This window comes from Bombyx mandarina, chromosome 22 (assembly GCF_030267445.1).
Source record: "Bombyx mandarina strain Sakado chromosome 22, ASM3026744v2".
NCBI lineage: Eukaryota > Metazoa > Arthropoda > Insecta > Lepidoptera > Bombycidae > Bombyx > Bombyx mandarina.
The window spans coordinates 11,047,761-11,119,849 of record NC_143228.1 but is presented as its reverse complement, the minus strand read 5'-3'; the positions used below and the strand labels follow the sequence as shown (position 1 = coordinate 11,119,849).

Genomic DNA, 72,089 nt, shown 5'->3' with positions numbered 1-72,089 from the left:
CAGGTGGGCTGTGAGCTCGCCCACCCATCTAAGCAACAAAAAAAAAAAAAAAATTGAAATTAGAACTTTGTACACTATTATAATTCTATTTTCCAAGACTATTATACTTCTACAATCACAGATTTCGCCAACACTACACTTTACACAAATATAAATAAAGATAAACAATATTTAATCTATTCTCAATTTGGACACACAGTATGCATGCGTGTGTGTCAAATACATGGTAGTGTGTGTAATACTTTTTATCGATTTGATGTATTTTAATGCATAATTTAAAAGAATATTAGCATTGTGCACTCCTCCTCTATATTCTTCTCTATAAGTGTGGGAAATTTCATATTCCTCCGTCCGCGAAATTTTCGTATTAAGGGGTACAAAGTTTTTGCTTCACGTATTAATATATAGATTAAGAGAACAAGAATGCAATATTTGCAAAGCGCAATTGATTTCACGATACAAATGGTCGCTATTTACGTTCTTTATTTGCGGTCATGCATTAGGCCCATGGGAAATTAAGTTCGATGGAACGAGACTGTTGTACCTTCCTGAGAATTTTATAGTAAGTACCCGATTGTTTATTTCCTAACACGGGTGAACTATTTATACGTACATACAGGTGAGGTTGTATTCAGAACCAATAAATGCACAAACTAATTTTGCAGTTGCAATTCTTTCCTTACAAGTAGGTCATATTGTGGGCCATTTACACAAGTACCGCTATTTATACAGCGAAGATGATCTGCGTTTCGGTTTGGGTTTATTTAGGTGTTTGTATTTTCGTTGAAAGGCTTTGGTAACCATTGAATTCAAATTTGACATTGAGTTTGATTGTCCATTTTCAGAACAAATCAAAACGCTTTAAAGATACGACAAATTTCAACTAAGTAAAATTAAAACAGTTACCCTAAGAACCTCCTTCTTCAAACGAGGCTTGTGGAGAGTTTTAAGCGGTAGGCAGCGGCTTGGCTCTGCCCCTGGTATTGCTGAAGTCCATGGGCGACGGTAACCACCCACTATCAGGTGGGCCGTATGCTCGTCTGCCTACAAGGGCAATAAAGAAAACCTCAGAAAACATAAAAATAAAATCGTTATTTATCAAATAAATTATAACTTGGCAGAATCTAAAAGTCAAAGTCGAATGTCTGAAAAAGTCGAATGAATTTAATTCAAACATATTGCCGGTATTTTTTAAATATGTACTAGAATTACTTGGTCGGCGTCATTATAATAATATATTATATGTACTTTGATAATTGTAAAATCAGCTTTAAAATAAACGTAATAAATACCATTTGAATTCAAACATCGACCCGTTCTTTTATATTTGTAAAATAAAACAAGTATAATTTTGGGCTCGCTGGTCACGCACAGCTTTAAGCGTTCCCTTTTATTGTTCGAGAAAATTCCTGTTCCTTTATGTTAACCGGCGTTTTATCGTGTTGCATGTTCAACTCTGGTCGTTCGGCTGCGAAAATAGCGATTACAAGACGTTGCTCCCTTGTACAATTTTCCTGTTAATTTATTTTAGCTCGGGACAATGTTTTGCGGTTTTACAAAATCTAATTTTAAATAACGAAAAGAGAAAACGTTCTGGATCGGGCCTTGAAATCGGTTTAAATACTTAAGCACTTCTTTTAATGGTTATGCTTATTTCAACATGCCCTTTGTAGTGGAAATTTCAATAATAATTTGTTCACCAAATAGTATTAATTTGGACAAATTTTTCGACGACCCATTTTTATTTTTAGAATTGGTTTTTAGGAAGTTTAATAGGCTTTACTGAAATATATCGTCTCATAACGAAAAAGGATTATAAAAAATATTTTTGACGTCACCCGATGATTTTAAAATATTCAATTCAGGTAAAAATCGCAATTACAAAATCGCAACATTAAAAATAAGTTGCAATATTGGAATAAAAGTAAAGTAAGTTCACCTCTAAAAAACTGATTTTTTGTCAATCCATAACAAACACTCTTTGACTAAAAAAAATCCAATTTTCTGGCTCCACAGTTAAAATAAGTCCTGCAGCGAAGGACTGTACATATTTATTTGTCAGCAAAATCGCGCCGGCCCATTAGGGCGGAGGAAATCGTAAGCAATAAGTACTTTTTGGAAGTTACCGCCGACCTGACGAGTGCCCGAGCTTTATGTTACTTTCATTCCCAGCGGAATGCGCTCACTACGTTATTTTGTTGGGGTATTTATTTATATTACGGTTATATTGCATGATGAATTGTTATATATTTGGATGGTCGTAAAATGAAAACGACTTTAAAAGTTTTGCTTCGCGTTTTTGTATTTAGGATATATTTCTATGAATTGCGGAAACTGAATAAAAACTAATAATCTGAACAAATTTTGAGATAGCGTTCCGTGAACAATCAAAGAAAACATTATTGTACAGAGATTTCTCAGCAGTCAACTATCTATAAAATTAATCAAATCTGCTATCAATACTATGTAATTGCTGGCATAATAGGGATTCCTTGATTTGATTATTATGTCTGTTCACAGAGCTCAAAGCCCTCAAAACGTGAGTACTTCGTTTTTTTCTATAAATTAAAATATGTACTCACTTAAATGGGTGCCACTACCAGTCCAGCGCTATGGTAATTTTTTACTGTCCGTCTCGTAGAAGTCGTACGGGAGCCAATAAACTCTTCAAAGAAACTTTGTACTGCCTCATTGGTATTCAATTTTTTCCCTGCCAAGAAGCTGTCCAAACTTTAGATTGGCCGACAAAAAGTCTGTCGGCGCAAGGTCTAGTGAGTACGGTAGATGACGCAAAGATCTAAACCCTAGTACTTGTACATTAGAGAGCGCCTGTTGTGCCATATTAAGTGAGGGTGAGCGATTAACCTACGCGGCCAGAGTTTTTTATTTATTTATTGCTTAGATGGTTGGACGAGCTCACAGCCCACCTGATGCTAAGTGGTTACTGGAGCCCATAGACATCTACAACGTAAATGCGCTACCCACCTTGAAATATAAGTTCTAAGGTCTCAGTATAGTTACAACGGCAGCCCCACCCTTCAAACCCAAACGTATTACTGCTTCACAGCTGAAATAGGCGGAGTGGTGGTACCTACCCGTGCGGACTCACAAGAGGTACTACCACCAGTGATTACACAAATTATAATTTCGCCATTCAGATTCGCGAGCTTTTCCATTATTGTGTCAAGTCCCTCACGGTACACGTCCGCAGTAACGCTCGTACCATTTGCAAAGTAGTCGTGATACCGGCACTAGGGCACCAAACAGTGACGATGATTTTTCTAGGGATAAGTTTAGTCGTCGTTAAGTAGTTTGGGATATTGCCTAGATACTGAACCAGGATCTAACCAAAATGATGATCGCTTATTATTATCAAAAATAATAATTTTTTTTATTGCCCTTATAGGCAGACGAGCATACAGCCAAGCTGATGGTGAGTGGTTAACGTCGCCCATGGACTTCAGCAATGCCGGGGCAGGGCCAAGCCGCTGCCTACTACTGTTGAAAGTGACAATGCGGTCCTAAATCCTTTCTTATCTATGGTGTTAAGTAATGAAACGGCAACTTCATAGGGAACATCATTACAGATATTAAATAATTGTCTGAAAAAAACTAATATATCAGACTTATAGCAATTTTATCGCATGACATGTAGTATATCAATGGGAAAAGTTCATACTTACTTATAACAATTAATATGAAAGAATGAACACAACGAACACACTCTGTAAAATTGTCACCGAAACCTACGTACATATATACGAAGCTCGGTAGCTTCCTGAAGCGTTGCCAACTTTCTAAATATATTTATCTTCAAGTTTCCTGACTTGGAAAAATATTGTTATTTTCATTTACGTACGTAAAGTAGTTTTCAGAGTGACTTTCTAGGAGGAAATAAAAGCTTGCGAGTCAGCTGCCCTAGCATTACCACTACTATGTGTTAATAATTATACGAAAAATAACTACGATTTCAATTTATTGTTTGCGTAGTGAGTTTTTGTACAGGTTGTACTATATTTTTCAATAGGCTATTTTATAGCTAGGAGCAGTAAAATTCATTTGGAAAAACAAGGTAAATTTTGCACATTATCTTCTCCATCACTAGACTCTTAGCAGTCAGGGCCATCATGTTTCCAGTGACGAGTTTTACGGCCCAGCGCCGCTCTTCAAATCCAAGTGAGCGTCCGGTGCTTACGTGCATAGGGCAATCTGTTGCAGCCTTGATCTGGTCAGCTCACCTTACATCTACCGCGAGGCCTAACAGGCTCTCTACCCTTACCTGTACAACCAGGCATCGATCGAAAGATCTCTATCGAGTTGAGACTACAACCTGCAGGAGTTATATAGATATGAATGGTTACATAGCCTTTCCTAAATTACGATTATGTATTTTCTGAAAAACACTAAGTTGGGTCCTCATGTTTACCTATTAATGACAAAATCATTTTTCAATGTAATTGAATTCTGCCCACATTTTTGAAGGATTAGCTTTCGAACGACTTCCACGTTAAATTAATAATACCATATAATTAAATTGAAACCCGAAATAATCTATAAAATGGTAATATAATTATTGTGAGCCCACGCCAACAATTTGGAGTTCGTCCCTAATATCATATGACATTCGCGTCGTCATTTCTTTTCAGTAACCATTAGGTAAACATCGCGTAGGCCGTGAGTTCGTCGAGCTGTCTAGAGAAAAATTCATAAAAACGTGTTATGCTGTTTACTTTTACCGAACTACCGTACCAAATCAAAAAAGGATACGAATACAGCAATTTTTTGTATCAATTTATATGCATGTGTGACTAAGTTTATTAGCTGTTCCCTACTTGTTGATGAAATTAGCGGTTTTTTAGCAATTACGGTCGTTCGATGTACGGATACTAATGATCTGTCAAGTTATTGACACAGATTGTACTCATCAATAAATAAAATTTTGTATTAAGGCCGGAATTAAACTGTCGTATTTGTGAGAAAGATAGACCTTAGCTGCGCAGAAGTATCTAGTCAATAAATCCAACACAAATCTGTCGTTAACTATTCAAACATTAATTACTATTTTTATAGGTCCCATTTTGGATCTGCTAAGCTTTAAGCCATTACAAAATGAGTTAAATTAATATTGAAGAATTCGAACACAACATTATGTAACAATAATATAGTTTCTTTATTGTGACGGAAGGTGAACCTCCGGGGAAATTAACGATAGATTGCAACGTCAAAAACTTGATCACATATTGTACTCGATCTTTTCAAGTATCGCTTGAGGGTCGACGCACGTATTATATTACATTGACTAGTCAGCTGATAATAATTTGAACGAACAATCTCGGAAGGTTACTGACGCCCACGATTGCGAAATCTATGAAAACAATTTTGGCAACGACTCGTGTAATGTTTTAACATAGCATAATATTTTCGAAAGATTAATTTGATTTCCTTTCATTAGGCATCAGGTGGTGCCCGGTGCGTTTCGCTTCAACTAGAAAACCATATTAGTTAGTGTTTTAATGCTGCGACATTAATATAGCTACAAAATTTCATGTCAATTCCCTGCATAGATCGTCACTCCACCGAGCCTAAGGGCGTCCTACACTACGTTTACCAATTAGCGGTTTTCATTCAAGAACACGTTTACTCCAACGGCTATCGTTTGTCCGGCTAATATGGCCAGCCCATTGCCACTTCAGCTTACTAATCTGCTGTGCTATGTTGACAACTTTGGTTCTCTGTCGGATCACATCGTTCCGGATTCGATCCTTTAGAGAAACTCTAACGATAGCCCTCTCCATAGCTCGCTGAGCGACTATAAGCTTGTGGACCAGCCCAACCGTGGTGTCCACGTTTCGGCTTCATGTATTATGACAGGCAGGATGCACTGATTGAAGACTTTCGTCTTTAAGCTCTGCGGAATAGAACACGAAAATACTCGTTATCATTTTCCAAATGCCGCCCAGCCCAGTCGTATTCCTCTGTTGGCCTCGTTCTCGAAGTTATTTTTCTTTGTCTATCCTATTTGGATATTTAATATAGAATAATCTTTCTCTGTTGCTTACACATCAGGGTGTATTTCTATGATGTCTGGATTCTTATATAAGCTCGGGATTGATTACGATGAAGAATCATCATCATTATGAGTATATGGCCACTGCTAGATATAAGTCTCCCCCAAGGCTCCACCTCCCCAAGTGACCTTCGCAGCCTACATCTAGTAGATTTCCTCGAACTTTAACAGGTCGTCCTCAACCGACCGACCTCGTCCTCAGTCGACCTCGTGGGAGGCCTACCCACTATGCGTTTGCTAGTCGCCTCTAAAAACCTCGCGACGCCAGCAGTCATTCGTTCTTCGAACAATGCGCTCTGCCCACTACCACTCCTTCAAGCTCGCAAACCTTCAGGTTATGACAATGAAAAATAAAATTAATAAAATTTATCTAACAAAAGAATCGCCCTCGAGGGTGATAGGGTAAGGGTGATTTCTTCGATTTTCTAACAAAAAAATAAGATCACATTGTATTTTCGTGACATGATACACGAAACTTTGCAAGATAAAAAAAAAACTGTTGTAAAACAAATTGTAAATTTCAACGTGTCTGACCCAAAGTGCGCTCTCAAAATTGGGACAGATTCACAATTAACTTGAAAAACTTCATCTAACTGCTCTTTTCTTGAGTAGTGCTCTTAAGGCAACTAGGAAAAGCAATTAACCTCACACTTAGTAATTACAACAAGTTTGCTGTTAACTGTCTTACTGTTTAATGTTGTGTACATCGTGAACTCATCTAGTCTACTGTACAGAGAACATTTTTAAATGAAATTTACCTCAGTCACATCAAAATGAAGTCTCTGTGATTTTTAATTACTTGCTAATTGTAACTGAACATAGCAGTTTTATTAGCGCTCTCTAGCTTTACGTTATTTCAGTGATATATCGTCTAACTGATTGTACTAAGGCATTTTGTGAGCCCACACGGGTAGGTACCACCGCTTTGCCTATTTCCGCTGTAAAGCAGTGATAATTTGACTTGGGGCAGCCGTTGTACTATGAAACTGAAATTTAAACTCCTGTCTCAAGGCGAGTGGCGGCATTTACGTGGTTGATGTCTATGGACTCCGGTGACCATTCAACCTAAGCCAAGTAGGCTGTGACCACATCCACCGATCAAGGCAATAAACAAACAATGTTTAGTGAGCTCGATTCCATTTCTATAATACTTGTACTTTACACATACCTCAAAAAACGACTTCTGAGTTAAAGGAATGATATCGTGTAATTTTTCTATCTTTTTATTAAAACACGTCGACGTTTTATTTCATTAAGGTATGTACATCGACTACTTAATTACAGTATTGAAAAATAGAAGTGAATACTTACAAAAGAAACAAACAAATTAATTTTAGTTTTCATAAATTTTATCAAAGAACACAAGTACCTCGTAATGAGGTTTAACGCGGTTTTATATTTATTCTAACTGAACTCAGTTCCGCGCTCCTCGCAATGAAAACGATCGTTAAACGCATAATAAAATACACAAGAATATAGTCCATAGTTTAATAGAGTGAGTTGTGAAATTGGAAGCGTTATAAAGTTTTTGTACAGGTTTTTTTTTAAATCGTAAAAGAACTTTGGATTTTATTAACGTATAAGGTATAAATGTTTTATGAACGGGGGTAGTTTTATTTTATTTAATTAGATTTAGTCATGCTGTGAACTCGATTTATTTTTAACCGACTTCGCCAGTGCCAAAAGAGTGCTGCTATTATGAGAAATTTACCAATAAACAAAAGTTTGCTTTTCCTGAATATAAGCAGACGAACTCGCTTCCCATCTAGTATCAAGTGACTGCAGAAGCTAGTAGACCTCACTACGTCAATAACACCTCTTATTTTAAGGCAAGGGGTCGAAATCTTAACAGTCTTCTAGAAGCAGCCACTCTTTACTACTAAAGCTTCTCTTCCCAAGAAACTGTTTTTTTTTATGCCCTTGTAGGCAGACGAGAATACGGCCCACCTGATGGTGAGTGGTTACCGTCGCCCATGGACTTCAGCAATGCCAGGGGCAGAGCCAAGCCGCTGCCTACCGTCAAAGGTGCTAGAAAGGTCACCTTCTTTTTATTATCGCCCAACATGCTATAAGAGTAGAATTCATGCTCAATAGTAATTGAACATTCTCATTGTCTTTCTCTTCAATAATTGAGCCCTGTAACTTGACAAACGTTTCCTTAAAGTCAGATGAGTCAAGACTTCTTATGATCAATTAGACCGTAAATATAAATATTTAGTGCAAGCGCAGTGCTAGGTATGTGTAGGTATGTGGTATAATCACCTAAGGAATTTTGTACGCTCTTCTACCTCAGTCTCTGGGTGGAGTATTCGTGAAGATAACACAACCTACTACATCTGTAATTTAAACAGTGCAACTAGGTTGCTTCAGGGGAGGTTGCTTCAACGAAGTGAGCGTGGATTTATTCTACGGAACCATGTGCAAGAGCTGCACATAATTGGTGTGTAGGATGCTGACATCCGCAATACTATCTTGATCCTACTAAACGGTTTAATTGTTAATTTATCGATCAATAGGAAAATTTTATTTTCAACTTACATCTTATTTTTCTGAACGATATGATTATTAAAGCTTAATTTATGACCTAAGTGGGTGGAATGAACAAAAATATTAATAGTTATCTATATATTAATACGTGAAGAAAAATCTTTGTAGCCCCTTTTACGAAAATTGGGCGGACGGAAGAGTATGAAATTTCCCACACTTATAAAGAATATAGAGAAAGAGCGTAGAATCTTAATATGTTTTATTAAGCATAAAAATACATTAAAACAATAAAAAAAAACATTAAACACACTACCATGTATTTGACACAACACACATCTATATATTATAGTTTTACTCTTTGTTTATTGTAAAATTTAGTTATTGTTTAAAGTCTGTGGTCAAATTGAGAATAAATTAATATTCTTAGCCTTTAATATTATTTGTCTATTTATAGTGCAGTCTTGACGAAATCTGTAATTAAAGAAGTATAATAGTATTTGACAATAGAACCATAATAATGTTCGAACTTATAAATTCAGTTAATTATATTCGAATTTCGACTACTGGGGGACCACTAGTTATTATTAATCTTCCACAAAAGCCACACACAATACCACTTGACCACAAACTCTTGGCCGATTGTTGAGAATCTATTCTCTGAGCCAAGAAAGTATCAGAGCAAACCGTCAGTTTCGTTTGTGTATTTTTTATCGATTTCTCATGTTGCGTTAAAAGGGCTCATTTGGTTTTATTGTATGAAATGGATGGAAGTATAATTTGCATTGAACCGGTGGTCACGCACGCCGGGCGTTCCCTTTTTTATTGTTCGGTTCTTACGCTTTCGTAAGTTAATGTTGTGGGTGGCTTAAGTCAACCCATCTCCTTATACTGAAACGACGTTTTGTTGGTTATTTTGTTGCTGGTTTATTTTATATCTTACAAAAGTAGCCTTTCTAAGTACTCCTATTAATCTGGGTTATGAAAGCAAAGGAAGCATAAAATGATTGCTAAGCTCGCTTTACACGAATTTGTATTTAGTTTCTTGGACCGAAGTTCCTTATGGGACGATGCGGAGGGGTACCCTGACCGGGAAAAAACGTCCGTAACGTAAGATTTTTATTAGTAATTCACACAGTGTACGACTTAACTTTGTAGTACAAAAGATACCATATATTTACTATATATATATTTTTTATAAATCATTGTGAATAAAATAAAGCTGCTAACTTTGTAAAGTAGTTTTTATTTATTTTTACCAATAAAAAATCATAATAAAAAATTATTAATTATTATAATATTTTCTTTATACCTCGAATAGAACTTAAAATTAATATTTTTATAATAAGGAACTTCGTTCCTATCTGGTGTCCCACGACACCACACATATTTTTTGTCTTTTTCTTGTAGTAATCTGAGTATGTGAAGTGTGGCCTAAAAGATACGGTGCTTGATATACCCATAGGATGCGACTATGCCGTTGTTCAAATCCCTGAGATATAATATAATTTTTTCGAAAGAAATTTACTCTTATGATAATAATATGTTCATGAATGACTTCGACAAATTAATTAATTTCAATTTTTCAGTACAAATCGGCAATTTTATACTTTAACCCCAAATGTTAGTTAATAAAATTATTACCTATATCTCCTTATTAATTAGACACCTGCATATATTTGCAAAATATTACCTAAACCGAATGTCAATGTCGCTCGTGAGGGGAACACTCACCCTGTAGACCAGTGTCGATAATTTTTAAAACCAAAAAAATAATAGTAGGATAAAACCCATTACAAAAGGAGGGGAATATTATAAAAATGAAAGGAAAAATAATTTACGGGCGATCTGAGGTCGGGAAGGGGTTGGGGGGGTAGGTTTAGGGTAAAAAACGGTTTTTCTCGATTTCCGGCAAAACTAAAAGTCCTATGGAAAAAAGTCAAGTTTTCCCTGGGAGTAACTAAATTTGTTTGTGCAAAATTAAGGAGATTATTATTTTTTAATAACTAACTTTTGGCTGATTTTCATGTATATTTCATATATTTCAAATACCTTTTGATGTGCTAAAATTTTTCGTAGGTCACTCAGGTATAAAAGTTATCTAAAAATAGTTATAAATAGGCATCAACGCATATAAATTAAAGAAGATTCGACAACTTTCTCCAAATATTGTAGATGTCTTATTAAATATGAATTTTATTAACTTATTTGTTTGTTAATTATAGTAGTATATTTTGATTTGCAATTTTTTTTTATCAATGTAACTGGTAATCTTATGTTTTTCGAGTAATTAAATGGTAAATTTTAAAATAAAAAATTGTATATAATAATTAAAAAAATATATTTGAATTCGAGTTTTTTTCGATTTTTTGCATTTTCTGAGAAGATTTACTATAGTAACATATATTTTCTTTTTCACCATCGGAAAGTAGAGATTTCAACGAGCAGAAAACATACCAACTTTTTGAAAAAAGCTGATATTTTGACGTCTGAATTTTCGATTGCAAATTAGGGTCCTTTTTCGATATTAATTCAAAATAAGGTGAAAAAATAAATATTTCTCATCAAATAAATTACAGCGTATTTGGGACATAAAAAGGTAAGTTTTCAGCAAATTTCGTGAAAAAAGATTTTTTTTTGAAAAAGATAAAAATAAAAAACCAAAAACTTGTTTTTTTTTATTTTTTACATAAAATTTGAGGTTATGTGAAAAAAGTGTAAATACAAAAGTTTTAGATCTTTTTATTACCTACAACTTTGCCATTTGACTTTTTTCCATAGGACTTTTAGTTTTGCCGGGAATCGAGAAAAACCGTTTTTTACCCTTAACAACCCCCCCATCCCCTTCCCGACCTCAGATCGCCCGTAAATTATTTTTTCTTCCATTTTTATAATATTGTCCTCCGTTTCTAATGGGTTTCATCCTACTATTATTTTCTTTCACTTTTCATTATTTTTAAAGGCTTCTACCCTGGTCTACTGTCAGTTATCAAACTTACAAAACGTCAATGTCACTAATAGATTACATCATAAATATCTTAAATACTCGTATACACAATATTGCCATTAATGGTACAAATATTCGATGAGGTACAATGTCAATTGATATTAATGAACATAATAATTTCAAGATTTTTCAAATACATTCTAAAGTGAGTAATCGCTTCAAATCTTCGCTGATTTCGTACTAGGAAATCCGGCATTTCGCACTTAGATTTCACTCTTTAAGATTTCAATTTGTTACAAGTATGTTGAAGGCGTAATAAAATTTCCGGTCTGCCAAAAAAAAAAACACATTTTTCCTCATATTTTCGCTAATGAGCCTTCCGACTCCGATACTTATCCGAAGTTTTTCCTTCTGAATCGTGATGTCCATATAACTAAGCCGATTCGAGGTAATAAGTACCTAAACTCGAAAGTGTCTAACGGTTGTTGGGTTGAGGACGCCGAAACGCGGACTGAGACTTCATTACGTAAGGATTACGACTTCATTTATTTCTTAGGAATCCATTAAAAATGTGTTTATGTTCTTGAAATTAATTTTACATTGATTTAATTACCAATTTACAATTTTGCAATAGTTGTATGACAATTTGAGCAGGATATATTTAAATGGTAAAAACTCGAATGACAATAATGAAAAGTCAGTTTACCACAATTGATAGCATGTGGAAACAGTAATAGGAAACCATAAGAATTTGTTGTTAAATTAAGTTCGCCATTGTACCTTGTCTTTCACATTCATTGAAATAGACTGAATAGGTTTCAATCAGTGATGCTTCCGATTACGTGACCATCAGAGATGTGTTTTAGCTTCTTACATATTTCTAGAATTAGACTAAGTAGTAGTAAGTGTAGTTTTAAATTTTCTGTATCTAAATTAAACACAATTTACAAAACGACTCAAAATCAAATTGTTCAGAAAAGAAAAATTCAGAAAAATTAAAATTCTTTTCTGTCGCAATTTAAATTTTATACCTTCGGAAATGTACTTTATTTTTCATGTGAGCTTTAGTAATTTATTTACGGGTGTGCTTTACAAAAAAAAATCATATTCCAACGTCAACGGTGGAGCTACGTTAAGCTGATTACTTGTTCACTGACCTTTTAAATACAGGCTTAACACCGAAATCTGAACCTGTACCAAAAAAAAAATTAATAAAGCAGATAATTAATAGGCTTACCGGTCGAACGCTAAATTAGTTCATTACGTTCAACTATCAAGGGATTTGCCTTTTTTTGACTAAATTTCATTTGCGAATTGACTGAATTATTTTAGCGAGCACAGATTAAAAAACAATGGCAATTATTGGTGAAATTCGTATCATCAAAATTGATTTCAAATAGCTATGTTTTAAGATCGATGGAGACAGTTGGTTGACGAAATCGGACGGAGTCACGATCCTCATCAGTGAGGAACCGATCGAAGAGAGAGAGAGAGATGTTTTAATGGGAAGCACTTTAAGGAGACACGCTGTATTTATACATTTTAATGAAAATGATATTGTAATATTTTGGTGAAAGTATATTCGATATATCTATTTACTAAAAAATGATTACATGATTGTCCTCTACGTGATCTTAAGCCATTTATTCGATTGTGATGAAACTCGGTACAATTATTATTTAAGTTCCGGGAAAAGTTTTTGTTACAATGCAATTATCTATGTATGTAGAAAAAATGGCGGGCGTTTAATTTCAAGCAATCGAAGTTTTTTTATATAATTAACCTTGGTCAAAGCGGCTAACTCAATGGTATCAAATTATTGTATTTCCATCAACAAGTATAATTATTTATAAGTTGACTTTTTACAAAACACGTAGGTACGATAGATAGCAAACTTATACCCAAGATTTTATACAACTGCAGCTAGTGACAGTAGAGCCATCTCTTGACTAATAGTGGCACTAACAAATAGCGCAAACAGACCACAGAATAAACACAGATGCTATCTACAGAGCAGATGAAAATTCACGTTCCAGAACGTTCCAGAGCTTATTAGAGATTGTTAGGAGATCGTTAGAGCCTCGACTGCGTTCCAGAGCATATAGTGGGGTGTATATAAGGGGAACAAACATGGCATTTGGGTAATCCAGTCATCGTTCTCGTCGAACCCGTCGCTTGCGACGAAGGGCTCGACAGGTAAATTAACCCACAGACACAGCCCACTGAGTTTTTCGCCGGATCTTCTCAGTGGGTCGCGTTTCCCATCCGACGGTAGATTCTGCGAAGCACGGCTCTTGCTAAGGTTCGTGTTAGCAACGTCGTCAGGTCGTTAGAGCTCCGTGAGCTCACCTACTAGTTAAGGTTACGCTGATTTAGCGTGGATATAGCCTCTCAGGGCTATCAGCATAGGTAAAAAAAACATCTGGGAATGCCAAATGGAATTATCTAGCTCTCAACCCTCCTTTACCTCAACTCATCGCCATCGAGCTGGAGGTCGAGATAAGGATCTTGTTCAAATCCTGCGCTTGGAATTGTTCCGGATCCCGTCGATTTCAGCACGAAATGACGAAGCTAATCGGGTAGGATTCAGATAGCTCGCCTACCGAGAGGTTCGTTAGTTGTGCGGCAGGTTCCCATCTGAGTAAGCCAATAGACTGGATTTACTGGTGGTAGGACCTCTTGTGAGTCCGCACGGATAGGTACCGCCACCCCGCCTATTTCTGCCGTGAAGCAGTAATGTGTTTCGGTTCGAAGGGTGGGGCAGCCGTTGTAACTGTACTTGAGACCTTAGAACTTATATCTCAAGGTGGGTGGCGCATTTACGTTGTAGATGTCTATGGGCTCCAGTAACCATTTAACACCGGGTGGGCTGTGAGCTAGTCCACCCATCAAAGCAATCAAAAAAAAAGAGAAGATAAGAGATGAATTCTTCACGAAATCTGTCAACTCGCTCCCCTTGAGACTTGGACGCATGTTTCTGAGTGATAGGGCGTGTTACTCAGTTCAATTTCGACAGAATTCATCGGTCGTTCGTCCGAGATTTTCTTCTACCCCCTAAAAAAGCCCAAACATACGGATGATGTCATATTTGAAAATCGTTGTGTATTAGTGTTTAATCTGTGGTTATTGTAGCGTTTCTTTTGACCTTAAATGATGTCCAGCCGGTTTGTATTCAGCTAAAGTATGAAGCCTTTACAAAAAATTTCATCTCTTTATTGTATTCTCTTTAACGGCCGTCTGGTGTAGTGGTAAGTGACATGGTCACTACACAAGGGGGTCGCGGGTTCGAATCCCGCCAAGGGAAGATATTTGTATGATAAATATAAATGTCTTTTCCAGGGTTATGGATGTATATTAAATATATGTATGTGTATAATAAAAATCTTACATTTATTTCCGTTATCTGGTACCTGTAACACAAGTTCTTTACGAACTTATCACGGGACCAGTTAACGTGGCGTGATTGTTAGTAAATATTTATTTATTCATACATACATCCGAATAAATCATTCATTAATTTACTAAAAGATTTTAAAAAAATCACTCAAAATAAAACACGAATATTTTAAATGTGTATACAAAAGTCAAACAAAAATCCGGGGCTGTTGCCTGCGAATGACACGAATGATTTTAATAAGTCTCACGGCACATATTCGGTATTCGTGAGCCGAAACCCGTCAGCGTTCCGAAGGGAGCATTATTTCAAAGAGTTTGCGAACAGGCTCGTAAACCACTAACGACTGCCCGACAACGATAATGAATTCTACACTCCGAACGGCACCGCGTATTTGAATCTAACGAGGGGCTCAAAATATTACAAGACTAACACGAGGCAGCGATTTTGGTCAATTCAATTGGCTAAAGAAGCAACACGTCGGGTAGCTGGGTCACGAGAGGTAAGTAAAAACGAATTAATTTACTAATTAAAACTAACTAATTTACTAATAGTAGGTAAGTTTTAGTAGTAACATGAGATAATATGAACTATGTTTGCTCAATTATGTTAATATAAAAATATTGACAAATCTATCAAATCAATCAAAAAAAATTTATTCAACATAAATGAAAGTACATACTTGTTGAGCGTCACTAAAACTACCGCCAATTCACAAAAACTAGCCTCGGTCCTGAGAAGAACTGGCAAGACTCAGCGGGCATGTCTTTTTTTTTAAATATTAGATAACAAAATAAATATATATTAGTTTTTTTTTAGAGTTGTTACTATTTTCTTATAATAATAAGGGTTGTCATTGGAATAGTTATGATTGAAGATAAACTGTGTTGTTTTTAGTATAGTTGTATTAGTAGCTTTCACCTGTGTAATTGTCACAAATCTCACAAAATCATGTAGCTAATATTGTGTTTGCAAAAAATATAATTTAGTACCTTACTATATGGAATATCAAATTTATTTGCGCTTATGACGTAAAAAAAAAAACTGCTTTAACTTGCACAAGCGAAAAAATTCAACTTACTCGTTGAAATAATACATAAAGGCCAAACAAACGGACGATTCCTTCGAAAGCGCTTTGTCGCAATGTACATATTCGAAGTCGTGGGCCCATTTCCGTATTAGTATGTTATTAACTGTACAAAACGAATAACCATTTTGTTGCTTTCATCTGCAAACAAGTCGTTTTTAAACACGCTTGTTCGTATATACTTTTTACAGGGTTTTTGTTTTTTACTACAATACTTTATTGCTTATGCCATGGTTTTTAAAAGTCTGATTTTAATTCTATTTGGCTCAACTGAGTTTACAAGCAAGGAAGTAACTACATAACACATTTTAATGCTTTTAACCGACTACAAAAAAGGATGAGGTTCTCAATTCGACTGTATGGTTTTTTATGTTTGTTACCTCATAACTTTTGACTGGGTAAATCGATTTTGATGATTCTTTTTTTATTAGAAAAGCTGACGCTTCCCGTATGGTCCCATTAGTCCAGTTCTGATAATGGTATCCATGAAAAAACCATATAAGTCTTAAATTTACATTAAGTACGTGCGCGACAAATAGATGAATAGCTCAATAATTCAATATCACGTCAACCGATTTCGATGATTATTGTTTTTACTGTACATGAATTTGTTTTGGAATATCTTTATTTTTCTACTAGCGACCCGCCCTCGCTTCGCTTCGGAAACATTAAAACACACATGAAACAAAAAAAAAAAAAAAAAAAAGAATTTAGCCTATGTTCATCAGGGACAATGTTGGCTTCTAATGGAAAAATAATTTTTCAAATCGGTCCAGTAGTTTCGGAGCCTATTCGAAACAAACAAACAAATCTTTCCTCTTTATAATATTTATTTTTCTATTTGAAGTCGGTTTTGTTAAAGCATGTCTATTTACAATTATTTTTCAGATGGACTAAACAAATAAAAATTTATTGACTTCTAAATCTACTCAGCGGTTTTACTTGCATTAAATATTAAATTACTAATTAGGAAAAATAAGCACGTCCATTTTTTCGTATCACCCTCTAGTCCATGAACTATTAGTCAATTTGTAGATCCGCTGATAAATTACGAACCAACATACCCGACGGTATTCGAGTCATGTCACTTACTATAATAAAAGTATCTTAAGTGTTAAAAATATCCTTAAGGTAAGAAACTAAATACTATATTTGGATGAGTATAACGAGTATCATCTTTTCGCTTTTTCATGCGGAAGCGTATATAGAAAGGTCTTCAACTAGCATGTTTTATTTAAGTTATACATATTTAGTCTGTTTACTAATTGATAATATTCAAACAAAAATCTTAGTAATCAGAAATTTAAGGACACGTCTCGTAACCATTCGAAGAGTATATTAAACATTATGACATGATGTAGTTAATTGTAGGAACCCAAACACTTAGTTTTATATTAAAATTTCTCTCTAAATAGGTTTTTACATAAGCCAAGTAATGGCACGACGGTTGAAATGATTAGCATAAAACATTTCGTTGCTTTATGAGTTGGCTCACGGCATCTGTAATGACTGAGGTGGCGTTATGTGACGCCTTTGGCACTGTAATTTGAGACCCACGAATAAAAAAGCCATTAGAGCCTTTAAAATCAGGTGAAGTACTTACCGCTCCTTCGGTGTTTCACTTGCATTGTAATAATATATTAATTACGGGGTGAAGTTTTAAGGGTTTAGTTGAAAATAAAGTAACCAATTTCTTTTTTTATTTATTTACAAATATATATGCAAAGGTTTTTATTGTTGTAAGTCTTTATTTATAATATTATAATATAGCTTATTATGCGCGTTAACAGTGCTATGCTATTGCTATTGTGCCGAAGTCAGTAGCTCGCGTGATCCGACATATAAAGTACATGTTGTACATTGTGCAAGGTTATAATTGTTTTTTTATTTATGTTAATTTTATGTCTATTGCTATGTTTTATATTAAATCACACAACTATTGACATAGTCTTTTGCTGTAAAAAGCTGTAAGATAGGGTGTGAATTATCTAATTACTCTACTATAACCTATAACTCTACTTAATTATCTACGGCCTTGTTTTGACTACATTACCAACTACTACTGAAGCCTAATTCGTTTTTAGAACCTGAAACTTCTGCTTTCGTCTATCATGCGCTTCTTATGTCCTACACATTTGGGCTCTAAAAAAAAACACCTCAGTGTTTCAATCGCGCTATGACATGTCTTCTCTTAAGAAATACTCCTTAGTCCTATCTTAATCTATACTAATATATAAATCTACAGTAGTTTTTACGGATGTTCCGCTATAACTACTGAACCATATCCGATTGACTTGAAACTTGGTACCCATGTAGAAAATACATGTACTTAATGGATAGGCTAATATTAATATGAGTGGTGGACTCCCTAATAATAATGACAATAAATAATAATGTTAATTTTAAATGCCCAGCGAAGCGAGCGAGCACGGCTATACATTTATAAATTTCTCTCAATATTATATCTGGAATAAATTTAATTTGATTTTTAGCATTTTTTTACCATAAACAAAAAACTCTCTAATAACATAACTTCTACTAAAAAAAAACTACCCTGCTGGTTACTTAAGTAAGTTTCAAGTTCTTGTTTTAGAACTAAAATAAAAACTGGACTAAAGGTAACTGGAAGTAAAGTTTGAATTATTCATGTTTTTATTTTATTTCATTTTTAGGGTGTTTATTTTTTTGCCATAAATGATTGAAGATAAATTACTCAAAAGTACGGTTAATATTGAAAACCATTGTTCTAAATAGTAATTTACTTATAGGGGATTCATGTTTTAGTCGGTAACAATTACCCGCTAAGAGCCACAGAGCAAAAACATAATAATAAAAATAAGCCGAAAAATCTCTACTTACTATTAACTACTTCTAATCACTGAAATAGTTTTAATTCATTGCACTGACGCTTGATCGACTGAGTTTGATATAATATCTCCAGGTTACAATTCCTTACATTATTTACTCACCGAAACTATCCGGCTATGTAGTGAACTCTCTATCTCAGTGGACCTTTGTGTTATAACATAGTCTTTAGCAGTGGCTTGGCTGTTCCCACTTTGGCGACATCTTATTAATAGTACCTTTTTATTTATAGGCATGTCATATTTATATATTTATATTTATATATTTATATATATTTGTGTTCCTTCGAAGATATATTGGTCAGTCAGAAATAATTTCGTAGGTCGCTTAGGCGAATCGCAGTTCTTTTTTTAATTTAAAGGATAATTTAGGAGAGTAATTTTATCGTTAAAAACATAATTATTACATTCTATTGTACTACAAGAAGATAGTCATAGATCGGTCCAGTCAAATATCCGGTCAGCCGGGCGTTTATGGCAATATTTTCCGGGTGGTTACGACTGAGACTTTTACTATTGTGTTTGAACGCATAAAAGGTTCTGCTAGCAGCGTTTCCGTTGCTTGTCGAAAACACAACTGTTGAATAGGTTGTAATTTTTTTTTTTGTGGAAACGAATTTCACGCCATCTTTTTTTTTATTTTATTTTTTGCTTAGATGAGTGGACGAGCTCACAGCCCGTCTGGTGTTAAGTAGTTACTGGAGCCCACGTACATCTACAACGTAAATGCACAGCCCACCTTGAGATATAAGTTCTAAGATCTCAGAATAGTTACAACGGCTGCCCCACCCTTCAAACCGAAACGCATTACTGCTTCCCGGCAGAAATAGGCAGGGCGGTGGTACCTACCGGCGCGGACTCACTCGAGGTCCTACCACCAGTAATTACAAAACGTCAGAGAGTTGGCTTATAATTTAACATCCAATCGCTTGCTTGTCTGAGTAGTTGCATGAATATTTCGATTTGACATTTTCACTAACACAAAGCATTACAGGGTTAATCCAGGCAGTACCGCGCATAGTCCATAAAGTTCAAGGCACTGTTTACGACGCACCCGACCCCGCTACTTCCGAATAACATATTCATAAAACACATACGCCATTAGAAGAGAACGACAATTCTTTGACACTGAAAAATACGGCGTTTTCCACTCACAATAATAATGTTCGTGCTAAAGTCGCGTTCACATTGATATCTTCTTTAAATATCACTTTTTTACTTTATATTATTATCGCTTAATATAATTTTTTTAAACTTAAAAATATATGACAAATTCGTTGTTAAAAAAATTAGTACTAATTAGTAGTAGTAGTAGTGGTAGTTAAAATTAGTAGTTAGTATTAGTAGTAGAAATGGATAGTCCTTAATTAACTTAAGCCTTGCTTGAAATCTGATCAAATATGATTTGCATTCACAAAAACAATAGTTTTACTAAAACATAGCTTTTATCACCATTGGCTAAGCAATTCACTCGAAGTCAACCTTTGACTTAGACGAACTTCTTCTTACATTAAATTTCTTCATAAGTAAGGTTAACAAAATTCGCGGAGGTAAGATCGTAAATATCGGACCATTGTTTTACCCGCAAAGTACAGAGTTCTTTTATTATATGACTCTTTGCGGGTCAGTAATAAAATGCGGTCGCAAGTGGTAAATAATAATCTGGTTTTGCGTTACTCCGTTGAACCCCGAATCCTGCGGGACTCATAAATCGTTATAAGAGAACAACACTCATTCAGATATTTCACGTTGATTAAAATAAAAGGCTTTTCGTACACGGGAATTGTATTCAAATCCCGAATGGGACGGTTAATTTGGTAAAGAAACCAACCGAATTAACGTCCGATGTTGAATTTGTTTCATGAATAAATTTTTGTCAGGTCTTGAAGATTAATCTTCAAATTGTCTCTCATGATTGATCGTTATTAGTTTTACTATAATTTTTTCAAGGTAACAAAATACTTTAGCGAGATTTTAAAGGAATAATCCAGAAGATTCTACACGATTCTTCTGCGAGTTACACGATATTTTAATAACGTAAATTGGTCGTGCCTTGAACCCGATAATTTTTTTTTATTCAAAAGTATTAAAGCCACTGTACCCTAATTTTTTTGACTTTTTTTTTCATCTATGAACTATGGTGGACAATCTCACAGCCCTCCTGGTGATAAGTCGTTACTGGAGCCCATAGACATCTACAACGTAAATTCCGCCTCCCACCTTGAGATAAGAGTTCTAAGGTCTCAGTATACTTACAACGGCTGCCCCACCCTTCAAACCGAAACGCATTACTCCTTCACGGCAGAAATAGGCTGGGGGCTGGTGGCGCCTACCCATGCGGACTCACAAGAGGTCCTACCACTTTTCCTAAGACTTTTGTTCCATTGAAATTTAAACGGAGACTTCAATCCCGGTAGTTATTATAATCGATGTAATAATTATAACGGAGCTGTATGTGGCTAAGTTGGCTGGAAAATTCGTGAGATATTGAACTACAATGGAAAATTTTAACACCAACTAGACGGGCTTGTTATCGGTATAGTTTATTACGATCGGAATAACTTATATAAAAATATATTTTTCGACAAACTTTACATGATTGAAATGAATTTGTAAAGTCGACTTTGATGTCTTAATATTTTGCAGTGTGTCTGTATGGACTCCGAATACCGCTTCTGCTTTCGTCATTTCGAAATGCAGTTTCACCAATAAGAAGAACCCGTGTACCAGCCAGAAACACAGGTCTTTCTATTTTCCCAAAATATTAGTTTGTATATGACTAACGACCCGCCCTCGCTTCGCTTCGGAAACTGTAATTTATTATTGATTTCTCCACTATTTAATGGATGTTATTATACATATAAACCTTCCTCTTTAATTACTCTATCTATTAAAAAAAAACGCATCAAAATCCGTTGCGTATTTTTAAGGATTTAAGCATACATAGGGACAGAGAAAGCGACTTTGTTTTATACTATGTAGTGATACAGAAAATTTATTGTACAGATGATTATTAATCAGTAGATTTAATAATATAAAATAACCGTTCGCTGAGAGCTCGATGAAAACATTATGGTTATCAGTGATAAGAGGTTATCCAGTAAAATTAAAATTTAATGTCTCTTTTATACCGTAAAATTGGTAATTATTTATATATAGTGATTTTGGGTGCTATGTTTAAATGAGTGTTATTTTTAAACCAACCTAATTATTTGTTCCTTAAGCCTTCTGATCTATACATAGAACTCTGTATAACGTAGGGCAACTTGGATCCACGTTATTTTTAAATTAATTAACGTTCCTTCTTGGATTCCTTTTGGTCTTGTTCCGTTTTGATATTTCAGTGAAGAGAATAAAGTAAGTGTTGTATCACACTGTTTGAAACAAGCCAAGGGTAGCCCATAACCTCCTCATGTAAGTATTCATAATTGACGAACAATTAATCACTCGACGAGGTCGTTTATTTGATTTCTAAATTACCTTACATATAATAATGCTTGAGGACAAACAAGAGAGCGACCTCAATTATTTTTATAACAATAGCCGTTGTACACACCGGATTCCGCAGGGCTCCCGAAATTTGCATTACATTGCCTAACACTGAACACGATTTGTTTTTATGAATACAACCGTTCTCGCCGTTGGAATTAGAGGTTTTTTATTTTTAAACGTTATGTCAGAAAGTTCTTACATTTCCAAATGTATTTACAAATTTTAGTGAATAAATACACTGTTTCAAATGTGAGGAATCCGAGTTTACTGGAGCCGGCAGTTAAGAGATATGCTTTCGTTTATTAGCTAAGATGAACAGACGAGCTCACAGTCCAACTGCTTAGTGGTTACTGCCAACTCACAGAACCAACAACATGCATGCAGATATGTATCTTGAGACATAAAATTTAAGTCTCAGATGAACTGGGGCACATCATGGATGTGGAAATCTATTCCGGCTAATCACTATACCAGCACTTAAGAGATAAATAAAGCGGTTACCGATGGCCTAAATATATATAGTATACACACTCTTCGCCCATTATAAAACGTAATATCAATAATTTTGTTTTGTGAGTGTCGTTGGATTTTATTTAGAAGTTAATTCATAGTTAATTTGTAAGCTAGCTGAAGCTATAACCTCTATCTTTAATTGCTCGTGCCATCTGTAAAAAATAAATCTTTCGTTTAATTTTTTCATTAATTCCCACCTGAAATGCCCCACATTTTGAAGAACGAGTGAGTTCGGAAACGATCCATCGCGAAAGTGTAAGCCAAACCAAATACCGTAACAATATGCATACGACATATTCCTGTGGAACCCAGCAAAAATCTTGAAATTAATATTGAAGATCCATATAGTAATCTGGCATAAAATTTTAATAAAGCCTTATTATCGAAACCGGTTCACATAAAAAAAAAAAGTTAAATACGAAACTCTTGCATGTTTTGTGTCTTTTATTTTTATTATTTCGCTTCGTGTACATTGTCTTTTACTTAAAAGTAGCCTAAAAGTTCCACTATTGTTATTGTGATATAACTTTTACTGCGTTTCATCTGCAAATTTATCATTTTAGAACACCTTTCAACAAAAACTACCCATATTTTTTTCTAGTCTACACACGAATGATTTTAGCTAGCCACGCAGTCCGTATCTCTGCTCACTACATAAATCATATATAAATAAAGGTCCTCATAAGCTGTCAACGTAATGCCATTCAAGACGGGACTCGGTGCGTAATATCGTCATATAATAAATCACATTAAACTGAAATATGCTTCAATACCCACTGTTGAATGTAAAATCATTCCATATAGTTCAATAGGAAAAGGCCACGTTTTGAGATAAATGGATCATATGGATTTTTGGCACGATTTTGAATTAACCTATTTTCGATGAGATGAAACAAGTCGATTTGATCAGTAACAGCGTAAAAATGGGCGTGTACTGAACGATGAAATGTTAAACTGAATAGAGGCTGAAAATTTACACTCTATTCGTGAGACATTTAAAACTATCATACCGATTTACCGTCATTTATTATTTTTTTGGTGTTTCTAAAAATTTACTGACAACGATAAAGTAATAAAATTTAATTATGATAATAATTTCCAATAAAGTCAATAGAAAGTCCGAAATATCGAATGCATACATCGAAATCCACTCTGATATTCTTAAGAGCGCTTCGTAGACTTCGTGCTATTTACCTAGCGATATTCTCCCTCATGGAAATCTCTTAGATGCGATCATAAATCGCTTGGGTTGACATAATAGCGTAAAGGGAGAGGCCTGGATTTATGCATGTTTGATTTACAGGGAGGTGAGGGTTGTCATTTCACCAACCTTCACACTAAAAATATGGAGCGCACACTTTCTAGAATATTATTTGAAACGAGAAACTTGCGCGCTACCATTTTTGCATAGGCGCTTCGAATATTTCATTCTTCACTCGTACATTTAAATAGGTGCAGGAATTTTCATGAACGTTCTCGAAATATCACACACATGTATGTGTACATATGCATATCATAAAGTGCTTTATGAGAGCAGTGCGTAGACCAAACTGGTCTAAAATTTTTCGATTTCGTAACCCACCCACTACGAACATTCAATAAAAATGATATGTTCACAAGAATGATTTGAGTTTATTAAAATCGTTCCTCAGAGCGATGATATACTAGGCTCGAGGCTCTCACTGATGATGCATTGTAGGTATGTGGTATGCTGTGACCCTGCACCTGTGGTATGCTGTGACTGGTAGGTAGCACCAATCTACCCGATCCTGCCGTGAATGCATACACACGTTTATAGAGCAGGACAACAGGTATATAATGTCAGACTCCGACGTCATGTAACAAGGCAGGTGGCACATTGCCATGTTTACAGCCTCTTGTAATTAGTGAATACAACGGGGCCTATCTAGAGCAACGAAAAAAAAATGAAAGGAACACACAGAAAACATAAATACATCTTCAACTTGAAACGACTTTCTTTTCAAATTAAGAGTATACTTATGAAGAGTGGAGATGAGAATTATTCAGATCCTATATAATGTTTAAGCTATTGCATAGATTTTATCGCGGGCCTTGAGCGCGGTGACTGAATCAAGAAATTCCGTAACGAAAATAACCTGACACCCCCACTACGCCTACTATGTAGCTCGCGTTCAACACATTCACACGTTGCGCTGGTGTAGTGTCTGTGAATAAGCGCGAGGCGTGACGTCGCACTGCATGAGCATAATGAAAAGTCTGCCCATCTCTCTCTCACGCGGTCTAGCTTATGAGTGTGAAGGGGTCAGTTAATGTTTTGCTTTTGTTAATGTTTATAAATATGGCGTAGTCTTATTTTTATTATTGTTTTAATATTAAATTATTATTGTCTAATTGTAATTGTATAAGTTGATAAAAAATGCTTTGCAATAGCTTTACCGCGGCAGTCCCCGAGTGCCACACGTCTTTTTTTTATACGCGTTTAATTTATATGCTATACATATTTTATACACTTACTGGTGAATATAATAATTTTCTCATTGTAAATGAAACTAATGAAAAGTAACATTACTGAGAGATCTTTACTTTGACTTTAAATGATAACAGTTTTTTTTTTTGAATCGATTTAACCTGACAGCAGAAAAGAGGGACCGAGTATTGAAATTATTTGAGTGCGGGCATCCGTTTATTGCGACTAAGATTGGAATTGGAATATCCTGACAGAACAGATTAACAATTTTCAAATTCTAAGGGCAGGCTGCGTTCTATATTCGAGACACGATTCAAATTAAGTGATAAAGCGTTCTGAGTGCGCCGCCTGCGCCCGGTTGTCACCGGGTAATACCCGAGGAGGAGACGTGCTCCTTGGTCCATTAACGGCAGTTGCATCCCGGCCAATTTGTCGAAAGAACATTTAGACCCAAGTAATCTAATTTATAAAGTAGACAGCATTGTGGCTTAGTTTGTTTGTTCCTCAGCGCGTCGTTTTTGCGATTGAGCTAAACAATATTGTTGGCAGTTTAGGAAAATTTTGTGGGACAGCCCCGCTATCTTTCGATAGGTGTCACGCAGGTGATGTCAGTAATAATAGTATATTTTCTATTAAATACTTCTTAATAGTGAACATGGCTGTGTTTCACCATAAGACATGTATTAAATATATTTCTTATTGTTATCGCATATCGCTATAAAATCGCAAATTTGATTCCGGTCTTCTCCCTCTTCTGGAATAAAGGATGGGTTTTCTAGAATTTTATTATAAAGACTGATATGCAGTGCTAGGCAGTCTGCTTGCCATTCATTCAATTATTTTCTGATTAATACAATCTTTAAACCTCTATAAAAGAAGCATAAAATTAAGTCGCTGTCCACCTCTGCCTATTTCTATGCGCACTTTTCATAAAATACAAAAACTATTATGATACAGTTTTAACAAATAGAAAGAGAGATTAGCGACTATGGTTTGTTTTTAAGTACCTAAGTCATAAATATTTTACACAAAAGAACTGAACTAGGGCGGTATTATATCAAAAGAACTATTTTCGTTTACACGGCTGACGTTGGGCAAATTCTAAGAAAAAGTGTAGTCCACGTGAGCAGCCCACGGCAGAAGGAAAGCTTATTATCGCTACTAAAAATACAAACAAACAGTACATGAAATTTTAAATATTCACTTAAATATCCTTACTTCGACCATTAATCAAACCTTGACCCGACGAAACAGTTGACAAAGTCACTAATCGCTACATTAATGAGGTAACCAATTATTAAATCAAAAATACCCATGAAAAACGGAACAATAACGAAAAACTTTATTCGAAATCAATTCATTTAGTATCGATCCGTAGCAAATTCATAATGGACAATCACCGTTCAGAAATTCGTGAGGGATAAGAAAACCGGAGGTGTTTATGATTTTACGATGCTTCTTCATTCTCGTATACGACATCGTACAATTACGATAAAGTGTTACGATCCATCCGACGTCTACAAAAAGTGTGTCTTGCTCACGTCTCTTATGAGATACATAAGGCTAATGATATTTCACCTTAATAACGGAGATGCGTAATGTCGTGCCTTAATATGGGAGCAACGAGGCGATTCTCTCGGTAAATTAAAAGACGCTTTTATCCTATGAAGACGTGAATATTTAACGGTACTTGAAAGGGAGTATCGTGAATTTTTTCGTTCATGCAAAATGAATGCCAAACAAGGGAATTCTGATAGAAAAATTTCCGATTTCCGGTCCGTCTCAACGCTTGGTATTTTTATAGAAATTGGCTCGGTTTGAATTTCTGTCTACTCTAGGTTTCTTGCCTTAAAAATTATAGCCAGCATAGTTTGTGAGCCCCACATTTTTTTGATTGCTTAGATGGGTGTACGAGCTCACAGCCCACCTGGTGTTAAGTGGTTACTGGAACCCATAGACGCCTACAACGCAAATGCGCCACCCGCCTTCAGATGTAAGTTCTAAGGTCTCAGTATAGTTACACATTACATTACATACAGTTACATAGGTATTGCTACAAATTAATTAGGTCATAGCCATTCGAAGCTATGTTCAATTCATGTAATCTTGTTTGGCTTTGTTGCCGGGTACTGAGGAGCAAAATGTCGGCGACTGCACTACAGTTGCTACTCTATCTATAGTGCTGGTCTATAGTATCAATTATGTTGTTACGATGCACAATAGAATTTCTAATTACACGTTCAAGTAGAGCCTATAAATATATAAAATATGTATGCTTGTATGTATGTTATGGAATTCAAGAAGATACTAGTAAAATATTAGCAAATGACACAATAGAATTTCTAATTACACGTCCAAGTAGAGCTTATAAGTATATAAAATATGTATACTTGTATGTATGTTAAGGAAGATACTAGTAAAATATTAGCAAATGACTAGTGCTTAATACACCCTAAGCACCGGTCATCGTTCTCGTCGAACCCGTCGCTTGTGATAAAGGGCTCGGCGAGTAAATTAACCCACAGACACAGCCCACTGAGTTTCTCGGCGGATCTTCCCAGTGGGTCGCGTTTCCGATCCGGTGGTAGATTCTGTGAAGCACGACTCTTGCTAGGGTTCGTGTTAGCAACAACGTCAGGTTTGAGCCCCGTGAGCTCACCTACTCGCTACTCGCCCGGTGATGCTGATATGGCATGTAAGGACCATCAGCTTAGCTAGGAAAAAAAAGCTTAATAGAAGAACTTTTCTTACCGTTTATAAAAAAAATATGATCTTTAAATTATATGTGAAGCATCAAATTCGATTCACAAAAATTATATTCGATTATAATGGCTCCGGTATGACGTAATGACCTATAATTTGAATAAAGCTAACCTGGTATTAAAGGAGTAATATATCCTACGAATAAAACCCCGATTATCGACTTGTTTTATAAGGTCACGAAAATCGTAAGTGCTACGCCAGATGGGCTCGAGACAAGAGATTGCGAACGCGAACGAACGTTCAGACTTCAGAAGTTCGGTTCAGTCGAGCGTCCACCTCTGTCGGCGTCGGACGTGTCGTCGCGTGTAGACAATACAATTATTACGTCGACAATCGAACCGCCGGTGAACTTAAATTGAAACGTCTGTGTGTGATCGAAATCGTTTTAGAAGCAAAAGGCTACTATAATATGTGACGGTAGTTTGGTTTTGAAAGTTAATGAGGATGTATATCTTGTTGGCAGTTATCAGCTTATTAATAAAAGGTATTTCATATCTCATAATATATATTGTTATAATAAAAAAAAGCTTAATGCTACAACAACGCTGGGCGCTAATATCGCATTTTATTTCTAGACAGTTTAATTAATGCTATCATGTCGTAAGCATAATTTAAGTGGCTTTAATTTATCATATTAATTACATTACCTTAATTATATGATGTTTAATAATATCTAAATTCGGAGATTAGCCCTTTTAATAAATACTTTTTTTCTTTATTTCATTACTAGGTAGCACGGCAGACTTCGTAGTGCCTCAATCGATAAATAAAAGGCCTAACTTTTGTATGAAATAAACTTAAAACAAACAAAAGGAATCCGTCCATGTCCAAAGGAATTCCGAGCATTTTCAAAGTTATTTACCTTTTAAACCTTTTCTGGACTTCCACGAATAATTCAAGACCAAAATTAGCCAAATCGGTCCAGCCGTTCTCGAGTTTTAGCGAGACTAACGAACAGCAATTCATTTTTATATACCTATATAGATTTGTAGTCGTATCTTCTAACATATTCTCTCAAAATAGAGACCTCGTAATTGATCAATGACAAAAAAAAAATGTAATATTTATAAGGAATGTTTATTGTGTATTTTAATACCCATACAATAGAAATAAAGATGTATGCCCAATTATGTGTAAAACTGATTTCAACTGAAGGAATAAGCCCTTCAACCCAACTCAAACTCAAAACCCGAACTATTTTTTAATTCATTTATGATTTTTATTACTCATATAGCAAAACCTAATTTAACAATTGACATTTCGTAAAACTGGAATAGAATATTCAAACGAACTTTCCGCTTTATTATTTTTTTCACGTCAAAACTGTATCTCAAAACTGTAACTCGAAATCGACTCAAAGCTACTCATGGCCCAACACAAGTTTTTGCAAGTTCAGATAGTTAAGCTTTGAAAGCCCCAAGTTCTTGAAAGCACAAAGTCTTTATAATATCAGCAACGTTTCAAACTTACTTGCTGGACTTTCGACTTATTGACTTTAGGTGAATAAGTTACAGCCTTGCGGAATAGATTGATATTATATAAATTCAGTTTGTGAAAACTAATTTTGACATTTCAATTGTGATAAAATTGTAAGGAGTGAAATGGAAACTTTTCTTTGTCTAGGCAGCGTAGGCAATCTTAGGCTAGATATATGTTTAAGTGTATTACTGAGTAATTAATACGTGAAGCAAAAACTTTGTATCCCTCTTTACGAAAATTGCGCGGACGGAGGAGTATGAAATTTTCCACACTTATAGAGAATATAGAGAAGAAGTGCATAATGCTAATATTTTATTTAAATAATGCATAAAAGATACATTAAATCAATAAAGCAAAACTTACACACACTACATACCATGTATTTGACGCACACACGCATGCATACTATTTATTGTCAAACTTTTGTTTTTGGCGTCTGTTGTCAAATTGAGAATAGATTAAATTTGTTAATATTTTTTATAGTGTAGTCTTGGCGAAATTTGTAATTATAGAAGTATAAAATACAATCATAATAGTGTACAAACTTACCATTCCAATTAATTATAGTCGAATTTTGACTACTGCGGGACCTCTAGTTACTGAGTAATTTCTCTGTCGAGTTAATATTAAATCGCAATAAAAGAACCGTAGTTATCCATTATTATATAATGTGATATATTTTAGCCCTAGATCACAAAAAAGTCAGTTAAATTGAACCATATAGAGTGTAAATCAATTCAATTTATTTATTTATCAGATAACAATAATCCATGTTTCACATACACATTTAAATAAAAATTAAATTATAATACGTATATGTAGAAAACATAATAAAATAAACAAAGAATTATAATAAACAAGTAGGCCTTGTCAACTAAGATTATGATATTATTTAAAATGTTAAAAAATCAATATCAAATCTTTAATACAGTAAAAATGTTAATTTATAAGCATTTAATACGCATTTTGTGATTATATTTACAACAAAATAGAATTAAAAAAATAAGTATTAACTCAATATTTTAAACACCACTACATCACACATGCTGAAGGTTTTGTCGAAGTCAGTGACGTATTTTAAAAAAGCAAGCTTTCCCATCCAATACATTTCGTTGATAATTTGGTAATATCTTTCTATGTAATGATGAGCAGCTATCATTCCATTTCTAACTCACTTATTTTATTTGAAGACTAGCTTTTGCTCGCGACTTCGTCCGCGTGGAATAGTTACTTTAGTATAATGCTGAATTTTACCCGCCTCTTCATCTTCACGCAGAAATTGAAAATATTTTTGAATAATAGAGAATGCTAAGGAGCTATTTAAGGTACAAAAATCACGCTTTTTAACCGACTTCAAAAGAGGAAGTTATCAATTCAACCATAATTTTTATCTATGTATATTCACCAACTTTGTTGGTGCTCCGCTTCGTGATGTTATATAGCCTTTCTTAATAAATGAGCTATCTGACACTGAAAGAATTTTTCAAATCGGACCAGTAGTTCCTGAGATTAGCGCGTTCAAACAAACAAACTCTTCAGCTTTATAATATTAGTATAGAAAAATCAAATTAGCATTATTAGCAAAATTAGCAAATTTTGAAAATATTTGCTTATATTAATAACTTTAATAATAAATTTAAACATATATAATAAAAACAATCAATAAATAATTTTACCTTCCTAATTGCTGATACCCAAAAGGGGTTATCCCACCTTCTCTCGGCTGGTAGGCGGTCTCACGGGGCTCGGTCTGAGAGAATTTGCTAACATAATTAGCAAAAGTAGTTCTTTACTGAATCTACCATCTGATCTGAATCGCGACCCACTGAGAAGATTCGACGAGGAACTCAGTGGGTGGACTTGATTCTTTTAGGCCGTATTTTCATTTAAAACAATACCGTTTTCTAAACTTTGTGTAGTGCGTCCCTAACTGGTATTAACTGGTAATAAGGCTGTAAGTCCACGCGGGTTAGTTCCTGCATTCTTAAGCGAAGCACCCGTGCGTTCCTGTTTGTTGGTTGAGAAGGTCCTTATGCTACACGACTGAGACTTCAACTTTATGTATATATGGTATCAGATGGTATCATATGGTATCATGTAAGTTGTGATGTCTGGTAACTATTTGACATGAAAATGCCCAGAGCTCGTTCGTCCGCTTACATAAAAAGGCAAACATGGTCCTCAACTTTGGGCTCGTTTTTAAAATTAGAATGTATATATCATTTTATACGAGAACAGTTCCTGTCCGCCGATCACTAGCGGAAATTCAATCTTGTTCTAGTAATTCATGGCACGTAGATATGTGTTGACAGTATAGAAGACTAACGATGGTGACTTTGGTGTATTTTCATCCCCTTTTTTTTTATTGCTTAGATGTGTGGACGAGCTCACAGCCCACCTGGTGTTAAGTGGTTACTGGAGCCCATAGACATCTACAACGTAAATGCGCCACACACCTTGAGATATAGTTCTAAGGTCTCAGTATTGTCACAACGGCTGCCCCACCCTTCAAACCGAAACGCATTACTGCTTCACGGCAGAAATAGGCGGGGCGATGGTACCTACCCGTGCGGACTCACAAGAGGTCCTACCACCAGTAATTACGCAAATTATAATTTTGCCCTTCCACATAGACTGGCTTTATTTACGATTTTATATTATCGGCATCGAATATTTATGATTGAAGGATTACTGGTGGCTTCGAAGCCTTTCCAGTTTCTCCAGGACAGGTGGGCGAGCAAAGGCTCAGCCAGGGGGGGTGGAATTTGCTAATAACTGCCCGAGCGCCTCCGAAGGAGACCAAACAACTCAAGAGCAACTGCTTCGCGAATGAATCTACTACCAGATCGGAATCGCGACCCGTTGAGAAGATCCGGCGAGAAACTCAGTGGGCTGATATATAAATTAGGTTGCACGTCAAACTCTTTGTCGAGTTCGACGAGTACGGTTACCAGGGTCCCTAGGCTTGCTCCTACTGTTAGAGCTGAAGGCGTCTAATGCAAAGGACGTGACTATTGAATATCTTTTATCACCATCAAAAGCAAATGAGCTACGGCTCGTATTGACTTCGGCGATAACATAGACGAATGCGACAATAGATCTTCAAATGAAACAATAGGTTTCTCATAAATAACAAGAATGTTTTTACCAAAGTGAATTTCCTTGAAGTACCAAAACATTTTTCTACCAAGGCTACCAATAATACATTCGTTTTTAGATTTTCCATTACCTCGGACTCTGCGTGAAGCCATTGCAGATTATTTATATTTAAATTCATCTATTTTAGTATGTATGTCACTGTTCATTTTTCTTTTAGAGTTTTATTTAAGACAAAGAAAGATACTAATAACATTTTTGATGGACGTGTATCTAGTTATATCAAAAACGTTATTTAATCTAAACCAAGCTTTGATATGAAGCAGTAATTTATTATTATTATTCCTTTTTATAACGAGGTTTGAAAATCTTGGCTGTGTCCCTTAACATATCCGCAAGCGACGATAACCACTCACCATAAGATGGCTTGTAAGCTGGTCTGCGTATGAGGTAATAAAGAAAAAGACTCACTTATATTAAAGTGTTAACAGAGACTATAGACATGACAACAAAAATGCCGCTACCTACCTTATAACATCTATAATGCATGATTACTTCGTAGTAGCAATGAGCAGAACAGTGCTACCTATATGTGACGACCTACAAACCGCAGTACGCCTGACGAGAAAGTAAAAGGGCATGTAGCATGTAGGTAATTTACATTATTTTGGTACAAAATTAAGAAATATCTGATCGTTACCAACCCGTTCATCACCTTAATCGATAAATAGAAAAAAAGAACACTGTGATACTTAGAAAATCTTAGCGAGGAAGTTTGTTGCCAAAGCCACTTTGATTCCAATTGCATTATGTTATTGCTTCTGTGAGAACGAAAAACGCGGTAAATAATAAGTAAAGATGGTTTTGCCGAGTTGAACACAAATGAAATATTATGACAATCTTTGTATTCAAGGAAAAGAAGGCGACTCTAAAAAATATACAGAAAATTATTCACTCCACGTTTTTTCGGATGAAGGGCAGGTCAGTCGACTCAAAGAAGGAGGTAACTCAGTTTATTGTATCTTAGAGTCAACATTTTTCAAATGAAAATAGAAACGGGTATTCTATTCTAGAAAATTATTTTTTCTGTTTACTATACTCGATATAGCCTATCACTAGCGGTGTACAGGATTGGTTAACGAGCTTACGGCTCACCTGATGATAAAGGATTACTGCACCTCACAGAAATCACAACATGGTATTCATACCACCTATCCTGATTGCTTAGGTCGAAAAATCAAAAATATATAATAGCTATGTTTGCGATTCCCGTAGCCCGTAGACATCAAAACATCAATTTGTCCATCCACTCAGAGACAAGGTACATTTCTCTGCTGCATTGGAGTAGAGGTCGCTTCGGGACACAAATAACCAGGACAGTGATCGCTATTCTAGACCATAACACCTCCATTACTCAATATGCGAATTATATTACCGTGATAGCAACTCCTCGCCTATTCTACTTATCGTGTAACATCTTCTGAAAAGAAGATTCTACACAAAATAATTCGGAGAACGTTCGTAACATATATAACATATTAAAGTGTTCTGGGCGCACCCAAAATACTCAATAGAAGTGATAAATCAAAGTGCTCTTACTAAATACGCGCCTAATACGATTTCATGAACCACTAATGTTATCGGAAATATGTATTAAAGCCTTATTACTTTTTGTACGTCACACTCTGCCGCCCACGTGGGTATCTACTAACATCTCGTCTATTTATATCGCGACACAATGGATTTTCCGCTTTGACCACGTGTCTCAAGTTGGGCTGTGAAATTCACGTTGTGATGTCGGTAACGATTAACGACGTGAACAAAAAAAAACCGTTTAAAAATATCTAGTCTGTGACCTTTACTACAAATTGAAACTTGTTACGCGTTGGAGTTCGGGATAAATAAAAATTCAACCGAATTACAAGCTAACACTGTATTCATGACTTTAAACACTTCACAAACACTTTAAAATTCTCAATTCGCTTCTTCCGCTTCGCTTCAGGTGATCCGTTCGCTCTTTCGCTTCGAGTAGTTCCGAATACTAACTGACTACGTGCCATTTCTGCAACGCTTTTATAGTCGAGACGAAATCCCTAGAATCGTCGAGAATATTCCACAAAAGTCTAGTATTGTGTGTTTCCGCTATCTGACAATAGATAGCGTTGTACTTCTCGAGCGTTCTAAATGTTACTAGATAATTCGATATTCGTACGACTATTCGGCGATAGATGGTGTTACTCTTGCCGACATATCAATACGTACATAGATAGGCAAACGATAGTCGATTTAAAAATTCTAATGTTTGTTTTAACGTAATCTGAAAACGGAATACATTATCAGTATTACTATCTTAAACGAAATACAAATACGTTTCTTTTTTCGTTGACAAATACATACAATACCTGTGTCTGAAGTTTCGTTATTCAATTGGATAATCTGATATTTTTTTCAGGTTTTTTTTATTTCATTTAATTTAATTTATTAATTTTAATAAACGATTTAAGGAACTTGTGGAGTCCTCCACACAGTGGCAGACATGCAAAAAAATCGTACGGTGTAATGTGCATAAACAAAACGTAAAAAGCTCGACTCGTACGACGGCCGGTCACGTCACCTCCCGCCCGCCAGTCCGCACGACGCTTTCGCTTGCGACGCATGTGACACTGCTATAATATTGTAAACAATCGTTCTACCGCCAGTAAAATATATTTTATCATTTTGAACTTATAATTAATTATCCACTTCTTCTTTCTGCTTTTCCTGTGCTTGTGCTTCTTACCAAATACAAACTATTAAACTGTTGGTGGAGTGTTTAATTTGGGATATATTCTGGAACACGCCGGGACAACCCCGTATCTCCCGCTACACGGACCACCACACTGGTGACCCCGACAACAAGAAGATAAGAAGCATAAAACAGTAAGAAGTACGATTTACATTAGTCATGGCCAATCAAGATGGCGGATCGAAGTCAAACAATGGATCATCGAAGACTTTTACACCATCCGACACGACCGACATTTATCGTATCGGAGTGCGACCACCACCATTTTGGGCCGAAGAACCAGCCGTTTGGTTCTCACAACTAGAAGGAAATTTTGTGCTGTCCGGTATCAAGGATGACGATACAAAATTTTATTATGTCACTTCAACTCTAGAACATAGATATGCCGCAGAAGTAAAAGATATCATCGTTTCACCTCCAAAAACCGGGAAATACGAACGATTGAAAAGCGAACTGATCAAACGTCTATCTACATCGCGAGAAAAGGAAGTAAAGCAGCTACTTATGCATGAGGAGCTTGGGGACCGACGACCGTCGCAATTTCTCCGACATTTGCAGCAACTCGCAGGACCAACGGTTCCAGAAGAATTTATAAAAACCATCTGGACCAGCCGCTTGCCCACTACACTTCAACCGATCATTGTATCTCAGAAACGACTGGATTTACTGGCTTTAGCAGACCTAGCCGACAGTGTGCACGAAATAATACCATGCTCGCCTCAAATAGCCACAACATCAGCACTAAAGGCTACAGAACCGTCGCTCGCGTCGATGGCTAAGCAGATCGACGAACTTTCAAGGCAAGTGAAGGCACTTACGACTCATAAACACCGCTCCAGATCTAGGACTAGAAGAGACAGTCCAGATAGAAAAACGAAACGGTCACAGTCTAGCTATAAAAAGTTTCCGACATGTTGGTACCACTATAAATTCGGCAATCAAGCGAAATGGTGCACAAAGCCTTGTGATTTTCGGCCGGAAAACTACCAAGGCAGTCGGTAATGGCGACGTCCGATAGCCAACATGTACCTGGTCGCCTATTTGTTTCTGATCAGAAAACGAAGATGCAGTTTTTAGTTGATACTGGCAGCGATCTCTGCGTCTTCCCCCGCACCGCTCTACGTGAACGGCGATCACCCACCAGCTACAAACTCTACGCAGCAAACGGAACTGCCATAGCCACCTACGGTTTCGCTCACCTAGAGTTGAACTTGGGCCTCCGTCGTGCCTACCAATGGCGTTTCATCGTGGCAGACGTCACAAAAGCCATCATTGGAGTCGACTTTCTATCATTCTACGGCCTCATCGTCGATTGCCGTAATCATCGCCTAATCGACAGCACTACGACATTGACGACACCAGCAGCTGCAGTTTTATCGTCGAACACTATTTCTTCTGTGAAGACATTGATCGGCGAAACAGCTTACCATCAATTACTGCGTCAATTTCCTGAGATAACGCGCCCTGCTGGGACCGACCGTGTCATCCATCACGGCACAGTCCACCATATACGGACTACGCCGGGACCTCCAATTTCATGTGCTCCACGCCGCTTAGCTCCGGATAAACTGCTTATCGCCAAAGAACAATTCGCAGCTATGCTGAAAAATGGAACTGCTAGACCATCAGAGAGTCCATGGTCATCACCTCTCCACTTAGCACCGAAGAAAAACAGCGGACGCCATCCATGCGGTGATTACAGGATGTTGAATGCAAGAACGATTCCTGATCGCTACCCCATACGCAACATTCACGATTTCACCCACAATATTTCCGGATGCCAGGTATTCTCTACTATAGACCTGGTAAAAGCCTACAACCAGATTCCAGTAAACAGCGAGGATATAGCAAAAACCGCAATAACAACCCCGTTTGGTCTATACGAGTTTCCGTATATGACTTTCGGACTCAGAAACGCAGGCCAAACGTTCCAACGCTTTGTGGACGAGATGACAAGAGGTTTGCACTTCACTTACGCTTTTTTGGACGATTTTTTGATATTTTCCCGGGATGAATCTTCCCACAGGAATCACCTACGCCAAATATTTGAAAGGCTCAAACAATATGGCATGGTAATAAATACATCGAAATGCGTATTTGGAGCGTCAGAAGTTACTTTCCTATGCTACAAGGTTTCATCTGCCGGAATCAAGCCCTTGGAAACAAAAGTAGATGCAATCAGAGCATTCCCAGTACCAAAAACTGCTAAAGAACTACGCCGCTTTCTGGGAATGCTAAATTTCTACCGGAAGTTCATACCTGACGCAGCTAAAATTCAAGCGCCACTTCACATGTTACTAACCGACAAAATAAAAGGTTCTCACCCTGTAAACATCGCTGGTGACGCATTATACGCATTTGAAGAATGTAAAAACAGCCTATGCCGCGCTACACTGCTGGCACACCCTGACGCAGATGCGAAAATGGCAATCGTCACAGATGCTTCAGATACCGCAATTGGTGCTGCTCTTCAGCAATGTAAGAATAATACTTGGGAACCTCTAGCGTTTTTTTCACGGAAACTCAGTCCATCACAAGTAAAATACTCTCCTTACGACAGGGAGCTACTTGCGATCTATGAGGGAATCCAACATTTCAGACACATGCTAGAAGCTCGACATTTTACCGTATACACGGATCACAAGCCCATATGCTACGCATTCGCTACCAGGAAAGATAAGTGCTCACCTCGACAGTTCCGCCACCTCGACTATATTTCGCAGTTTACGACAGATATACGTCACATATCTGGGAAAGAAAATGTCGTGGCAGATACTTTATCGAGAACTGAAGAAGTAGCACAACCCATCGACCTGATACAGTTAGCGAAATCACAAGATAGCGATCCAGAGCTAAAACGTTTACTAAAAGAGGAATCAATGTCACTGACCTTTCGTAAGCTAACTATACCTGGGACAAAAACACAGCTCGTTTGCGATGACAGCCAACAACTTCCACGACCATTCGTCACAGCACCGTTTCGACGTCAAGTATTCAATAACTTGCATTCACTGAGCCACCCTGGCGCTGCAGCAACTGCAAAGTTAGTAGCCCAGCGCTACGTATGGCCCAGTATGCGAATAGATTGCCGTGAATGGACGAGGTCATGTCATTCCTGTCAACATTCCAAGATTACCCGACATGTAACCGCAACTCCTGGAACATTTCAATTACCACGGGCCAGATTTACCACTATACATATAGATCTAATAGGTCCAATGCCAATATCGAACGGCTATAAGTATTGCCTAACCATCGTTGACCGATTTACAAGATGGCCAGAAGCCATACCGATCATGGACATAAGCGCCGAAACCGTAGCTAAAGCCCTGATATCTGAATGGATAGCACGCTTTGGTTGCCCTACCGCCGTTATCATTGACAGAGGACGGCAATTCGAATCGGTCCTATTTAACAATTTGGCTGAAATGGTCGGGTTCGAGCACAAACGAACGACGGCTTATCATCCTGCATGCAACGGCATGGTTGAAAGATTTCACAGGCAGTTGAAGGCTGCTATAGTATGTCACTCAACATTAAATTGGACAGAATCACTACCACTTGTCTTACTCGGAATCCGAAACACCTATAAAGAAGACATTCAAGCGTGTCCGGCTGAGTTAGTATACGGACAAACGCTTCGATTACCAGGGGAATTGTTTCGTTCATCCAAAAACAAAACGGAAGATCTTACCGATTTTATGACTAGACTCCGATCGATAGTAAAGGATATACAACCGCAACCCGCATCTAGGCACTGCAAGAAAACAACATTTGTTTTTAAGGATCTCGCTACAACAACCCATGTTTATCTAAGAGAAGACGCCTTGAAGGGGGCCCTCCAACCAGCTTACACCGGACCTCACGAAATACTGGAAAGGAATGATAAGGTATTCAAGCTGTTGATAAAAGGGAAACCAGTTTCCGTAACAATAGAAAGAATAAAACCTGCCTATATACTCATAGATAACACAGATCTTGGAAGAAACACGTCATTTCTACCTTGTTCACGGATGAAAAAGAATCACGACGAAAAGGCTGCTGAAAAGGAGATACCTGAAAAGAAGACACCAGACAATGAAGGACCTGTTAAGAAAACACGTTCTGGAAGAACAGTACGATTACCCATGTATTATCGCCCGTAGGACGGTCTCTGGAGGGGAGTGGTGTAGCGTCCTCCACACAGTGGCAGACATGCAAAAAAATCGTACGGTGTAATGTGCATAAACAAAACGTAAAAAGCTCGACTCGTACGACGGCCGGTCACGTCACATCCCGCCCGCCAGTTCGCACGACGCTTTCGCTTGCGACGCATGTGACACTGCTATAATATTGTAAACAATCGTTCTACCGCCAGTAAAATATATTTTATCATTTTGAACTTATAATTAATTATCCACTTCTTCTTTCTGCTTTTCCTGTGCTTGTGCTTCTTACCAAATACAAACTATTAAACTGTTGGTGGAGTGTTTAATTTGGGATATATTCTGGAACACGCCGGGACAACCCCGTATCTCCCGCTACACGGACCACCACAAACTAATAACGAGATTTTAATAAGATTTTCCGTTTATTCATATATCATACTCGTATATGGACACGATATCGCTATGTTGCGGTTCGTATCTTGCTGACAATTTTCAATTTTTCAATTCATGAACACAGTTGGAAGGGATAACACCGTGCAATAAAATTAACATTAATAATTACGAACGGAACGGAAACAGCAGTTATACAGGTGTGGCTTCGACTTAAGATATGATCAAGTAAAAGCGACATTCATGTCGTGATATTATAGGCTCAGGACTCAGATAACCATTGAGCATCAGGTGAGACACGAGCTCATTTACCCAGATAGTGCTGTAATAATTAAAATTACACCTTTGACTAATAAACAAATAATAAAAAAAGCCAAATTAGAGACAATTAAAAATAAAGATAGTATTACAACTGTTTTAACTATTGATTGACCTTTGTTCGTAAGCAACAGTGTTCTAATAAGACTCAAAATGATTGAATGTCAGAGAAGTCATAATCGGAAGCCCTTGGGCTAAAATATTATAATTTCAACGACAAAAGAAAGGTCCGCTTCGCAAACATTATTTCCATCTGTATATTTCCCTTGAGGTGTGCCACTGGACTTAACAAGAATGATCAGAGGGAGCCTTGTTAAGTAACTTACTTGCAGAGCTAACTTCGAAACCATGCCATCATTCAATTTATTCCATAAATGTTAAATTTTATCCATATATAATACTTATCCACAAATTCATAAGAATACCTAGTAATTATTTCCTAGCTAGAATGATAGACGATTTCACAGCTTAAGTGAAGCTGCCACCTATCGTAAGACATGACTTCGAAATTTTAAAAATACTGTCCGAGTGGAAAAATTCAAGACAACGATTCGATTGATTATTCTTATTTTTTGCTGACCTTCTTCATTTTTTATTATACCGTAGCTCATAGTCATCACAGAGTACCCTGAGGTAACTATCTCAATTGTATTGTATAGTGGCTATCCCACCTTTCAAATAGGCGGAAAAGTGGCTAGACCGGAATTCAGTTTACTTGTTTTGAAAATAAATACAAATTTTACTTATTATAAAAATCGAGCATTTTTTTCCTCGTACTTTCCTCAATTATATATACATCGCGGACGTGGATAAAAATGGCGGGCGATCGAACACTTTGGTATAAAAATAGGGAAGGCCTATGCCCAGCAATGGGTATCAAAGGCCTGAAGATAAATAAAAATATATCACGGCGACTATCATTTCTAATTGTAACTGTAACTTGGACAAAGTGATTGTGACGGGCAAAGTAGAAGGAAAGAGACCCCGCGGCCGATTACCTAGCCGTTGGTGTGATCAAGTAACCGCTCTAACTGGGTTGCCAGTCGCAACCGCCATTCGAGCAGCTGAGGACCGGACGAAATGGAAACAGCTCACGAGACAGGCAACGGTCGAGTTTCAGGGACACGACCTTCAGCAATGAAGAAAGCGACGAAGAAGAAGAAGAAAAGATATCCTGTTCTTCAATATACTTGCATGGTACAATATTTTTAATTACAATTATATTACATAATTATTGTATTATATTTTATAAATAAAAGATACAATACTCACTGTGTCTATATTGTAAATAGGATACTGTTACTGATAGGTTGACATTAAATACTCAATTAGTATGTACTAGTATGTGTGTAATATAATATATTAATAAGATAGGTTTTCTCGGCCCACGCGGGTCCGTATTATACCCTGTCTATTTCCGTATCAAGTTATGTAATGCGATTGAAGCTTGGTACAGTCATAAAAAAACAATTCGTCGAACCCATGTCTACAGGTGGGTGACATCATTAATAATGTGATTTTTATTGGGTCCGATAATCACTAAACACCCGTGTGCTTATTGCGAGTAGTTTAACGTTCTCGATAGCGTAAAAGTTAACGCAAATTTGTATGAAGTTGGAACAGCTTCCCTTCCTTTGCTAGGGGCGCTGTTCCAACTTCATACAAATTTGAGTTAACTTTTACGTTATAGAAAACTTTAAAAAATTTGCATTAAGCACACAGGTAGCTAAGAGCAGGTTCGTCCATGTTTGCAAATTAAAAATATACATAACTAATTTTAAAAACCCTTTTTACGCAAAAAAAATTAATGAAATCAGCTTAAAAAACTGAAAAAAATGCTTTTCAGTTACCAATAACGTCATTTATACATTATTATTCTTGACAATATGTACAGTACATAATATTATTATTGTGTGAATACATTAATCCTCCTAACGACAGGGATTTCAAAGCAGTTTGCGCTAAATTAGTTGTAACTTTAAACGTGTTGCAGGTAACTTGGCTACGTTGCCTGTGTTGTAAATCGTAACTACGTTGTACTGTGGTAGAAGTTTATATTTGGTACAATTACACATCCAAACTTTTTTAAGTTATTGCTTTAATTCCAAAAAGTGACAATTGCAATATTAATATATTAATTAGCTCGTAAGAAATAGATAATAAGTTGTAGGGTTTTTGTAGTTTAACTTGTATTTTTTTGTGTGTGTTTTTATTATTATATAGCGACCCGCCCTCGCTTCGCTTCGGAAACAATAAAACACACATGAAACCAAAAAAAAAAATTTAAAAAAAGTAGCCTATGTTCATCAGGGACAATGTCGGCTTCTAATGGAAAAAGAATTTTTCAAATCGGTCCAGTAGTTTCGGAGCCTATTCGAAACAAACAAACAAACAAATCTTTCCTCTTTATAATATTAGTATAGATTTCAATCTGTATTTTTTCTAGTTTTAGTAATTATTAAGGGACATATTTGATAATATTTCTATATATAAAAATGCTGTTCGTTAGTCTCGCTAAAACTCGAGAACGGCTGGACCGATTTGGCTAATTTTGGTCTTGAATTATTTGTGGAAGTCCAGGGAAGGTTTAAAAGGTCAGAAAATATAAAAAAGCTCGGAATATATAAAAATAAACAATTTAGTTTTTCCTTTGATGTGTCCCCTTGATGTGTCTTTTATTTATCGATTGAGGCACTACGAAGTCTGCCGGGTCAGCTAGTTTTTTGATAAAAATGTCGTACTTGATGTGACATATGAGTAAGTTCACTAAATTTCAGGCGTGTTACTCTTTGGAATAAAACAATTGATATAATATTAATTCTAGAGTTTGAGGCTTTGAGGTAGTTTCACATTAAGATTCTATTGCTATCAAGTCCCATTCGGGTACAATATTTCATTTGAAGACTGAACAAAAATTATTTTGTTTCAAGGTGTAAATATCGTTGCGATTTTAAAAGGCTTTGATAGCCGCTAGAAAACCAAGTCCATTGTGAGCTAATACTAAAAAATTTCAACATATCGAAATATATGAAAGTACAATAGACAAATATATGAAATGTTACGATGTTATGAAGGCTTACCCAATACGCTGTATATTATCTCAGAAAAGACGTTTGTAATTGTCGTGGCGTGCAAACTCTTTGACAGAGCAAAACACCTACAACGATTAGACATAGACCAAGACAGAGACTTGACAAGAATTCCAAAATAAAGAGAGAAATGGAACGAGGGCGGACGTGATTAGCGGCAGGCAGTACTTTTAATTATAGATTATACACTTAATATTTGACTTTTAATGCCTTCCTAAAAGACGCACGCGAACCAAACGACAAGGAACCGTTCTCATATATACACAAAATAGACGACAAAAGAACGACCGAACAATCAGTAATATTAAAAAAAACAAATAGTTTAAAAAAACTAACAAAATACGCTTTTACAGAAAATCCAACAAAAAAATAGAAAATAAATTTGAATTAAAAATAGTGTAAGAAAAAATGATTTTATTGTAAAAAAGCGTGTAGTGCTTTTCAGGATTTTATCAAAATAACCCTTCTAATCACATCTGTTCATAAAATATTTATAACTACTGATACCATGCACCCCACGCTTATTTTACAATAAAATCATTTTTTCTTACACTATTTTTAATTCAAATTTATTAAAATTTATTTTCTATTTTTTAGTTGGATTTTCTATAAAAGCGTATTTTGTTAGTTTTTTTAAACTATTACTTATTTTTAATTTTTTAATTAAATTTTTTTTTTTCATTTTTTTAATATTGAATTATCATCAGTCCTTCATAAGTATACCAAGTTTCGAGTTAATCCGACGTTTAGTAGGGGTCAAAATCATGTTTAAAGATTCCGTTACAAACACACATACTAACATACATACGTCTGAAGCCAATAAAAGCGTATTAAAAAGAGAGGTGCTTCGAATCTCGATCTCATAGCAATTAATACATATGTGGTTAGTGCATTAATTTGTATTGTTGCAGAATCTCTACTACTGAGGATAGTTCGAGTGCACGTTCCTTCGTACCGAGTAAGAGGACAGCTGGCACAGCTCGAGTGTGACTATGAACTTGGAACCGACACGCTGTACTCCGTCAAGTGGTACAGGGACAATGAGGAGTTCTACAAATTCATGCCACAATACGACCCACCCAATCGAGCTTACAAATTGGAGGGTATCAAAGTTGACGTGAGTGCTCTTTTAGTTTAAAAATTTAAGAGTCGCAAAGGACGGAAGTGGTTTAGTCTCATACGCGTGTATATTTTTAGTGCCAATCGGTAAAAAACTCCAGTGGGCACTAAAACGTCAATTTCTTTGAATATCTCGTGGCACTAAGTCACAAAGGCGATATTTTGCATGCTCATCTCTAATTTGGTTGGCATCCACAATTGTTCATGATTAGTAACCAGCTGTGATAATCGCCAAATTTGATTTCAACGCTAATTTCGTGAGATTGTTTATTTACCCGAGTTTGAATGGCTTAATTCTGCTGCAAAGAAATCATCCTTTTAGGCTTTAAAAGTAGAATGACTATTTTACAATTCACTTGAGACTTCTATCTAATATCTCAAGGTGAGAGGGGCGGCATACACGGTATGATGTATCTGGAGATCCAAGTGACCCAAAAGGCCCAAGTTAACACTAGATGAATTTTTAGTTCATAATAATATGTCTTTCTAGAACAATTATAATCCATGGATAATGTTTACCAAGCTAAGATTTTTATATTTTTACACTATTTTTTATCGTTTCTTATATATATTTTTATATTTTACATATATTTTTTTGTAATAAAAAATTTCATTTTATGTATTATTTTTAAGGAGGGAATGATGATGTAGCGGGCTTAGCTTAGACAGTCTGTGTCGAGTCGTCGTACAATAAACAGATTGCAAACTGACATATTGTCTTGTTAACAATTATCACCTGAGTGTATAAAAGAACAAGAGGGTATATAAGAAACAATTCCATATAACAGAATTTTGAATAATTTAATATAAGATATGCTTTGAGCGAAATACAGATTGGATACAGTGAAATATCTTGAGAGGAAAATTACAGAGTATAATTTAAAAGGTTTTTCGTAGAATCTCGTTTTACAAAGAGGTAATGTAGTTCGGTTATCTACTCCGAACACAATGGGATATCGAGAAACACTGTACAATAGATACCGAGGTAAGAATCGAACTGAAAGCTTACAATCCATGTGAGAATACTTTGGAGTATGTTCAATATTTGGTGGCTTCGTAAATTATAAATTGAGAAAAAGAGTGACCAGTACATAATAAGCATATTCACATTACTCGGTATCATGAAGTGGGCTTGAGCTCTAGCTAAAAAGAAACTTAATTGAATTCTGAATAATACGTTGAAATTATTAATGCTAATGTTTCGTTATTAAGTAACAAGAATACCCAATTATTGGAATCGTTGATTCGTCTTTTAAATTCCAACCAAATGTTTCACTTACATAGTTGAATATTCACTTTTAATTGAAGGTTTCTATGGATATTTTTCATTGCTGCAATTAACATTTTATTAGGCTTGTAACAACACAAGTAATATTTATATGACTTTATATTTTGGACGCGTTTTTATTTTTATTTACCTTGTAGGAAGGCTAGCATACTGCATACGGTCCATTTAATGGTGGGTGGTAACCGTCGTTAATAAATGGTAACAAAGTTTGAAGACGTCGTGGCCTAAAGAATAAGACGTCCGGTCCATTCGTATCGAGCGATGTACCGGTGTTTGTATCTCAGGCGGGTATCAATTTTTCTAATGAAATACGTACTTAACAAATGTTCACGATTGACTGCCACGGTGAAAGAATAACATCGTGTAATAGAAATCAAACCTGATAAATTATAATTTAAAACATAACGGCCGTCTGGTGTAGTGGTAAATGACATGGTCACTACACAAGGGGGTCGCAGGTTCTAATCCCGCCAAGGGAAGATATTTGTATGACAAATATAAATGTCTTTTCCAGGGTTATGGATGTATATTAAATATTAAATATATGTATGTGTATAATAAAAATCTTACATTTATTTCCGTTATCTGGTACCTGTAACACAAGTTCTTTACGAACTTAGCACGGGACCAGTTAACGTGGCGTGATTGTTATTAAAAAAAAAAGTGACAGGGGCGTAGCCAAATCGTTGCCTACCGCTGAGTTCTCTCCATAAACCTCGTTTGAAGAAAGACATGTGATAGCGCTCAAGAAAAATGTAATCGTAAACTACAAATCATGAAAAAGAAAGTAATTATTAACAAGAACATAATGAAAATACATATATAATAATATACACAAAAATATAAATCAAATTATTGCTTGAATATTTCGAGTTTTTTTTTTCTTTTAGTAATTTCTCCAGTCAGGCCTATGTGTTTTCATGTAGTACATTCGTCTCACAAAAAGAAATACATACCCAATACTTTAACACGAAAATTTACAAGCACACATTATTATTAATGCTCATGTATTTGCGTCATACGGGAAGCCTTACCAATGATTTTCTACTGCTGTATAAGTATAAGTGTTTTTTTTGGGTTATAAATCTAATAAAAAAAACAGTTTAACAATAACAAGAAGGTTTCATAAAATGATCAAAAACACGAACTTTTGTCAAACAATTTTATTATAAGCGGCGCCAAAAAAAGCCAATCTTTACAATGTGAATGACACTGTCGTCCTCTTCGAAAACTTATTTATATTTTATGATAAAAGTTGAATGAAAACGAAATTTATGTAATTTTTTATAGCGATCGTCTCTTGAAGCAAAAAGTCTTGTTTGTAGTTAGTTTGTTTGGACGTTAAACAGACAGACGATTTAACTTTCAAAAGAGTTTTTTTTTTTTTGAGAGACACACTACTGGCTTTTTTTATCGAATGAATTGTTCAAGGAAATTGAATTACTTTCAGTTTTTCAAGAGAATTTTGGCTTTATATTATTTTACCTATATACACTTTTTCACTGGTGGTAGGACCTCTTGGGAGTTCGCACGGGTAGGTACCACCACCCCGCCTATTTCCGCCGTGAAGCAGTAATGTGTTTCGGTTCGAAGGGTGGCGTAGCCGTTGTAACTATACTGAGACCGTAGAACTTATATCTCAAGATGGGTGGCGCATTTACGTTGTACATGTCTATGGGCTCCAGTAACCACTTAACATCAGGTGGGCTGTGAGCTCGTCCACCCATCTAAACAATAAAAAAAATAAAAAACATGATTTGAAACGAAATATTTAGCTTTTTTGCCGAAGTGAGACTTCGTGATGATAGATTTGGCTAAAACTTCGTTAAAGTATTGCTGATAATTAAAAAAATTGCTTGACAGTTACAAAAATCAGACGACAGAAAAGTCACGCTGCACCAGGTGACGCTTAAGTCTTCGGGTTTGTATCGTTGCGAGGTGTCTGCGGAAGCGCCTAGCTTCGCGTCTGCAGCCGGCGAGGGCAGAATGGAAGTTATATGTAAGTTTAACTACGCTTAAAATTTATAATTAAGGACACCTGAGCTCCGTGTTGCACATAATTTTGTCTTTTATATTTCACTTAAATTAAAATTGAATTGCATTAGCAAGTGTAACAAATAAGTCCTTATGAAAATAAGGAATTATGTTTTTTTGTTTTTACTGGTGGTAGGAGCTCCTGTGATTCCGCACGGGTAGTTACCAACACCCCGCCTATTTCTGCCCTGAAGCAGTAATGCGTTTCGGTTTGAAGGGTGGGGAAGCCGTTGGAACTATACTGAGACCTTAGAACTTATATCTCAAGATGGTCTATGGGCTCCAGTAACCACTTAACATCAGGTGGGCTGTGAGCTCGTCCACCCATCTAAACAATAAAAAAAAATCTTTAATTTAAACTGAATACGTTTTAGAGACAAACAACGAAAGAATTGGACGTTTTAAAAATTCACCTTAAGCTCAAACAAATTCCTCATTTGGAGTTTCATTTTGAGAAAGAAAAATCCATTTGTTTTCCTTTGATCATACGAACGTGCTCAACAAGGAAACCATTTCAATTTAGAGTTCTGTTGTACATTTAACCACTGAAACTGGCTGTAGAAGTTCATAAATTACTCATATTATTTTAAATTAATGCGTAAATGCTTCCTTTTAAACTGCAAATGAAGAATAGTACTTAAATTAAATATAATTTTAATATGATTGCCTTGAAAGTCAGACGAGCCTGCTCCTACTCAATTGTGAGTGTATGGTGTCGCTCATGGCTTACCTAAGCAATGTCCACGGCAGCAGATTCCCTTGAAAAAATCTTGTTATATCGTTCGAAAAACACCTGGACGGGCTCATTCCAGAGATGGTAAAAATAACCACTTGAAACACAATGACACAAGTGATTTCAGTTAAGATGCTGCTCTGTCTTAAAGCGGCTACAATAATAATATTAAGATGCATCTCGAAAAACTTCTCAAAGCACTCTCCTCGGAACCCACAGAACAATATAGATGATTCAATTACTTCATGGTAGTTGATATACTACAACAGAGCTTTAGCGTTTGTTGTTTCTCTGCCGCGTTCAAAAACCATAAGAAAATAAAGGACGGTCGTTATTTTCCAACTTCAATTTATATTCGTCCTCTTAGTGTGCATTGAACAGAATATGGACAGTCTTCTTATTCAAACTGTTTTATCTGAGTTATAAGCTTACCTAGCTGTATCATTCAAAGGAAATAGCAACCAAATAAGCAACTACATATAAATATTATATAGGGGCTTCTTCGATTCGAACTTTTAAGTATTTTTGATCAAATTTGTTTTTGCCAGATCTCCCGAGAGAAGGTCCTAAAATAACAGGTAACCAACAAGAGAACAGAAAAGGTGACTACTTGTTCCTGAACTGTACGTCAGGGAAATCGTACCCAGCTGCCGTACTCAGTTGGGATATTGACGGCGAAAAGGTAATTTAACATTTTATATAAAGTACTTGTACATAGTTACTGGTGATAGGACCTCTTGTGAGTCCGCGCGGGTAGGTACCATCGCCCTGCCTATTAATGCCGTGAAGCAGTAATGCGTTTCGGCTGAAGGGGAGGGCAGCCGTTGTAACTATACTGAGATCTTAGTACTTATATCTCAAGGTGGATGGCGCATTTACGTTGTAGATGAGGAGCTCCGATCTCAAATAATAGCAGCGGATCAAGAAAGCCCATTTTGAGACAGGCAGCAGAGTAATATAATGCCAAAAAGACCACAGCAATAAAGATTACTATTACGCAAATAAAAAGTTCATTTTGCTCATAACAAATATACAGAAGGGTATTATTATTATCAATAAAAATGATCCACACGGAGTTGTCATTCTAGTTCTTGTTCAAGGTAGGCTAATAAAAGAGTTTGACTTGAATTCAAAATTGGTGAATCATTTACCCTTTCCAAATTGTACCATCTGGTACCTGAACAGACTCTATTCTATCTAAAATCCTTATATCAACTCTCAATGCATAACTGCTGTCCATGAATCACGCTGAACACCAACCATCAGATGGCCTGCTTTAAAAAAAAAAAAAAAAACACCCAGCACTAGCTTTCGTACAACCTAAATTCCTAATTACAAATTAATTTAAGCATACAATTTAAAAACATTTGAGAAGTTGTTGTTGTTGAGAATAAGAGAAATTGTTTTTACTTGAGCTTCAAATAATTAATCTAGATGTACTTTGACATTCACAAAGAGAAACTGTTTGTGAAAGGAACTATTTCTATTTTGTTTCAAGATTTCAGATTTACATTCCAAGCATAAATTTGTCATTTGATATCATCGATTGACCTGAAAATTAAAAGGCTTCGTTTTCGTATAGAAGCACCGTGTAGCTAGTTTCATTCGTTATTCTTTTTACTTAGATTTATTGAGGGGGAAACTTAACTAAAAATAACTTACTTTTTTAGTTGATTTGTATCTTACTTTATTAGATGTGTAGGCGATTTTTATTATTTATATTCTTATTAGGCAATCTATTCTTTCAGCGTAATTTAGACTAGTGCTTTTTTTTCTTTCTGGTCAAGATTACGTACTATAATGTATGTGGTGACTGTCGCTAGAAAAACACACCTTGAAATATAATAATGCAACGAATCCACAATTTTTACGATTAAATTCAATTATTTTGATTTCGATATTGTACTTTTTACCTTCCTTAAAATATCTTCAGTACGAGAAATTATTCAATCTTATGATTACATTACTAAATAAATAAATCGTGTTTTTATCGTTTCGTATCGCTTAATCGTATTCAATAAAAAAAAACTTATTAATTTATGTTATATCCAGGAGACCGAAGATAACTCATGTCAGATTATTTTAAATAAAATTCTCCTAATCTTTTATTAAACGTTATATTAATCATACCGCTGTCTAATAAAGTATTTCAATTCAATAATTTTTGAAATATAGTAATACTCTATTAACCTCAGCTTCTACGACTTTTACGAGGTTGTCCAAATTAGTTCATTAAATTGTATTTGTTTCTGTTGAATCCATAAAACTTGGCCTAGTTGCTTGCTTTGCGAAAATTTATTTTATTCTGTTTTAGAAATTTTAATTAGTTTAATAGGCGACGATATACATGTGTTCGTTGATCAAGAATCACAGATTTCAAATTGGAAATTGTTTTTTATACGGCAAATATAAAAACAACTCTTTTCCAATTCCAAAGTGGTATTCACGGTTTAGTGAACTAATCTAATCACCTAAGCGATATTCCTCTTCTTATTCTTCTGAGTCGGTCTCTTCATTTCTGAAGGTCGTGTCTAGTTTGAAGTATTGAACACTCGATCCACTATGCTTCCCCACGTCTTCCTATCCTCGGCAGTCTCTATATCCTCTAACCCCATGTTTACAATAGTTAATTACAAATTCGTGTAATTAAGTATTCTAAATCCGAAATGATTTGCGGGAATTTCAGCTTTTTGTGCATATAATATGGTTTTTAGTTGTTTAGGTCTGTCGCGGGGCTTACAGTTGGTAATTTTAAACGATCTTAATGTGGTGTAATTTGAAAATCAGTAATTCGAATACAACTGAAATTTATAAGTAATGAGCGTTTGTCGCGGTAGCCATCACAGAACAGAAGATATTTGACAGTTGTTTGGGAGGTAATGACAAAGGGATAACCGTCGGTCTACTGAGCAATGTCAGCCGAAAACCTTCTCTATGTCGTTAACCTTCCAAGCGTTCACTGGTAGTAGGACCCCTAGTGATCCTGTACGGGTAGATGTCATCGCCCTGCCAATATCTATTCTAAGCGATAATGCTTTCTAATTCACGGCCTTTTTTTATTTATTTTTTATTGCTTAGGTGGATGGACGAGCTCACAGCCCACCTGATGTTAAGTGGTTACTGGAGCCCATAGACATCTACAACGTAAATGCGCCAACCACCTTGAGATATAAGTTCTAAGGTCTCAGTATAGTTACAACGGCTGCCCCACCCTTCAAACCGAAACGCATTACTGCTTCACGGCAAAAATAGGCAGGGCGGTGGTACCTACCCACGCGGACTCACAAGAGGTCCTACCACCAGTAAAATGTTAGCGATTGCTATTAAGATGTTAGCGACATCTGTGTGACCACTCACCTTGGGAGGTGAACCTCTAATTTTTGTTGTACTATATGACTGCTATCCCACCCTTCGAACCGAAAATAATTAACCCCCAGATGGCCCATGCGCCCGTGAACTGATTAACATCAGTAAAAAAAGGGACCGAATGAAACTCGTACCTAAACGTGGAATTAAGACGCAACGGTTCATCCAAGTGTTTGTTTGCTTTGAATTTGCGGAAAACTATTCATAGATTACCCCCATGTTTACAATAGTTAATTACGAAGTCGTGTAATTGAACATTCTAAATCTGAAATGATTTGCAGGAATTTGAACCTTGTGTGCATGTAATATGTACATATTTTAGTTGTTTAGGTATGTCTCGTGACGTACAGTTTATTTACAGTTGGTACTTTGATGAAGTGATTGTTTGTAAGGAATAAAATTACGTGTATATACGTAGTTTGATTCGGGATGGGATAGGCTTTCATTTGAAATTAAATTTTCATTTAAATCACATATAATCTGCTGGGTGATGATGAAACACGGTTCTATATTGCTTCTTACGAAGACATGAATATTATTAAAGTTCCAATTTAACAAAGATTTAATAAATTTTTTTCAAATAGTTTACTTACCGCCCACTAAATTAAAGTAAAGGCAGAAGCATGTCTGTCAGCATATAGTGGAGGGTTCTGTAATCAGTATTAGTGTATATTCCTAATAATTAATAAACACTTTGTAACAGAAAGTATATAAAAACAACATTTGTACAGTTAGTTTACAAAGCAATGTCACCCCTCGGTGGAACATCTTCCCTTTGTAAACGTTACGTAACACGTTTTATGACCGTGGCATATAATCGTAAACAAACGTGACCTTTAAATGCAGCTACGTAGAGATTAATCTTAGTTTTTTTTTATTTATTGCTTAGATGTGTGGACGAGCTCACAGCCTACCTGGTGTTAAATGGTTACTGGAGCCCATAGACATCAACAACGTAAATGCGCCATACACCTTGAGATATAAGGTCTCAAGTAGTTATAACGGCTGCCCCACCCTTCAAACCGAAACGCATTACTGCTTCACGGCAAAAATAGGCGGGGTGGTAGTACCTACCCGTGCGAACTCACAGGAGGTCCTACTACCAGTAAAAAACTTGGACTATTTACATTAAAATTACAATCTCCGATCTTTCAATAATAGCGTTGTAGACGAAATCGAAAAATCAAATAAAATGCAATACTTTTACTTACTGTCAACTTATATTAATAAATCTTGGTCTTATAAAAGTGACATAAAGACGAAATTTACATTATTATGTGCTTTCAAAGGGAAAAACTCCATTGCTGAAGGTGCCCCCAACAGCAAATTTCTCTTTTAGACATTCCGCTTTTTGGATGACAACTAAGGGAAGATCTTCCAGCGAGAAGGTGTAATTGCTCGGTAGATCGGCGGTTCGAACATCATTGTTCGGGACTTGTACTTAAGCAAACTTATCTTTAAGATATCGTTAGCGACATTCAGGCATCTGTCAAATATCTTGAGTTCTATGTTAACTACCTGTTACATTCAGTGTCTTTAGAAACAAAAATCATGAACTAATGATGAAAAAATAAAACTTACAAAGTCACATTATGTTAAAAGATAGTAGTCGTCGTGGCCTAAAGGTTAAGACGCCGGATGCATTCGTATTTAGTAATACGACTTTACCGTGTTCGAATCCCGCAGGCAGGTACCAATTTTTGTGATGAAATAAATATTTAAAGCATGTTCACGAATGTCTTCCAGGGTGAAGGAATAACTTCGTTTAATAAAAATCAACCCCACGAAAAATCTAAATTGCGTAATTACTGGTGGTAGGGTGCCTTGTACTTTTTTTCTTTTTTTCTTGGCCTACGGGCATATGACCCACTTGATTATGTGTGTTTATCGTCGCCCATGGACGTCAGTAATGCCAGGGGAGAGCCAAGCTGCCTACCGTTAAGTACTCTCCACAAGCCTCATTTGAAGAAGGACATGTCATAGCGCTCGGGAAACACCGTAGAGGGGAGCTCATTCCAAATCCGGATAGTGCGTGGAAAAAAAGATCTCTGGAAGCACACTGTGGATGATCGCAGTGGTTCTAGGTAGTATGGATCAACTCTACCCCGGTGGCAGGCGGGGCGATGATGCGATCATCTCAAACAATTCCAATTGTGAGGCCACACCTGTATGTAGATAATAACAATATAATAATACTTATATAAGTATGCCTATTTCTGCCGTAACGTAGTAATGCGTTTCGGCTTGAAGGGTGGATAGTATCCATCGTACTGTAAAAACTGCGACCTTTGAACTCATATCTCAAGGTCGGTCGTGCATTTACGTTGTTGATGTCTATGGGCTCCGGCAACCACTCAACACTAGGAAAGTCGTGGGCTCGTCTACCTATCTAAGCAATAAACAAAAACGTACACACGTTTTTAGTAGTACAATTTTATTTCATACTAGCGACCCGCCCTCGCTTCGCTTCGGAAACATTAAAACACACATGAAACCAAAAAAAAAAAATGAAAAAAAAGTAGCCTATGTTCATCAGGGACAATGTCGGCTTCTAATGGAAAAAGAATTTTTCAAATCGGTCCAGTAGTTTCGGAGCCTATTCGAAACAAACAAACAAACAAATTTTTCCTCTTTATAATATATTTCATTTCATATTTCATATGTCAGTTTAGTAATTTCATGTACCTACATATCATTTCATTCATAATATTAATACGTGAAGCAAAAACTTTGTATCCCTTTTTACGAAAATTGCGCGGACGGAGGATTATGAAATTTTCCACACTTATAGAGAATATAGAGAAGAAGTGCACAATGCTAATATTTTTTTTAAATAATGCATAAAAGATACATTAAATCAATAAAGAAAACGTTACACACACTACATACCATGTATTTGACGCACACACGCATACTATTTATTGTCAAACTTTTGTTCTTGACGTCTGTTGTCAAATTGAGAATAGATTAAATATTGTTTGTCTTTTATAATATTTTTTATAGTGTAGTCTTGGTGAAATTTGTGATTATAGAAGTATAAAATACAATCATAATAGTGTACAAACTTACAATTCCAAATTAATTATAGTCGAATTTCGACTACTGCGGGACCTCTAGTTCATATAATTTCAATGAGACCTATGTAGCAATTGATAAAACACAATATAAGGGTTTGCCTGCAAACTTCATCTACATAACATGTAGTGCCAATAGCATATTATGGAATAGCTGACAAACGTACAAAATTGTTCAGCTTTGATTCCATTATACTACCGAATTCTACAAATAGATCGATCATTCGAAATACATAAATGTACATGTACCTTTAGGGATTGAGTTAAAACTTTGTACGTTGTAGGTACTCAATTTAAGTTAGAGAGTGAGTGGTTTAAAAAAAAAAACAATTATGGTTGGAATTCAAAGATTTTCTCTTACAATGAATTAACTTTGGTCACGATTTACCCGATATCAAAAATAAATGTCTTTATTTTCCCAAAACAATTACTTTTTATAATATTTTAAATTTATTTTTATGGTGGTAGGACCTCTTGTGGGTCCGCGCTTCGCCCACCTGTCCTGGTGAAACTGGAGGGGCCTCCGGGCCACCAGTAATCCTTCAATCATAAAAAAAAGGGTCCTCGCGGGTAGGTACCACCGCCCTGCCTATTTCTGCCGTGGAACAGTAATGCGTTTCGGTTTGAAGGGTGGGACATCCGTTGTAACTATGCTCAGATCTTAGAACATATCTCAAGGTGGGTGGCGCATTTACCTTGTAGATGTCCATGGGCTCCAGTAACCACTTAACACCAGGTGGGCTGTGAGCTCGTCCACCCATCAAAGCAATAAAAAATATATATTATAATTATTATTAATATATTATATATATTAAATATATATATATACTGAAGCTTCTTTAAACAATACGCACTCCAAAAATCTTATTAAAACAAACATCTCACTCGTATATTTTAAGAAGCAACGTCACTCAAACAGATCAAACAAGGTTCTGTATATAATCTACATAATACGTTATGATGTGACGGTGAAATTAATCCGACCTACCTTAGTTGGAACGTACGCAGTATTTAATGAAAATTAAACATGATATTAAACGTGATCTTCAAATAATAAAATCTTCGTTCGCGCATCGTTATAACGATTTCGCGACGTGACGGATTTTAATAACTCGTTTGATGATCATCAGAAATATGCTTCGAAGAATGCTAATTTATTAAGTACCCAGATTCTTTGGTATAATGAGAAAACAAAAGAAGGAGATCGTGGATGTAATAAAATTGTGTTTAGGAAAATCTTTCGAAAATGACCTTGTTGAATTGCCTTGAGCGACAGTGACCACGTAGTATCAGATGAACCGCGTCTTTCTTTATCCGTGATACAATAAATAAAACGTCTCATTGTTTTTTTTTATAACTATCAACTATAGCTATCTAGTTTATTGTTTATTTTGAAATTGGCCATAGTTTACACACATCTTAATTTCATATGCAAATTGACAAAGAAAATGACAATCAATAATTTCAGAGCAACAGTGGAGAATCCAAGTTAAAAGTGATTTTACAAATTAATTTTTCATTATCAAATACAGTTAGTTATTTAATCAATTATAATCTGAACAGGTGACTGATCCGTCTCTGTTGGTGGAATATCCGCCGACACAGTACGCCCATGGACTACTGTCGGCCGCCTTAGGTCTTCGTGTGCCTATGGGCAGGTCTATGGAAGTAAGATGCACAGCAAGAGTAGCACCGGCGTGGCGGGAAGGAAGCGAGTTTGTTGTGGGCAACAGCCAACTAGCTGATAGCAAACAAGCTATGTTGATTGGTAAGCAAGCAATGAAGTATCAATAATAATAAATAAATCAATAACCATAGCCATATTACACGGTTTGATGTTTATATACTTCGATAACCACTTAAAGTTGTCGTAGCCTGACGGATAAGACGTCGGTGCATTCTTATGTAGCGATGTACCGGTGTTCGAATCCCGCCGGCAGGTACCAATTTTTGCAATGATAAGCTTAATAAATTAATGTTCACGATTGATTTCCACGGTGAAGGAATAACATCGTGTAATAAAAATCAAACTCGCAAAATTATAATTTGCGTAATTACTGGTGGTAGGACGCCTTGCTAGTCCGCACGGGTAGGTACCACCGCCCTGCCTATTTTTGCCGTAAAGCAGTAATGCGTTTCGGTTTGAAGAGCGGAACAGCCGTAGTTTAAAGTGAGATCTTAGAACTCATGTCTCAAAGTGGGTGGCTACATTTACGTTGTAGACGTCTATGGACTCCGGTAACCATTAAAACCAGGTGAGCCATTGGCAACCTGAGAGTTTCTTCTTCGGGAAGACCTTGTCTGTCTACATACCTAAAAACCATGATAAAACATTATTATTATTTTTTAAGTGTTAATTTTGCATTAGAATTAATACATCTAAGCATTATCTGATGATAAGTTGACTATCAAATTTCGTAATTTAAATCAAACAATCAACAAACAAATCATACAAGAAAGAGAAGAATTGTAATCAAACCATAAAAATGTTAAGCGTCATACAAATCAGATATCCTGTAACAATTTGTGAACAGGAAATAGATCGAAGAGACTATTAAAGGTCTCTTGCTATATAATCGCATTACCCTTATTACATAATATAGTTTCAGATGACATTATATTGATCTTATAATTGATTTTTTTTAGAAATTTAAAAACGAACGTTTTTCAAAGCCTACGTTAATAATAATTATGTAGATTAACTCGATGTGCCAATATTTTTTTTAAATAATAATTTCTTTTAACTTCTTGTAACTATACTGAGACCTTACAACTTATATCTCAAGGTGGGTAGCGCATTTACTTTGTACATGTTTATGGGCTCTAGTAATCACTTAACACCAGATGGGCTGTGAGCTCGTCCACCCATCTAAGCAATAAAAAAAAACTATTGTTCTTTGGGTAGGTTAACTTACGGCACTTCAACTCATTAATTTAAAAATCGAAAACAGATGTAACAATTTTTTGAATGTACATAATAATATTATTATGTATATTAAAAATCAAAATCTGTCAAAGTATATGTACTCGACCTTCACTTAATACTGCCTTATCGGATAAAAGTAGTTATAAAGTAGTAGTAGTAGTAAATTCAAATCTTAAGTAGTAACAAAAAACGGTTGTCTGTAAAGTCGGTTTACTGACGATAGTTGAACGTGACAACGTCATAAAAAAATACTGATGGAATGGATTCATTTTTCAATTATCGCAATTATCGTTAATATAAACAATTGAAACCACATTCACTTTTCACTGAAAACATGTAAATGTATTATTGTATAGCAGCTGTCCACGCGGATGCATCACTCACTCAAGTAGGAGAGAGACAGATGTCGAACGCTGCCGAACGCGGAGGCCGATTGTGCCTCTTTGTCGCTCGTTGCGCGCTCTCGCTTGCACTTCAAGCCTTGAATGGAACGCCTCAGAGCGAGGTAACGCCGCATGAGTCACGTTTTTTCGTGCTTGCAGCCGGCTCCATCGAATTATAAGACGTTGTCACGTCAAAATACGCATAGTAAACCTGCACGAGTACATATAACAACCAACTTGCATATTTCGACGCGAAACAAGTATTTCAGATTGATGTATTGGAATCGAAGCACTGAAATTTAAACTTATATTTCAATATGAAACTTGAAAATTGTGAAATCTATTTGTTCCAATAATAGCTTAATATAAATTTCGTCTCCTTTTATTTCAATTCTAAAACAAGTGCTGAAACATTGCATCTAAATTATTACGTACAACTCATTATTAAAGGCAGAGCGATTTTATAAACGTTTAAAACAATGTTACCGAAAAATCGATGGACGAATTAATAGTTAGGGGTGGAGTTAAAACTCCATTTGGCATTTACATAACTAAGCTTTCAGGCAAAGCTAACACGCTCGGCCGACTTACTATGAAAAATCAATAACATCCTTATAATTCTATGTTTCAAGGAATCGTGAAAGTAAGTATTTATAATTGGCTCCTCGCTCTTATTCTGAACATAGCTTTGTCTGATTCTGAGGAAAAAGGTTTCAAGAGTAAAAATACTTGCTCAGGGTTTGAAGTTTATATACTAGAAATTCCACGGTTTCATTTCGCGATTATTTTAATTGCTACCCTATGTCTCGAACCACTTCACGTATCTATTTAACTGGCTTAAAATTACCATAACATGACTGGAATGGTCACCATAAGAAAGTATATTTAATTTTGCCATTAACCATACGACTGCATTTAGGAGAGCCAAAAACTCTACTACCATTGACAGCAATAAAATAATTTAAGGTATCAGCTAGAGTTCGGCTTTTTCGATAGGAACAAATGATTGATTCGTGGTAAAAATAGCGAAAATGGTGGTACCAATCCTGAGTTGACAGTAGTTATGGGTCATGAAAAATGAGACGATTCATTCATTTGACTGTTGCTGACGATTACAGGACAAAAAAAATTGTAATCATCGCCGACTAAGTTATATAAACAGGTTTTGTTTTACATCACACGTAAAATAAAGCAATCATAGGTTTCAACTTAAAGAGAACCAGCTGTATAATTGGGTAATATAAATTATTATTGCAAGAATCACTAAAAGCAATGATTAATTCAAAACTATACAGTCATTTACAAAACAACAGTATTTCTCAGAATCGATCGTGCATTTTATTAGCCTACCTCATGATTAACTAGATCTAATTTTAGATTAAGCTCTATGTTCATGCATAACGATTCTAAGAAAAGGGTGAGGTTGATGAATATTATAACTATAAAAGTTTTCTTAGAATAACTTTTCAACGCTGGAGCACTTGCAATGAGAAGTCCCGAGTTGCAAAACAACTAATGCGTTACAGGAGCCAATATATGTCTCAATATGAATTGTTGAGTTCAGAGTCTTAATTGCATCAGAGAGTTGAAATATAGTTAAAGCCCTTACTATGGATGTACATATATCCAAATATTTTGATAAACCGCTTCCACATAATACACAAAGTCGTCGTGGCCTAAAGCATAATTTGTTCGGTGTACTCATATCAAGCGATGCAACAAGTTTCTTTCCTTGAGAGGTGTTCACGATGATAATTTGCTAGATGAAAGAATAAAACCGTGTATTAACTCCGCATGCGATTGGTAGGTAGCTGACACTATCCTACCTGTTTCTGAAACGGGGCAGAAATTTAGGCTTTAACCTAGTTCCTCAGTGTATATGACTTCCTTCTCATTGTTATGTCTATGAGCTCCTGTAATAAATTAGCACCAGATGGACCATGATCGCTTTCACCCGTGGATTTGGATTTTCCAATTTTTTTTACTACAATTGACAGGCAGTTGTGTCCAAAAACCATCTACTAAGTGGTTACTAGAACCCATTACCATTAAAAAGTTCTTGCTGCCAGTCACCTTGAGGCATGAGTTTTCAGTCTTAGTTTCATAATAGTCCCACCCTTCAAATCCAAACGCATTACTACTTAGATCGAGTTCAAATTAATAATCTACTATTGTTTAATACATCATTTAGTCCGTCTTATGATTGCCTGGAAGATTAGGGACAAAGCCGTCGATTGAATGATAAGAAAATGTTTAAAAATCTTAGATTTTTATTGATTTCCCTTATATTATTAACATTTTTATTATTATTCGACTTGTTTAGAGTTTCTCGAATCGACATGTTAACCAAAATATTAAGAGAGAATGTTTTATGTATGACTTAACGAATTCCCCACTGGAATGACGTCTCCTCTAATGTGTTTCTGATCGCTACCGAATTGATAAGAGTTTGTCATTGTGCGAACAGAAACGTTATTCATACAAAAAGGTTATTAATCAAATTTATTAATACCAATTGGCTTGCCCATGACTTTAGCTTTGTCCGACAACTAACTTGTAACTATACTTGAGACCTTAGAACTTATATCTCAAGGTGGGTGGCGCATTTACGTTGTGGATGTCTATGGGCTCCAGTAAGCACTTAATAAAAAAAAACCTCAAACGGCATAATTAATAAAATACGTACGGTGTTGACTAAAGACTAAAGACAGCAAGCTTCATACTTTCAGAACACAGCCTTCATTTTACGTCGACAAAAACAATTTTTTTAACTTTAAAGAAATTCTGTAATACCAAATATTTTTCTGCATTTTCTGCTCTACCTGAGTACAGTATAAAGATCACGATTTTGGATTTACTCAGTACAGTCAGTCAGTACTAACATAGTTTTGTCAAAAGTCAATCACTAAGAGCATGCCGTTCGTCCAGCCATTCCCAAATATAACAAAATGCTGCCTATGGTAATATAAGAACATATTGTGCCCGGAAATACACTATCTTAAATCGCAACCATAATTTAATACCGTCGACCTATAACTACTTGCTTTCGTAACAATGTTATAAACGGACGTTGATCGAGATATCTCGGACCATTAACTTGGGAATAGCAATGGCTACCTAGCGTGTCTGTTCAGAAGTTATGTAGCTATCAGTTGCGATTTTAATTACTTTTAGGGGCGTATCCGATACCTTATTAGAGCGGAATTTCGGCTATTACGAGTCTCTGGAAATCAGGAATTTTCAATACGACATGAGATCGAAGTTTCATTGGTATTGCATAACGACTGTACTACCCTTCAAACAGAAACGAGTGATTGCTTAGTGGCAGTGACAACTGGATTTCAAAAGCAGCGTTCAGCTGTAAATACCATTTTTTTGTAATTGCATTGCCATTCGAATGTATTATAATTAACTATTTATCACTTTTATAGTCGTCCGTGACCCAGAAAACTGTAAAATATTTGAAAGGTCGGAAATGATATAATGACAATGACAAAAAATATAAAGAAGTAAGATTAAACCGTAAAAGTAGTTTTATTGTATCTACGATTCGCGGAAGCCGAGGAAAAATCAGTGGGCTTAGTGCGAGTTTTCTAACGTTCTCGATAGCGTAAAAGTTAACCCAGTTTTGTATGCAGTTGGAACAGCGCCCCTAGCGACAAACGCAGGCAAACGATCCCATTCCATATAAATAAGAGTTAACTTTTACGTTATCGAGAACGTTTAAAAACTCGCATTAAGCACACAGTACAGTTAGTCATACAAATTGATTTGCACATATTATTATCTGTTAATTCAATAAATCGACTTTATCATTAAATAAGTGAGTTCAGCAATGTCCAATCAGAGAGCGCCTTGACTTCCATGTCTGTTCTCAAAGGATGAAGGGGAAACAAAACGGATTCCCTTCAAGTGGCTTATCAAAAAACACGGTATAACTCAGATTATTTGTTTCAGTGAGGAGTGGCGTCGGGACGTCTACATTAAGTGTAATGCTGTTAACACTTTCTCTCGTCCTGTTTCTCAAATCCCTAACGCAATCAGAAACGTGATAAATTATCTCCCATCTTTTATTAACGTAACGTGATTTAGATGCGAACGCGAGATTTGGATCGTATGCCTCACGTACGAGGCGCTACAAACAAACAATTATGTAGTTAAGTCAGTTATAGTATTTTCTTTAAGGAAAGTTTATTTACGTATAAGAACTAGTTTGTGATCGTACGTGTTTTATTTTCTTAGTTGTAAAGATTACATACCTGCGCGTATGTTGGGTGATGTTGTTTTTGTATATTCTCGAAGTGAAAGATTACGACTAGATGCGGCTTTTCGTTGGCTTTTCTCGAAATTAATTGTTGGTTCGTTAGAAATTCTGGTTTTTGTGTAATTTCGAGAGAGAGCTGACGACAAATACGAATTGAAGTTTTTTGTGGACGCTACCAGCAATGATTAAATTTCAAAGAAATATTTTTACAGTACATAATCTTTATTTTAGTTATTTTATTTTTATCACACTAATATAAGGTAAGGATATGTAAATATCGTTTAGGAACGCCTTCTTAGATTATATCTTAAACTGATGTAAAAATTAAAAATAACATTAGGGTGTTTTTTTAAGAGAGAATTTTAATTGAAAGTTGTAATTTGATTTAAATAAAATATAGGAGAAATTTATTTAATTAGTAAATTGTTCACAATTTTTTTCATTGTAAAATGTAAATACGTTTGTTCTCTGATTCAATCCTAATGATATTTATACATAAGATCGAAAATTCTACAAATCATGATGGAAAAATGAATTGAAATTTTCACAAAAAATATTTTTGGAAAATCATAAATTTAGATCGAGGAAGCTACATATCAACATGACAAACAAAACGTTAAATTAATTAGTAGTAAATTTTATAGATCGTTATTTTCTTATTAAATTATTTTTCAGTTTTCTGAATATTTGTTGCAATGTTATAATGATGTTGACGTGATTATGCAAAAGTGTCGCAGCAATCTATCCCAATCAAACATTTTTAAATATGATACCGCGAAGAAGTTGTAGTACCCACGACATTATATAATAGATTACTAACTTATTAACCATCGGTCAAAATACAACAATTGACGATATAAATACAATATACATAAAAATAATACGTTACCCAAACACGAAAATTTAATAAGTAGTCAGGATCCGAAATAATTACTGAAGTAAATTTACATATTATTAGACGTATATTTTCAAATACGTGAACAATCTTCAAATTATCGTTTGCTTGAGACATTTCTGCATGATCGCATCCATTAGTATCGTAAACATATCCCCTCGGCATATTCTCTTGTAAATATGGAAACAATTTTGCTTTTGTTGTCAATGTGTATTATAATTAGTCATTTATTGGCATGATTCTGTTGAAATAAAGAAACAAATTTGTTGATAAATTAATAGGTTATTTTATTTATCCTTAACCGATTTTTCAGGCATCTTAGATCGACCACAGCATAATATCTTTTTCCTGAAGCCGTAGACATTTTTTTTTTAAAACGTACCCGCATGCTTTAATTTTAACATGCGCTATGGGTACCAGAAAAAAACACAAACACACACGCACGAGATACCCAGATTTCGAAAACTAAACATCTTTGATCACGAATCGGCCGACATACTATCACAACATTTTTGCCACGTACCATCCGGCTATGGAATGAGCTCCCCTCCACGGTGTTTCCCGAGCGCTATGACATGTCCTTCTTCAAACGAGGCTTGTGGAGAGTATTAAGCGGTAGGCAGCGGCTTGGCTCTGCCCCTGGCATTGCTGAAGTCCATGGGCGACGGTAACCACTCACCATCAGATGGGCCGTATGCCCGTCTGCCTACAAAGGCAATAAAAAAAAAAAAAAATAGTACCCGTTCGTCAGCGCTGCAACAGAAGAACAACAACAATAAGATGGACCATTAAAATTCCAGAATGTCGAAGGCCTTGTTCTTATTTTATATACAAGAGGAATATTTATAAGTTTGTTTGTAGATATCTTTGAACACATTCTGCGTTCGCGCGTCACGTCGCTTATCCGATAAAGTTGAACCTTATTACAATACCTTTTTTTTTATTTTTTTTTATTGCTTAGATGGGTGGACGAGCTCACAGCCCACCTGGTGTTAAGTGGTTACTGGAGCCCATAGACATCTACGACGTACCCGCCACCCGCCACGGTACGCACCACCCGCCTTGAGATAAAAGTTCTAAGGTCTCAGTATAGTTACGACGGCTGATCCACCCTTCAAACCGAAACGCATTACTGCTTCACGGCAGAAGTAGGCAGGGTGGTGGTACCTACCCGTGCGGACTCACAAGAGGTCCTACCGGTAATAATTACGCAAATAATAATTTTGCGAGTTTGACTTTTATTACACGATGTTATTCCTTCACCGTGGAAGTCAATCGTGAACATTTGCTAAGTACGTATTTCATTAGAAAAATTTGTACCCGCCTGCGAGATCGAACAACGGTGCATCAATAACTGTATTCAAAAACTCAGTGTATTGTTTTGTGTTACTTGAAAATCATAGCGCAACCTTTGGATTATTCATTAATATCCTATAAAAACCCTACCACTACAAGAGAACGCACTCATTCGAACTTGAGATATGATGTCTCTTTGTCTCTGTAGTTTTAGCCACTATAGCGTCATCCTTCAAGAGTTCAGGTCTTAGACAGGATGGTATTAAATAACCGCACTGTCTACCAATTACGCATAAATTTGCCCATAAAGCTTGATTTTTAACACTCTAAATTATTTCTTCATCATGTACCCAAGCAATTTCAACACCTTGACTAACGCAAAAATGATTTTTTTTATTTTTTATTGCTTTGATGGGTAGACGAGCTCACAGCCCACCTGGTGTTAAGTGGTTACTGGAGCCCATAGACATCTACAACGTAAATGCGCCACCCACCTTGAGATATAAGTTCTAAGGTCTCAATATAGTTACAACGGCTACCCCACCCTTCGAACCGAAACGCATTACTGCTTCACGGCGGAAATAGGCGCTACCCGGGCGGACTCCCAAGAGGTCCTACCACCAGTAAAAATAAATAGTATTTTAGCCTAATTAACAAACAATTTACAGTATTAAGGCTTACACGAGTCGTACACATAAATGTAAGTTGTGGCTATGTGAATATTGAGTTCATCGACAAATAATACCTTGACCACGTGACCACGAGAACTGTAAAAGGATTCGTAACTTCAGCCTATAATATGACAATGACAATAAAAAACGCAAAATCAAACCGTGAATGTAATTGTAATGAAATTAGTTAACTCCTAGAAATTCTCCAAACAATACACGGCTTTAAGAGCTAACCGAATTTGATGCTTAAAATATATGTATTTTAATAAAAATAATGTGTCGTACACAATCTAATCTAAACGAGATGTAAATTCACATAAAGGACAAGCGTCTTACCCAAAAATGCATATCCAGTCTTATTACTTCGAAAACTCGTCGAGTTAAAAGGGTAAATCCCTCTTCGGGGTCCACAAAGCATTTCATCCTGACCATCTTGTACAAATCGTTTGGGCTCGTATCTTTCCCTTTTGTCAGCTTTCTTATACTGTGTACCAGACTTTTATTATATTTAGGAAAGTAAATTGATCTTCTCAAATATATTGTGGATGTTATTGAGATAAGCAATGGGTTATGTGAAGTCTTTGTTTTCGTTAATGGAATCTCGAATAATATGAAAAAGTAGTTTTCATTATTTGTCTTGTCGTGTTTTCTTTCCCAAGATACATAACATAAATTTAATATTAAATGAAGCATTCTTTTGGGTTTGACGTTATTATAATTTTTTGCTTAAATAGGCATGCGAGTGCTCAATCAAAATAGTCAGCACCTTCCAATAGTACTTATCGGAAAAAGGCATAACTGTGTATGTTGCTGCTAAATAAAACCAAAATCTCCTTAAACCTCAATTGAAGAAACTACCATAGTGCTTAGGAATTGTCTCACAACTCAATCTCAACGGACTAGAGAGAAATATCCTAAGCCCTGCATTGTGCAAATGATTAAATAATAAGTATTTTATTGTTAAATATGTAAGTTGAAGGGAATGATTTAAAATTAAAAGTCTACTAAAAACTGAAAGTAAACAAAAGTCAATTCTAACAAATTTCAGACATCAAAGCACGTAATATGACAATAATTAGTTCCATACTAAAGAACAATCTTAATAACTTTATAACTGACAATTCGAGTTCAAAGAATATCGCTCATTTAACATTCCGAAGCCCGGATAAAATTAATACAACAATGGCTTATGATTTTCCGTCAACTGAGAAGAAGACATCACTTTAATGAAAACGTCACTGAGACTCCGACGTTGTGGAATTTCGCTCGTCAAACAAAGTATTGTTGACAGCGGAAATCCATTTATACGGAAAGCTTGCAAACTTTCGTGACAAAAATGGAAAACATTAACAATAAAATAAGAAGTTCTGAACTAGATGAAATTAACGCGCAGTATTCTAAATATTTCATTATGAAAACCAGCTCTTTTCTTTGATATGATTCAAAGAAGCCTTAGAAATAAAGTCACTATGAATTGACTTCATTGTAAAATCCATCATGTCTCCAGCGAACCGAAAGCTAAAGCCCTCAAAAATTGGCAATTGTGTTGAAACAATTTATACAGAGTGTTTTACAAAGCCAGTAAAATACCAAACATATCAGGCCGCTTCGACGAAACAATAACATTTTAACGTTCCGTGTTATTCTTTCTTTTATTTGAAATTGGCTCTGGCTCTGATCTATTGATGCGTAAAAAGTGCCTACACGCTTCGAATGGAGCTTTGATAAAATCGGGGCCGATTAGGGCGCCCTTACACTACACTTTTTATTCGTACTTTATTCAAATTGACACGAGGGAACCGACAGGGCGTAAAAGCTGATAGGCTGGTAGTTTAGTGTCTGCCAGCACTTGATAGTGACCAGTTTGGCCTGGACGGCGGCGAAATGGCCAGATAATCTGATTACAGCGCAGTGTGTATTGTCACGCAATATTGCCTAGAGATAAGTTTTAACGGGATAGTTGGCTTTTGTACTGGAACCCTTGTCACTGTTACAGCTTATCTACCTTACAATACAACATTACTCAAGGGACGTAATCAAGAATCCCACCGAAGTGCTTACTTATCAGCCAGTCAGTTTAACAAATGACAAACTATGACACAACTAATTTACGTAATTCGTCCAATGTTACAGGTTTATTGTTAGGCGAACGGAGAAATACTCCTATTATATGACATCAATGACAGTTTTATGTAACATAGGTTGTCAGAGCATTGGTTGCCCTAGTACCGTTTGACTGTACCATGCGGTCCAGATTCGAATTCCGATTTGAGTCCATTTCTTACATTTGGTATTCAAGGTCTGTCTGTATTTGTTCTGGTATCTTTTTAGTACTCATATTTAATACAGAAAAAATTAATTATAGTTTGAAGCAGCTGAATATGTAATGTCTATTTACCGAACAAGATTCAACTGAACATACATAAGGCTCTTTCAGAATTGCATGCATAAAGGATGATGTTTCAATTTTTTTCTGAAAATATTCTAACCTCTTTTGGTGGAATTACGGTCACGATATTAGAGCATTGATTCACAATGCCATTATAATATATGATTCAAAAGATTTGAACACTACAGACATTAATTTAGATTTAAAATTCGTTGAAGTTTATAACACCTTGAACAAGAAATTGTCAATTTCCATTCTCTCGACATGCTCCTCTCGGCACGATATTAGTCCACAAAGAACCTAATTCGTCGCATCTGGTGCTCTGACAAAGAAGTGGATATAGTAGAAGAACAGCGCTGAATATGGCCGAAATTAAAATATGTTAACTTCCCAGCCGTTTGATAATGTACTATGAATATTAAGTTCTTCTCGGTAGGTTTTTTTTTGTGAATGTCATAATAAAATTATTTTATAGATCATAATATTTTTTTATAGAACTAGCTTACATACAAAATATGCATTGTGAAATGCTATAGTATTTTTGTTATTATATCATTCTATTCATCTAATAAATGCTTTACTATGACGATCGTCAGACGATTTAGAGTCGCCGTGGCCTAAAGAATAATAATATGACATTCAGTGCATTCATATCTAGCGATGTACCGGTGTTTGAATCCCACTGGCAAGTACCAATTTTTCTAATGAAATACAAAATACATACTTAACAAATCTTCTCGATTGACTTTCACGGTGAAGGAATAATAACATCGTGTAATAAAAATCAAACCTGCAAAATTATAATTTGCATAATTACTGGACGTCTTGTGAGTATGCACACATAGATACTACCACCCTGCCTATTTCTGTCATGAAGCAATAATGCATTTCAGTTTGAAGGGCGGGGCAGCCGTTGTATTTTACTGAAACCTTAGAACTCATATCTCAAGGTTTTTGGCAGCATTTACGTTGTGGATCTCTATGGGCTCCGGTAACCACTTAACACCATCTGGGCCGTGAGCTTGTCCACACATCTAACACATAAAGAAGACACGGTCCGGCAAGCTAGCGACTACTATTTAAGTAAATTTTCACCAGGAGTAAATACAATTACTAAGTTTCATGACGATGCAACAATTAGATGTTTGTAGAACTTTCTGGACCAGGTCTAACTGCAACCGTTCTAAATAAAGTCGAGACTTCTCCTAACTTTAATTATTATTGTTATTGAATAGTAAGGAAACTAAAACGATGATTTTTTGACTGAAGTCAGTGAGTGGTGAAGCTGTCAGTGCGCCTGACTGTTGTACCGAGGATCATGGGTGTGATACCCACATAAGGCAAACATTCGTGCGATGAAGAGGTTTCATTGCTCTCTGTCTGGGTGTGTATTATCTATAAATGTATAGGTTTGAACATATTATACATACTAGTGGTAGACATTAGTACGCATTAATGCGTGTCAAAAGTACCCTGCTTCTTTATAACCAACCGCTAAAACAAACAATATCATCATTTCATAGAATAAAAAAACAGTAGCTGCATTTTATTCCGGCTTTAGTTGAACTCACATTCGACGCTTTGGGACATTAATACGCATTCACGTATCTGTCCAATTGAGGTGTAAATCTCTAAGTTTGTTTTTAGCACTGCAGAAACGCCTTTCGGCTCAGTATCATCAATGTACGACAGGCAGAGTTTGAACCGTTTCAGCTAAAAGAACGATTTAAAACAATAAACGATAGTCGTAGTGAAGTGTGGCGGGGCTTGACTAGTGGCCTGTAATAAGACCTCGGCGCTACAATACAACAAACTTTTTTTCCTACCTATTCTGATAGCCTTGAGAGGCCATTTCTGCTTCGCCCTAACATGTAGGTGCGCTCACGGGGCTCAAACCAGAGTGTTGGTAACACTGGCCCTAGGGCCAGCGAAGCACTGCCCTGGATAGCCAGGCAGTGCTTCACAGAATCTAACACCGGATCGGAAACGCGACCCACTGAGAAGATCCAGCGAGAAACTCAGTGGGTTGATTCGCTCGTCGAGCCCTTCGTCGCAAACGACGGGTTCGACGAGGACGGTGACCGGTGCTTGTGGTACCTAAAAGCACTGTAAATGGATCGGGAGGATCCGTAATGACGTGGGCAACAAAAATACTATTTGTCATATATATAAGAACTTTAAACGTAATTTGCATTTGTAATAGCGATAAAGTTACTTGTATGAAAATGTAAGCATTCACACGAAAGCATTTAGCGTACACATTTTTACGTTTGAAAATATTTATGTTCATCTTATATATTTATTAAATATAGCAGCCCGCTCCGGCTCCGGTTGGGTCTTTAACAAAAATTTAAACGATATTTGATGCTGTTTTATTTTTTTAAATAAAAGAACACTTATTGCGGCATAACTATAATAGTTAGACATATGCTGTCACGACACTTTATGTAAATAATAATGTGTTCTACAAAGTCGTAGTGATTATTTTATTCTATCATCAATAGTTTTCGCAGGGCACGCGATGTAAAGATTTTTTTAGGTAATTTTTTTACACCTTGGGTTACATTACTGGAGTTATAGTAAGAATCCCATTTTTTTTTCTTTTTCAAAATAGATTATAACCTATGTCACTCGGGAATAGTGTAGCTTTCAAACAGCGAAATAATTTTTCAAATCGGTTCAGTAGTTTCGGAGCCTATTCAATACAAACAAACAAACAAATATTTCCTCTTTATAATATTAGTATAGAAAAATAAGCAAATTTAATCCATCCATCCATTATAGAAATCATTTTGTAAATGGACATGAACTTCGCAGGTAAAAATCCGATAAAATAAATTTAAATAAGTTTACCCGCGTTGTACGCCCTCGTCGTATACAAGCTGAAACACCATTCAACCGACACAACATGTATTCACTCCGTTCTCATTAAAAATATCAACGGCACAAAGCGAGTGAAAGTACTGTGTGTAGTCATTAGCCAGTAATCGCGTCAACAGATTGTATAGTTCTTTGTTTGCAACAACAGCGAGCGTTCGTTAAAGATCTGAGTATTCGTGTCGGCTCACTATTGCAGGTTTTGCGTTATTTTTTCAACACAAGCGCGATATATAGTCGATCTTCTGATTAGGGATGGCGATTCTTTCCAAAAAAGATCGATTTTTAAATCGATTCGAATCGTAACCTGATAAATCGATTCATAAAAAAATCGAGGTCTAATAAATCGATTTCTAAAAAATCGATTTTTTTTCAAATTTGTATTTACAATGTAAATATAAATCCATTTTATGAAAAACAAAATTAGATACCATAATAAACAATCTCTGGGATCTCTTATCAGTAAAATCAGGAATTTATTAGTTCAGGGAATTCGATAATTACAATTATTTTTATTACCATATCAAAATATCAGATCAGATATAAAAGAAGACATTTATTTTCTAAATGTATTTGTTACATTAAAAAGTTAAGAGAGTAGATAACAATAGCTTATAGTTCCCAATGCTTCATATCTAAGCTTTTTAAAAACAACAATTTGTCAATTCTAACGGGATCCAAGCGGTTCGGCTCATCACTTGCGATGTTGCCGGCAATCGAAAAAAGGCGCTCACAGGGAACAGATGATCCTACGATACTCATATACATCACGGCTATTGAGTGAACATGGTGATAAATAGAGTTTTTTTGTTCTTGCCAATAAAGTATAGGATCATACTTTAGGTGCACAACTGCCTGTGATAAATAGTGTTTAAACTCTTCGTTTAAGCCTTGACTTTCCAGTGCAAGTGTATTACATGTAGAGAGTTGCTTTTTGACAAGCAACTTATGAAAATCCCAAATTCCTTTTTCTAAATCAGTCCCTTCTATTGCGTCGAATTCTTCACTATTATTTTGTGAAAGTTGTTGCTGTGATTGAATATCTAAAATTGAAGTATTTATTCTATTTATTGCTCGAGAACAGGCTACATCGTCAGTAAAATGAATTTTTATTCCGTAACAAACACTACATAGAAATAAATATTTATTTCCCTAATCACAGTATGTATATTACAACAATCAGCCAATCAAGGCATATATATAAACAAATGAATGAATAATAACAAGACAAAACAATGACGCAATATCAATCAACAAAGTCAAAGATTACCAACGTAACTTTTTTTTTACTAAAGAGAAGCGACGAAAACTAAACATACCGCCATCTCGCGAGTTTTTAAGTAATTAAACATTTAACTGACAATGCCGTAATATTGTGAGTACATTCAGCTAATTCTAAATATATATTT

The 72,089-nt window shown here is 35.8% G+C and overlaps 1 protein-coding gene across 1 annotated transcript; it reads left to right on the top strand.

Annotated features, from left to right (window-relative positions):
• Positions 1-28,322: 28,322 nt before the first annotated feature.
• Positions 28,323-63,725, top strand: LOC114250785 (uncharacterized). Its single transcript, XM_028184799.2, has 6 exons — positions 28,323-28,544; positions 44,277-44,482; positions 47,636-47,771; positions 49,088-49,221; positions 56,543-56,747; positions 62,246-63,725. The coding sequence occupies exons 1-6, from the start codon at positions 28,499-28,501 to the stop codon at positions 62,338-62,340; spliced, it is 822 nt and encodes a 273-aa protein (XP_028040600.2). The 5' UTR covers positions 28,323-28,498; the 3' UTR covers positions 62,341-63,725.
• The last annotated feature ends 8,364 nt before the right edge of the window (positions 63,726-72,089 follow it).

Bases quoted from the DNA above. Each gene is read 5' to 3' on its own strand.
- LOC114250785 (XM_028184799.2), top strand. From the start codon at position 28,499: ATGAGGATGTATATCTTGTTGGCAGTTATCAGCTTATTAATAAAAG. The intron at 28,545-44,276 runs GTATTTCATATC...GTATTGTTGCAG, and splicing joins TATCAGCTTATTAATAAAAG to AATCTCTACTACTGAGGATA. The intron at 44,483-47,635 runs GTGAGTGCTCTT...ATTGCTTGACAG, and splicing joins TGGAGGGTATCAAAGTTGAC to TTACAAAAATCAGACGACAG.